Source organism: Phalacrocorax aristotelis, chromosome 2, assembly GCF_949628215.1.
Source record: "Phalacrocorax aristotelis chromosome 2, bGulAri2.1, whole genome shotgun sequence".
Taxonomy (NCBI): domain Eukaryota; kingdom Metazoa; phylum Chordata; class Aves; order Suliformes; family Phalacrocoracidae; genus Phalacrocorax; species Phalacrocorax aristotelis.
Window position 1 is genome coordinate 4684890 of NC_134277.1, and position 72089 is coordinate 4756978.

A 72089-nucleotide genomic window follows, 5' to 3' on the forward strand; every position below is an offset into this window, starting at 1 on the left:
TTCTCATTAACACTAGTGGAAATTTCAGAGAAAGCAATACAAATAAAATAAAGAAAGGCAGGTCTTTCTGCAGGTTGCTCTCTGTACCAGGTTGCAGATGATACACATCTTCAAACTGCCAAGTGAATGCATCTGTTATTATTTCCTGCTAACACCCATTTTCAGGAAAAATTCACCTTTTACATCTACAAAGATCTTGGTCAAAAGACAACCACTTCCACCCTCATTTTAAAGCACAGAGACCATTTTTTGCCCTACTAAAGTTCAAATCTCTTTTGGTGAATCTGTACTATTCAGATTTCTTGAATCAGAAAGCTTATTTTTCACTTCAGTATAATGTGAGATAGTGTTATTCTGGGAATATAAAGCAGGAAATGAATTATATTTTACTTCAGAAGAAAGTATTTTTGATAGAAAAAAGAACTCACTTGCCTAGAGGTGTTGTTATGTCTGCTGAAATCAAAGTGCTATTCAGTTACCCTTAAAGCAGCATAATATGCACACAGCAAAAATTAGAAAGCAGAAACTCTGTCACTTATTCTCTAGTGTAATTCACTCACAGTATCCACCTCCTCCAAAGTCATTATACACTTGATAATAGAATGCTCAAAAGCAAACACATGATATTTTTTTTCCTACAGCCTATTATGGCTGACATCAAGAAAGTCAGGAAAGCAGAAATCACACACAATTTGAGTAAATTAATTTGAATGCACTGCATCTGTTTAATGATCAAAACAATGTATGGGATGGATGACGCTTTTTTACTTTTCTTTTGTTTTTTAGTTTTCCTTTTCACAATTTCAAGGATGATTTATGTTATGATTTCCATACTAATGGCCACAGCTTGTACTTTTTGAGTGAACTCAAGAGATCAAGTGATAAACAGGAGAGAAATAACGTCTACATGAAAGTGCAGAGGTCATATAACTTAATGCCAAACAATATATAAACTGATACTCCACCAAACAAAATGGCAACACCCTCTGGCAAACTCCTATAGATGCAAAGGTGTCATGTCATGGAGAAAAGATCAGAGCTGCTAATTTGTTGAATCCAGAAGACAGACCTCCTCACCATTTGTTCCAGTTTTCAGATTGCCGGGTGCCAATGGATTAAAGGCGTTACTCAAAAACTCAGGTTTAATGACTTCCTGCTGTACAATCTAGATGCTTGGGTTGTTGTTATAGTAAACAGAATAAGGTACGTGCCTATAGACATCACTTTGGCCTACCCTGAAGCTGATATACAAGACAGTTATGACGAACCAGTACCTGTTGCCACCCTGTGCTATACTATAAGATTATAATGTACTACATGCTATACTATAGGACTATAAGACCATAAGACTCTGCCATTGATAAGGCCCCAAATACTTAAGGAGTTATGAAAATGAGGTAAAATCAAGCCTTTGTTCAGCAAGTGGGGAAAATAGTATGCTTATTTTTAAGCAAGGTTTCGTTTGGGTTTTTGCAGGGGTATTTGGGTGTTTTTAACACCAAGCATACCCTTTAAAAAAAGGTAAAAGACCACTGGTTTGCATGTGCAAACCACAATGACATTGTGTGGCTTAATGAATGTTCTGAGAAGGGTTATGCTCCCCTTAACTCATAACACAAGAGAGAAAAATGGTTCAGGGTATGATGCATGTGTCCCAAGTCAATCCTTTTAAGAGGTGTGTGTCTAATTTTAAGACAGTTGTTGCCTTTGACATCCATAGAAGACAACAAACACTTCCAGGGACCATACAAAAAGTCGTCAGATCAGCAAGCTCTGGAGGAAACTTCCAGTGACAGAGGAGAGCAAATAGTGACCAGCTATCTCAGAGGCAGACATCTAGTCCTTGGGACTCTATGTCTTTGACAGAGAAAACACAGGGGAAGGAGTTTAATGTCTGTTTCATACCTCTTCCAAAAGAAAGAGTTGCTTTCACCAGGATTTCATATGCTTTCTTAAATTATTAGCAAAATGTCAGATAATTTTATACATGAAGGCACAAAGCTAAGTAAAGTTCATGATAAACGTTCCTTTAGATGAATCTTTGGAAAAAAGTGGACATATATTTTCCTGTTTAATTACATTAAATATGAACTGATTAGGTGCAGAAGCAAATTTGCAAATGTGAACCACTCAGAAGAGCTGCTCCTTTAATTTTAATTAGTTTCACACGGGTAACTGTAAATTGCTTCGTAAACTGAATAATCCTGTTGGAGAAACAAAAATAAAGAGAGAGAGAGAACACCCATACTATATCCTTCAGCTGAGAGGAAAGGAAAAGGACTTTTAGTGTATGCAGTACAGTGAGTTAAAAATAAGCTGTATGCTAGTTATTACCCCTTGATAGTTGCTTTGGATACCAAGGATCATTACTCTGTCTGTTTGTGTAATGTAAGAAATGGAATTAAGATTTCATGAACATAGTTTAATACTCAAGGGAGGCTAATAAATATGCATAAGTTAGGAGCAGTAGTTTTAATAAGGAAATTAATTAGATTACCTAGAAGCATTTTATCATGTCTTTTAAAATCCAAGTGGTATTCAGTTACCCGTAAAGTAGTGTTGGCTGATAAAACCAAAATTATTTAACTATATACTACTTTGTTGTTTAATGCAATGAGAATATACATCAGAATGCTTCTTCAGTGTTTTACAATTAATAAATCTGCTTTTGCTTGGCCTTCTTTTCAAGGAGATCTTTAAAATGCTTATATATTTATATTGAATTAATTTTATGGGAGGAACAGACCCTCAGGTGGATATCACTACCTTTTTTCTACTGAGGATGTAGAGCTAGCTACGCTAACTTACATTAGGTGAAAATTCTGAATGTTCTAAAACAATTAAGTTTCTGATACTCAATCCTGTGAGAAATTGAATATAGGATCTTATAAAATGTTAATGAATCTCCAGTCTAGAAAATCTTTTCTTAATCTCAAAAAAATCTAGGTACCCAAATTCTTTATACATAAATTTTTCAACTTTGCTTCTTTGCACGGTAAATGTAAACCATCTGAGATATGGGATTATGGAAATGTACTGTGAGGATCATGTTATCTACTCATAGCATGCGTGCAGTCTAAACTGTCTCAGTAACAGTAACTGCAAAAGGAAGGGGATCTCCAGAAGATGGCTCATCCCATCCACTTTGGGGATTCATAGAAGCATAGAATGACTTAGCTTGGAAAAGACCTTTAAGAACATCACGTCCATCTGTTAAGCTACCACTGCCAAGTCCACCACTAAACCATGTCCCTAAGCACCACATCTACATGTCTATCAAATACTTCCAGGGATGGTAACTCAACCACTTCCATGGGCAGCCTGTTCCAGTGCTTGACCACTCTTTTGGTGAAGAAGTTTTTTCTAATATCCAATCTAAACCTCCCCTTGGGAGCCTAAACTTGAGGCAATTTCCTCTCATCCTATCACTTGTTAGTTGTTAGTTAGACCAACCCCCCCCCCTCACTCCAGCCCCTCTCAGGCAGCTGCAGAGAGTGAGAAGGGCTCCCCTCAGCCTCCTCTTCTCCAGGCTAAACCCCCCCAGCTCCCTCAGCCGCCCCCCAGCACACTTGTGCTCCAGACCCTGCCCCAGCCCCGCTGCCCGTCTCTGGACATGTTCCAGCACCTCAATGTCTTTCTTGTACTGAGGGGCCCAAAACTGAACACATTATTCGAGGTGGGACCTCCCCAGTGCCGAGCACAGGGGTACCATCACTTCCCTAATCATCTCAGTTGCTCACACAGAAGCGTCCGGTTTCATCTGAGATGCCTTAAAGGGTCTTGCTTTGGCCTTCCAGAAGACAGCACGTTGCATATGGGTTCTCTGTTATATCTGCCAACTCCATGTAGATGTTTTGGATACCCTGTGACAGCTTATATCGCAATAGGTGTCTATATATAGATACCTGGAGAGGAGCTCAGGCAGCTAACTCATGTATGGAGGTCGAGACTGCAACACCTAAATTTGGGTGTCTGAGTCTGGAGCCTTAAGTTAGAGGAAATGAATTACATACCTAAAAATAGACACTGTAGCTCCTGCAATTAGTGATCTGTCCCTCTTTTTCCAGGAAGACATTTCCTTTCAGTCTCAGTTAAAGGTCTTAAAATTTCAGAGTCTGGACAATTCAGTCATAGCTTTTAAAGATTAAAGGAAGAAAGATAAAATTATGGATTGAGGATTTCCTTTAAAACTTTGTTACATTCAATATTATCTGAGTGATAATAATTTATATAAACAGTTGTTGCAAACAAATGGTCAAACCTACACTGCATATTGTGTTCATTTAATAAAATGTCGTGGCTTTCTTAGCCATGCAACATCTTCCGCTACAGCTTTTGTCTGTGAAGATTGCTTGAAACCAGACAGCAGAACACTTTATTATTCAGTCAGAATCATAAGGGTAAAGTCCCTCTTTTAAAAAAATTCGGCAAATGGATGTGGAGGACCATGCTGGTGACAGACTGTGTGAAAAGGAGCAGGAATATATCAAGTTCTTTAATTGAGCTCCATCACTCTTAAAATGAATAATGTGTAATAGTTCTTTGGCAGTAGTAGCTGGACTATTTTAAAGAGCTGTCTGACAGTAACCACAAGGCCATATTAATTTTCCTGACACCTGAAAGCATTGGACCATCACATGATGACTTAATACTCATGAGCGTCTCTTCTAAACCACCTTTGATATGCTACAGGACTGTATAACAAAGAGGAAATGGACTTAGCTAAACTAACGTTCCTAAGTTCTAGGACAGAAGTCTAAATTCTGTTCCCCTGATCCTTTTTGAAGCTTTTTTCCCTGACTGCAACATGAAGATGAGTAAGTGTCCAATATTACCCTTTAGCCAAAAAGTGGTGGTTGACCATACATAAGCTGCTTATCAGTCGTGGTGTGAAGTGAAACAGATGAGTTAATAAAGTTTCAGAGTCCCTCGCAGTTTTACCCTAAGAAGCAGCAGCTCCCTGCCAATCAGTAGTAACTTTTCATAATATCCACACTTATTAGTGGCAACCACCTGCTGATTGTATCACATACGGACAATTTTGAACCACGATGTTATGCAGCTTTTGTGCTGAGATGTGAATGACAACACCACATGCCAAACTATGGAGCGACACTTGTTGGGAACTGGTGGCCAGAACTCATGTGAAAATTGTGGTTTCTTTTTTAAAAGATCTATTTGGCTTCCTTAATAGTTAATGGAGAGAGACAGTTTTTTAGGACATCTTTTATTTAATTGATTTTAGATGTTTATTTAGCAAGGAGTGGGTTGGTCATACAATCCACTGACTATATTGCTTAAATCTCCACTGTCTCTAGAGGGATTAAAAGATACTGGGTCATATACAGATATCTATGTTATAAACATCTACACTTTGCCATATAAAACCCACACTTCACATTCAAAATCAGCCAGTCACCTGTTTCCCAAACAGTCAGGCTTTACAGCATGAAGAAAGCAGTGGGCAACGATCAACAGCAGCCTTCACATTAACAGAAATGGTTCCTTAAGTGATTGCGTTTCCACCAGTCATCTTCCATAAGCAGATAAATGTTCCCTTTGGGGCATGCCCAGAACCATGTACACTTGGATGGCACCGAGCAGCTAAGCCTGTAATTCATATTTACGCACCGTCAGGTTATAAGAACAAATCATTTTTCCAAATCCAGTTAAGAAGCATACAGAAAGCTTTTGCACCAATTGCAGGCTCAGCAAATGGAAGCATTTTGTTTTTTTCCTTTTTATCCAGTAATTCATGGTCAGAGATTTTAAGTCCTGTCTGCCAAGGAGAGCTAAACCCACATAAACCTGCCCTAACCATTAGGCTGCAGTCTGGTGGAGTTCTATAATACTTCTGTCAATTTTTTTCTGTTATGCATCCTAATTATCTGTTACCTGAGCTTGAGAAAGGAATAGGATTTGTGGTTAGCTGATGCACCCGGGAGACAGGGAGCTACATATACACCATGCTCTCGTGAATGCATACTTTACTTATATTAATTGGAAGTGGGACTGAAGCCTAGCTCCCTTCCCTCCAGTAAGCGACTAGCCTCTGGGGTTCAAAATCACATTTACTAATCTCTCTCTCTCAGTGGTCCAATTCATACTGAATTATTTTATGCAAAGTGGAGCAGCTTAAGGAGGGAGTGAAAATATCTCCTTCCCCTATACTAGACAAGCCCACAGCAGCTGACAGCCTTTTGGCCGGTGTACCCTGCACAGACATGTAGGTTTAATCTCTGGAAGTAGACCAGGGTTTCTCACCATCAAGGGGGAGGTTCTGCTGAGCATCCTCCCAGGTAAAGGGTAGCAGCACTTCCTCCGTATAAGAAAAGATTCCTGTGTATTTTGAGGCTTCTTTGCTTGTTTGGATATTTAAAATGTAAACAAGAGACTAAATTATTTAATTCCAGGAGCGTGCATAAAGCTGTGAATTCCCTACGAAGAAAAGGCAGCTCCCTGCAATTCAGAGTAAAATACTGAAATCTTCCAGAGTTGCAGACTCGAGACACAGCCCCCTCTTTTGCATTATTGCCCAGACTGCACAGTTTCCTATGAACAGAACTGACTGTTTCAGCTCGGCTCCTTCTGCAACTCCAGCTTGGATGCCTGTGAATTCTGCCTAGCAGCCTGGCACCTAAAGGCACTGTAACAAGCAGCACTGTGACACGTTATCTGCCTTCACAGATCTGACCCAAAGCGATTTATTAAGTCTCACACAGGAAGTGTGCAGTGGACGGCAGGGCTGAACTTGTTTCCTGAACCTTAATGTAATACCTTTCTACTAGATTAGCCTTTCTCTGAAGGTTTAACTTCTGAAAATCTTGACAACCAGATGCTCTTCAGTTACATTTTAATGTGTCAGGATTCAGTCATGCATATATTTCCCAGGTCAAACTCTGATTTGTGGGATCAAAGACAATTATTTTTCATTTTATGCTTCATGGGTAGGCATTTTGCAATGTGAAATGTAGCTTAACTCTCTTGTTTGATGTATTGACGGTTTCTTTCCTATTATGACTTGAATAGTTTATTATTTTCCTAAAACATTTTTCATATGCCATAAAATGGAATTATTTCTTTCCTTTTTTTTCACTTATTTTTTCCTGTTATGTAAGCATAACACGACGGGAAGTGTCGTTCTGTTTACTGAGGCTTGAAAGAGAAGAGCAATACCTCCCACAAGGCTCAGGAGAAAGTAAGTTTGAATAGCAGTAGTGCTTACTGGCCCTCAATGGAAATAAAGGTAGCTGAGCAGGACTATATGGAATGCCTAAAAGATAGCTTATTTGTGTTTTATTTTGTGTTGTATTTTATTACATGTGAGAGAGTTTAGTCCTCAAAATTTAGGGACACTTTACACTTAACAAAATAATGTTATTGTCATTATAAGTCTGCACAAACCAACTAAACCAGCATGGGTCTAGCCAAACTAACTGAATTACAGAGCTTGTAACCTTAAGGTACCAAACCCCTAAATCTCAAGGAAGATGATGTTCTAAAGTGCATAGCCTGTTGTATTTCTGCTGAGCAGCAAAGATGATAACGAGACAGATGGCAGCAATCAGTAGCTACTGAGAAAGCTTGCAGAGCTTTGTAGCAGCTGGCTAGCTGTGGTGGGTTAGCAGGCAGCCCTACCTACAGGGTGGGATGCAGCTCATTAAGGTCCTGCTCATCTGAGACCAGTGAAAGACCTCCAGAATTTGGCACAACAACCTACGAGAGGTATTACAAAGAAGGTGGAAGTTAATCAGTTCCTCTTCTAGTCACCTCATCAGAAAATGAAAGACAGTTTTAAATTATTGCTGCTGTATTCTGGGAAAAGGGTATTTCCTTCCTCTGTGTTCTTTTTTTATCCCTTCTCCTTTTGTCCCATCTCCCTCAAAAAAAGTGTTGTTTTGTCAAGACAGTTGATTCATAATTTGGGAGCAGAGATCTTTAGGTACACAGGGAGTTGGATTTAGCTTCCAGATTTCTGGGCAGAGACTCAAGCTGGTATTTACAGAAAGCCAATGGAAAATCAACTCAGTCGTGCTGCTGCCAATGAAAAATGAAAGACTTACAGAAGCAGAGTCTGTTTACACCTAAATCCAAAAACATGATTTCCAAAGGCTTAAGGATAGGAAAGATCATATGTTGGTCTCGTTTGCCTACTTCCACTTAGCCCCATAGTTTAATTTAATCACTTTTCCAAGGGGGCGAAGGGCTTTTTGTGTCTTGGAATGGGCTCTGCTTTGAAAAGTCTCTTTTCAAAACCTGGAAAAAACACTGCCATGTTCCAGAAAGCAGGGGTGAGGGAAGAGAATAGTTAACTCACAGATAATTTGCCTTCACTATTAAACCTTAACTTTATCTGGATTTATCTTTGTCTTCCTACTGTTGGCCAAGGCTAGGCTTTCCTGCACTAATACCTCTTTAGGACCACACATAGTCACTTTCATAAATCCTAATAGGTGCAATATCCATCTCAACCAATCTAAACACCAATGCAAACCTGACTCAACAGAAATATCTGCAAGAAAGTAAAAGCATTTATTTTAGAATTAAAAAAAAACAGCCTCGGAATAAATTTGAAGGAGTTAATTGACCTGCCCTCTCTTCCTTACTCAATATGCAAAAGGCAGTAGTTGAATTCCTAATGTGTCCTAATTCTTCAGAAAATGAAATCAGTCTTTGCCGTTTTTAAAGCAAGCTAAATCCTGCCTTTGTCTCCATTATTGCCTCTCTATCTATCAGATCGTCAGCAGATGTTTGTGCTATTCTCTGTTTAAGCTGGGATCTTCTGCTTTTATGTACTGCTCAAGAACTGCCAACACGAAGAGAATATTACAGCCCTGTAGCTATTGCACAAACAAAAGGGATGCCAATGACAGTGATTAGGCATCTATTTTAAGAAGAACAGCAGGCAGGCTCTCAGTTTCCTTTATGCAGCCTCACGCTAATAATAATTATAGTCTATGGGTCTTTACCTATAGAAAGGCAGAAAGAAATTTGCCAAAGTGAATATAAAAAAAATTTTAAAAAGAAGAGTCAACTTTTTAGGGTTTGATATGGTAGAAATACATGTTGCAGTGATGCCTTTGGGTATAATGATCCCATCCAAAGAGCCATCCCACAAATGAGAGCTCCTTGTTATCCTCGCTCCTCCAGGACTACGGTATCATCATGATAGTCAAAAATCTGAAACTCTTGCTGAGGTTCTAGTTTGATGCATATGGACAGTCATTCATCAACTTATATATGAAATGATACAGTAAGTGATGTCATTACCAATCATTTTAAGTAACTTCCTGATCATATTTCCCTGCATGTGGTGTGTATGCAGAAATTAAAACATGTTAATAGAAATCAGAGTGAGCCTTGACTAATTTAAAATAAAAGCTGCCTGTGAGCCAAGTCTAAGTTACTTATAGTTACCTCTATTTACCTTAAGAACTCCAGCTCCCAAAGAATCATTAACTAGTGGGAGGAAACTTGCCAGAAATCTCTCTATCCACAGGGTTAAATCCCCAAATAATTTCAAGAGATACCTGCTCTTTTACAGAATAAAATAATAAATCCTGGCATAGAAACAGACAAAAAGCATATTGATCCATTGCCAGAAGGAGCAGGAAAGAAATTTTAAGAAGTAAAATTTATGTGTGCCTTTCCTTATATCCCTTCTACTGAAGTGAAGAACTGTTGGTGGAAAATCAGCGTGGATTATCTCAGCAACCTCTTCGATATTTGATAAAATGCTTCACAGAGGAATGATCTGAGTCTGAGCGGCAGTTAAATAATCTGGTCAGTGATTGACTGCAATCCAACTGCCAAGAGAGGATGTGAATGGTACATACAGTAAGCTTTGGTTTAAAAGACTTTCCTTGGGCAAGTAGAGATCTGTCTCTTTCTTTCAAGCAGTTGGGAAGGTTCTTGCTACAAACATGTATGTTTGTTCATCCTCTGCATGCTAGGCACCCTACGCACTTTCTTTTTACTTATGAGTGGAGTTATTCCTCCTTAGAGATGGACCTTATCTTGTAGATTAAAACACACCAATTTAATTGTCTAAATATAGATATTTACATGTGTGCAAAGTATCTAAGTGTTCATTATGGTCAATGAAGGTCTGATCAATACTGTGGACCCTAGAGAGCTGTTCCAATCACCAGATGGAGGCAGCATATTAGCATGTACCTTGTAGCACCTACCACAGCAGGTTGGGTTTGGTTTTCTGTTGGTCCCTTGGGGCTATCAGTGAGTCACAGCATGATGACTCAGACATCCTAGGGCATCTCCAGCATCATGTGACATCCATGTTATCACAACTGACTCAAGCTCTCCACTGACTGTAATGGGCGCCTGGACACAGCGTACACAAGTAGACAAGATGCTGTTTATATAGAGAGAGTCCAGAAATACAGCCTGTCTGCTTTCAGCTGGAAAAATATTTGCAGACCATTAACCTCTCTGGAGTTGAAATGAACAATTTCCTTCTCCAGCAGAACACAAAGAAAAGGTCACTCTGATTTTGAGATAATGGCTACTGTTATCTACAAGAATAGGATGTGAGCATTGAAGGTCTTGCTTTGTGTATTCCAGACCATAACTTTCAGATGGTACATTATTCTGAGAATCTCTTACAATGAGGGCTACAAGATTTCTCTTTTCTAATGAGCAGTGAAGGAAGAAAGGCGATGTAATAGATGAAAAAATATTTGAGGCAAATAAGATCCTTGGAGAACATTTGTCCTACTCTCCCAGGCACTTTCTGTTTTCACTTTCTGGTTTTGGTGGGTTTTTTTTTGGCAGCTGCTCCTAAAATCTTATACTTAGCACTAGCACCTAATTCTCATCTCACTTCATCCTGCCTCACTTTCTTACTTTGAAGAAACAACTAATCATACTGCCAAGAGTTTACAATTCATTATGTCTCTCTATTACAACAGGATGACTCTCTGGAGAACTGGGTTTGATTTTTGCCTCTGGCAGTGAACTGTGGCATATTTTTGGGTAAATCCCCTTTTGATTCCATCTTTGTTGGTTGAAAAGACTCATTAAATTTAATTTGTCTCCATATTTATCTTTCTACTCTTAGGTGAGATTTATTTATGTAAGATAGGCAGGTTACCTGTCAAAACCTGGACTAGTCATCTTTATATTCACTGGAGAGAAATAAAAACTGCAATAAGACAATTTATCTAATTCTAAGATAAAAATTACCTCCTCAGGTGCCTATTTCTCTCCAGTGACGATAAAAAAAGGGAGACCAGCATAAACTGAGAGATTTAACTTTTAAATATTTATAATTAGGTGAGCTGAATTGCATGTTTTATAAGTAGGACCTCAGGCAAAAATACTTTATGTTGTTTATTTAAGTGGCCTGAATGGAGCGCTCTTATGATAAAATTAATTGTGATCAATTAACATATCAACCTAAATCATTCTGCAAGGCCTGAGGAAGCATAATAAATTGTGGTTTGTATTTAGCAGCAAAACTGAGAAGAAACAGAAAAAATACAAATGAGAAACTCTTGGGTTTTGTCAACTTTATTTTCCATCATTTTTGCAGTCAATTAAAAAAGAACAGCATAACCCAGAAGTACTTCTATTTGGCACTTTTTGTGTTGTGTGTGTGTGTGTCCTGGTTTCAGCTGGGATAGAGCTAAATTTCTTCATAGTAGCTAGTATGGGACTATGTTTTGGATTTGTGCTGAAAACAATGTCCATAATACAGAGATGTTTTAGTTGTTGCTAAGTAGCGCTTACACTGGTCAAGGACTTTTTCAGCTCCCCGTGCTCTGCTGGGGGCACAAGAAGCTGGGAGGGGGCACAGCCAGGTCAGCTGACCCCAACTGACCAATGCAATATCCCATACCATATGATGTCATGCTCAGTATATAAAGCTGGGGAAGAAAAAGGAAGGGGGGGGACATTGGGAGTGATGGCGTTTGTCTTCCCAAGCAACCGCTACGCGTGATGGAGCCCTGCTTTCCTGGGGATGGCTGAACCCCTGCCTGCCCATGGGAAGGAGCAATTGAATTCCTTGTTTTGCTTTGCTTCTGTGCGCAGCTTTTGCTTTCCCTATTAAACTGACTTATCTCAAACCATGAGTTACCTCACTTTTACTCTTCCGACTCTCTCCCCCGTCCCACCAGGGGGGAGTGAGCGAGCGGCTGCGTGGCGCTTGGTTGCTGGCTGGGGCTAAACCACGACAGTGTGTCTTAGCTGTGTTTCTCTCTTGGGCATTTTGTACCTTAATCTGTAGGATTTTCCAAATCTATCTGTTACATTCTGAATAGGAAGCCTGTAATAAAATGAAGGAAAGAATACTTCCTTGCAATTACAATCCCCACATACCAGACTTTTAAATATATAAAATGTGTCTGTCAAAAGGAGAGCTGTACATCCATGTTTGCATCTACTGTGGCTAAAACAAGCAAAGAAAAAAAAAAAACCCTTAAATCTCAGCAAGATAATTACAAATGGCATTAGTTATAAAGCATTCTAGCAAGAAGTATCTCCAGACAGACTGCAATATTCTCATTTCTGGATTTCATTAGAGGCAGACTGTATAAATATCTAAAATAATTCTTTATGTAAGCAGGGTCTCCCTTGGAGAAATAATATAGGCTATGCAACCTCTTGAGGCCTTTCCAGCTGTATTTTCAATGATCTTTTGGTTTTGTGCTCAGCTGCAATGAAAAACTAGAGAGCGTGTCTATCAGGACATGGTTTTCATTGAGAGAAAATTGAAGAAAATCAGGACACAGGCTGCACAGAGAGCTTCAAAACAGAGCCAGCTGAATTACTTGTTATTGACACATGACTCCAAATGCACAATAATAATTTTGGAGGATCATTACAGCTTGAAATTTCATGTTTATATGAACTACCAAACTCATGTTATTATTCCTCCGTTAGTCTCTTCAATTACTTAACAGCACTGAACAAATAAATTGGCTCTTTTTAGACTACTTGGAAGATGCTTGAGAGAGAAATGCTTGATTTACAGAAGGAATACGTGCTATAGATAAAAATGCATGTAGATGGCTCCTTTCTCTCATGAATTAATAGCACAGGGAAAAGCTTTTCTGACATTCCAGAGTGTGAACAATCATTGACTTTTTTCTTTCCGCTCTTTGTCAGTCCCTGACACTGAGGACTGTCCTATTCCACAAAAGGCGTTCTTGAAGACGATAGGTCTAACAAGAGTGGCAGAAGAAAGGTGGTAGAAAGGGTCCCTTCTGAGCAGAACTCCATCCAATTGATTAGTGGGTAGAGAGATGATTTATGCAATAAATTAACAGAAACAGCTGCTAGCAATAATATTTATTAGTGACTGCATCTGTAATTAAGTCCTGATCACAATGAAAGATGCAGTGATTAATTTTAATATGTAAAATCTTCTGGAGGTAGAAGAGAAAGAAAAAGGACAGTACCTCTCCTATGCTGGGTTTATGTTGTGTTTCTTTGATTCAGCTGTCCCTGATTCAGCTCATCTGAATGCTAATTGCTTTCATTTTCATCCAACTTTCACTCTACAGAGAGGAAATAATACTGGGCTGACTCATCAGGGAAAGGAAACTGCTGATGCTCAACTGGTTTGAACAGTTCTATATTGCTACCAGCTGAGAATGTGGCTTACAAAGTAGTGACTATTAGACAGTAGATAGACAGATAGATAGACAGATAGACAGATAGATAGATAGATATTGCTATCTAAAAGATATGAATAGGTAGAAACATAGACAGGCAGGCAGATGGAGAGATCTGCTGCTCCTTGATTGTTTCAGATGCCAAGATTTCAAGTCTATCAGACTGACTGATTGATTATCTTCCTTCTAGATATTTAATGGTTATAATAATAGCTGGGGTCAATCTGCCAGCGGTTGCTCATGAAAAGTAATTAATCTGTTTCATACCTTTACCCAGGGGAAAATAAATTATGTATACATCTTCCTTTGGTTGTCCTATGCAGGCAGAATTTCCCGGCTTCTAAAGCACTCTCAATCTAGATACAGAGTAGGGGTATCTGTATTAAGAGAAATAGAAATTTAAGGTCTGTGAAAGCTCAGAAGTAAAATGTCAATCAACTGAAGGTGAATGCAGTTCATAAACTTGAAATTGTCTGTTCATGTCTAAATTCATACTGTCTGCTATATGGAAGGAATCAGATTCTCTGTGTGTTCCACTCTCATGCACTACAAACTGCACATATGGACAAACAATAATTTCTGGAAAAAACACCTTCTTGTTTGGGGCAGACAGATGAAGCTGGATTCATCCTATCTAAAAACAAAGTGGTCAGACAGTTGGACTAGATGATCATTGTAGGCCCCTTCCAACAGAAAATATTCTATTCTATTCTATTCTATTCTATTCTATTCTATTCTATTCTATTCTATTCTATTCTATTCTATTCTATCCTGTTTTTCAAGCTAAGGAACTTGGATAAGGATAAGGAACTAAGGATAAGGAACTGGCTGGATTGTCACATCCAGAGGGTAGTGGTCAATGGCTTGATGTCCAGATGGAGACCGATGATGAGTGGTGTCCCTCAGGGGTCCGTACGATGACCAGTGCTGTTTAATATCTTCATCAATGACATAGACAGTGGGATCAAGCACACCCTCAGCAAGTTTGCAGGTGACACCAAGCTGAGTGGTGCGGCTGACACAGCAGAAGGATGGGATGCCATCCAAAGATACCTAGACAAGCTGGAAGGTGGGCCTGTGAGAACCTCATGAGGTTCAAGAAGGCCAAGTGCAGGGTCCTGCACCTGGGTTGGGGCAACCCCCAGTATCAATACAGGCTGGGGGATGAAAGAATTGAGAGCATCCCTGTGGAGAAGGACTTGGGAGGACTGGTGGATGAAAAGCTGGACATGAGCCAACAATGTGCACTTGCAGCCCAGAAGGCCAACCATACCCTGGGCTGCATCCCCAGCAGTGTGGGCAGCAGGGCAAGGGAGGAGATTCTGCCGCTTTGCTCCACTTTGGTGAGACCCCGTTGCAGTGCTGCATCCAGCTCTGGAGCCGTCAGCACAGGGAGGACATGGACCTGTTGGAGCGGGTCCAGAGGAGGCCAAAAAAATGCTTTGAGGGCTGGAGCACCTCTGCTACGAGGACAGGCTGAGAGAGCTGGGGTTGTTCAGCCTGGAGAAGAGAAGGCTCTGCGGACACCTTGTTGTGGCCTTCCAGTGCTTAAAGGGGGACTATAGCAAAGGTGGGGGCAACCTCTTTAGCAAGGCCTGTTGTGACAGGACAAGGGAGAACTAAAGGAGGGTAGATTTAGACTGGATAAAAAGAAAATTTTTTTTACAGTGAGGGTGGTGAAACACTGGCCCAGGTTGCCCAGAGAGGTGGTCAATGCCCCATCCCTGGGAACATTCAAGGTCAGGCTGGACAGGGCTCTGAGCAACCTGATCTGGTTGCAGATGTCCCTGCTCACCGCAGGGGGTTGGGACTGGATGGCCTCAAAAGGTCCCTTCCAACTCACACCATTCTATGACTCTATGATTCCAAATTTGTGGGCTGTCAACAGAGACACACAGACACTTCCAAATGTCAATTCAGTCTCCCTTATGATGTGACTAACAGAGGTTAGATGAATTAGAAGCGGGAAATTCTGGATTTCATTTCATAGGATTTAATTTTATTGACTACAGAGATGGGCTACATAACCAGCTTAATTTGATTTCTAACTTCTGTATAGCTAATGGAAGGTAAAAGAACTTCACCTGCTTACTTGTTTTGTTTGGACTAATTTATTTTTGTCACTCACTAAGTCTTCTTATGTCTAAGAAGGCTTCCTGCATGTGCTCCTCCTGCCCCCATTTCCCACAGCCTCCCTGAGGCAATGGCTAGAATTTAGAGTGCAATCTAAATTGAGCATTTTGAGCTTGCCCACAGCAATTAGCCATGTAGGTTTAATTGCCAAGTAGTCATATTTATGCATCAAAATCTGTTAAGCACCTTTGAAAAATCTCTCCCTCCACCTATTCAGTAATATACACAAAAACTATCTTCTTCTTTCAGGGCTTCTATGATCTAAGAAGACTAAACACTACAGTGATGCTATATGGAGCCATGAATTTTTGATTCTTCTGTAATCTGCATACCTAATTAAACAACTTGCCTTCATTGTCTGAGAACTGCCATTAATGTCTGGGATTATTTTCAGTTCCTTTTACAAAGCTACATTTTATTTGCATAATTTTTAAAATAAATACTTCATAAAAGAAGCTGCTTCTTCAACATCTGGTGTTCTCATTCTTTCAGTCTTTGTTTTTCCTGAGACTCTGAAATGCTTGAAGTCTTCACAGTTTCATTTCCATTCTCTTGAGAAGACACTACAGTGAGAGACTAGAATGAAGCCTCGTCTGTGGCTTCTAACCTCTACTTTTAAAACTTTATTTTTTTTTTTTCCCAACTGCAACACCAAGAACCTGTTGTCATGGTAGCAACAATGTCACTGGATAAGTGCTATGATCAGTCTTCACAGACCCCGTTCAACTTGGTTGGGAGAGCCTTGCCTTATCATATAGCATGGTAGGAAGTCAAAAACATCTACTTTGTCATACAGCAAGGGTCAGTAGTCCCAGGCAGTAATCCCAGTCTCTTTTAGGGAACAGTTTTCAAAAATAACCAGGACGCCAAGTAAAACCTAACACCTAAATTAGTGAACAATAATGATAATTATACCTAAGCTTCAAGCTGAAGTCAGTATGATCCACAGAATAAGTTAGCAGACAAGTTGGCCGGTCAAGAAACTTTTGCATTAGTCCTTCATCTTCCACCAAATTCTTACTCCACTAGGCCTCTAGCAGATGGTTCAGAAGGCTTCTCACCATGACATATCCATGGAGCCTTACTTGACTCGTGGAGATTTAGAACTCTTGTGTTAAGCTAAGCCTTACCCAAAGTATTTGAATTGCATATGGAAATTACTTGACTCTGGGTCAATACAGTTTGTACTTCAAATATATAGGAAAACTAGTATGAAAAGAGCTTGCCCTAAGGCAAGTCCTGCGTAGAGTACAGCTGCAAATCTGACACTTTCTCATGTCTTATTTTGAAACTGAACTCCTGAAGAAATAATAAAGCAAATGATAAAGTTTTGTTTGTTTGTGGGTTTGCTTGTTTTTTATGTAAAACTTCATTTCATGAGCACTGACCAAGCAGAGTTGTATAGAAAAGTAGATAGGAGAACTCAGTTCTAAGGACCATATTACAGATCTGTTTGATATTTTTAGTTTGGTCTGTGGTAAAAATTAGAACATGCAGCAGCTGGGTTCTTCTCTAAAAAGCCCTAACATCTGAGAAATGAGACAAATAAATTAAACATTTTACCTGTTGAAAGTGTCCAGGGGTGTCTCCTGAGTCTCCTGCAGATGACTGTGAAGTAAGCAGCAAAGCAAAAAAGAGAGGCAATTGAACAGGCTTTTACACTTTTCAGCAAGTTCACTTTGTTTCACCTGCTACAGAGCAATTGCCCCAATTTTCTGTATAATATGTAGGATCTTTCCTTTCTGGTTTCTTTTGTGGGCAGCTCCACTTACTACCTCTTTTCACCTTCTGTATCTGGAATGTCTCACAGAGAACTTCCGCTCTTCATTCTGTTTCTCCTTTAACTTTCCCTCTCACTCTTGGTATCCTACATGCCTCGTTTCTTTAGAAATCAGTGTGATATTGAAAATGGTTCAGCCAACTTTCCGCTGAAATTATTAAAAATACATGCATACAAATACATGCAGTAGAGACAGAATTCAACTTTGATTCTTAAATTGCTATTCATATGCTGTAATTTAGACCCTTAAAGGTAGATACCTAAAAATTCAACTTCTAAATTAGACATAGAACACTTTTAAAGCCACTGGTGAGTGATATCACATCTGTAGTGCAGTTCAGTTCACTGTCTTACATGTTTTGCTTAGGAAAAAATTACCACCCTTTGGAAGTGCCTGTATGGCCTGTTGAATGCATAGGAAGCCTGTGACACACACCTTGGTTTGGATCCGATGAAACCCAGCCATATGGAACAGTATTTCTGATCCAAGACAATTTTTTAAAACAATTATTACTAAAGTTATCAAAGTTTGCCATTTTAGTACAGTTTTGGCAAAATATTGTCAAGAAAATCAGAAAAAGGAACACATGAATCAGGAGGCCTCAGGTGATAGCTTTTAAACTTTACAACCCTACACAAAGAACAATACAATGTATTTTTCAGCTACCTTATCAAGCTGACCTTTACCAGGAAGAGGTCAAGTGGCACTCTTCTTAGAATCATAGAATCATAGAATTGTTTAGGTTGGAAAAGATCTCAAAGAATCTCAAGTCCAATCATAAATCTAACACTGCCAAGTCCACCACTAAACCATGTCTCTAAGCACCACATTTACACATCTTTTAAATACCTCCAGGGATGGTGACTCCCCCACCTCTCTGGGCAGCCTGTGCCAATGCTTGACAAGCCTTTCAGTAACGAAACTTTTCCTAATATCCAATCTAAACCTCCCTGGCACACCCTGAAGACACTTCTTCTTGTCCCATTGCTTGTTACTTCAGAAGAGAGACCAATCCCCCCCTCACTACAGCCTCCTTTCAGGCAGTTGCAGAGAGCGAGAAGGGCTCCCCTCAGCCTCCCCTTCTCCAGGCTAAACCCCCCCAGCTCCCTCAGCCGCCCTCCAGCACACTTGTGCTCCAGACCCTGCCCCAGCCCTGCTGCCCTTCTCTGGACACGCTCCAGCCCCTCAAGGCCCTTCTTGTCCCGAGGGGCCCAAACCTGAGCCCAGCATTCGAGGTGGGGCCTCCCCAGGGCCGAGCACAGGGGCCCCATCCCTGCCCGGCTCCTGCTGGCCACACCAGTGCTGACACAAGCCCGGGGGCTGGTGGCCTCCTTGGCCACCTGGGCACTGCTGCCTCATGCCCAGCCGGCTGTCAGCCAGCACCCCCAGGGCCTTCTCCGCCGGGCACTTCCCAGCCCCTCTGCCCCAGGCCTGGAGCGTTGCCTGGGGTTGGTGTGACCCAAGGGCAGGACCCGGCACTTGGCCTTGTTGAACCTCACACAACTGGCCTCGGCCCATCGATCCAGCCTGTCCAGGTCCCTCTGCAGAGCCTTCCTAGCCTTGAGCAGATCAACATTCCTGCCCAACTTGGTGTCATTTGCAAACTTACTGAGGGTGCACTCAATCCACTTGTCCAGACTGTTGATAGAGATTTTAAACAGAACTGGCCCAACAGTGAGCTCTGGGGAACCCCACTTGTGACCAGCTGCCAACTGGGTTGAACTCCATTCACCCCAACTCTTTGGGTGCAGCCACACAGCTAGTTATTTACCCAGTGAAGAGTACAACCATCTGAGCCATGAGCAGCCAGTTTCTCCAGGAAAATGGTGTGGGAGACAGTGTCAAAGACTTTACTAGAGTCTAGGTAGATAACATCCACAGCCTTTCCCTCATTCGCTAAGTGGATCACCTTGTCATAGCAGGAGATTGGGTTAGTTAAGCAGGAGCTGTCTTTCCCAAACCCATGCTGACTGGGCCTGATCACTTGGTTACCCTGTACGTGCTATGTGGTGGCACTCAATATGATATGCTCTATAACCTTTGCCAGCTCCAAGGTCAGACTGACAGGCCGGTCCTTCCCTGGATCCTCCTTCTACCCCTTCTTGTAGGTGGGTGTCACATTTGCTAATCTCCAGTCAGCTGGGAACCCCCTGCGTGCATCCTATCCAGCACCATAGATCTGTGTGGGTCTGAGTGGTGTAGCAGGTCACTAATCATTTCTCCTTGGATTATGGGGGCTTTGTTCTGTTTCTTAGGCTTGATCTCATTTATATTTCATACATGGGCTCAAAGCTCAAACCTGAACCTTAGCACTTAACTCATGTGATTTCTGATGCATCTGTACTGAAAATGTGAAGGCAGTTTTCTTCAGACTTGGATTTTTTTCCCAGAGGTTTTGGTGACTTAGATCTCAGACAGAATTAACTTGATATAAGCACCCCTTGCAGAAGGGAGCTCCTCACAAGCACTAATGATTTCCTTCTGGCTGAGTCTAGGCCGCGTGCCTTCCCTGCCAAAATCCCTCTTGCTCCACTGCTGCAAGAGCCCGATACCTGCTCTCCAGCTGAGTATTTACAGCAAAGCAGTTCATGACTTCTCACCATGTTTGGTTATTTGGGCTCCAGCTGAGTATTTACAGCAAAGCAGTTCATGACTTCTCACCATGTTTGGTTATTTGGGCTGCCCTATTGCACACAGCCCCAGCAATAAGCTGTCACATTTTGTTTTCGCCCGGCACATGTCAATTCCTGCAACTCCATCACTTACAGGGTAAATACAGACCACCACAAAGACCATGTACTCACCTGCTGCCTTTTCCTCCACACATGTTTACCCAATGTGAAATCAGCTACTTGGTGTTTGTCCAATTTTGCTGCTAAAAGCCTTGTTTTTCTCATCAAAAAAGCTTCTCAGCACTCCAAATCCCAAAAGCCTGTTAGAGGGGACACATCTTTTATGAGAATCTTTTATCAGACTATACTCCAGTGTTGCCTGTATCCCCTCTTTCTGATGCCACACAATGGCACAGACTTGAGTTACAATCTCTTTACTGACATGTATCAGTGGTTTCACTTCCTGGAGCTATTTTGTAAGTGCTCAGGTAAAGAGACATGCAAGGGAACAGTAATTTGGAAGAGGTGGGGTTGTATGAATATACAGGAAAAAAACCCACCTCTACATAGGGAAAAACAGCATAGGTACTGAACAAGGCAATTCTGGAAAAAGTGTGTCTGTGTACGTGTGTATTCTGGAATATTTTTACATACTGCTAAAAAAAACAGAAAAGCCCAATTTTTTCCTTTGAGGAAAAGGAAATTAACATTTCTCCCAAAGTCTTCTCCCTAATATTATGCTGTAGATCAATGTTTTCAAATAGCTTCTATAGTTTAAGAATAGCCTGTCTTTGTGAATTTTCATTATGTCACAAGCAAGAGCAATACCAAGCAAATGCCTGTTCCAAATGCAAGCGCCGAAAGGAAAGTGGGGGAAAAAGACAAAGGGGGGGGAAAAAAACCAAAGAAACAAAAAGAACCCACCATTTTAAATGCGAGCTGTGAATTAATCAAATTAAATTATATTTTACACTGTGTCTCTGGGAGGAAAGAATATTTCTGGTGTTCCAAGAGTTGCTGCTTTATTAAAAGCCACTCTATTTTTTCCAAAGCTTTTAAAGCAGAGACAGAACATGATTAAAATCTAACCAGCTGTTAAAAGCTACTTTCCTTTTGTTACTGAGCTTCTGAAATGGCACTCAGGAAAAAAGATGCATTAAAAGCTGAGGGATGAGGATAGACAGCACTTGCACCTGGTTGCTTCAGTGTATTTTGTCCTATGCCCATGCAAATGCCAGAAACAGCAAAGCAAATGCCACATGCCAGCAAATTAGGTAAATATCTGCTTAACTTAAGTACTGAAGAAAATTTCAGGATTTTCTGGGTAGTTCGGTGAGACAAAAGAGGATATTAAAAGGCACTGGGTATATTTACTCTGCTAATAAGCCTACAATTACACTGGGGACCAAGGCTGAGCTCTAACACCAGGAGTAGACCACAGAGAGAGCTGGGCTATCACTTTGCTGAGCTGTGACAAAATTGGCTGCCACAAGCAATGATGCTTGAGCAGCAATGGATCCAGCACATGCAGGCATATCTGTTGGAAAAGCCAGAGGAACTGCACCAGGGCAGGTAAATTATTGTGTGTCCAGGGATCTGCATATGCTGCAGGTCTCTGGGAGTCTCTTAGATGTGAGCCCTCAAGCATCCTGCGAGGTCCTGACCCATCCTAGTGCAGGACAACAAAAGGGCTTGTGAATGCATGAGGTACCCTGTGGATGCCAAACAAAACAGCTGACTGGTAAGAAAATAGTAGAACGGGTCATGCTTGATGAGAACCAGCTTTGAGGATTCTCCAGGGAGGTCTTGAACACTGTAATTTTGTACAGTGTCGGCACAGTGAGTGCAGGCAATGCTCACAACTTTCTGCCATATGTCTGCAGGTAGAAGAGCATGCTGGGAGGGATCATCTGGCTAAACGTCAGTACATCGACAGCTGATCAAGGTGGGCTTCCTTTATAAACTATGCAGAGCTAGTGAGGGGCGCCTGCAGTGCAATTCATCTCATCTCAAAAGAGTATTTAAAACAGATCGGGTAAATCACATCTGAAAATTATCTATTCCTCCCTTTTGACCACACAGAGAGCCTGGGTTGCCTGGCCTGAATTTAGGCACCTACCTTTTAGACAACAAAATAATGTCAGATGAATCCCACCTTTTCATGCCTGACTAGACGATCCCACTGGGACTGCGTCTCTACACAGTAAAAGCTTTCTTTCTTTATAATGGTGTCCCCTTATGAAGACCCTAAGACAAGCAGCTTCTATGGCAGAAAAAACTTCAGCAGGAAAAAAAAAAAAGGTCAACAAAAGAAAACGCCATGGTACATTTCTTAGGTTGATAAGTAGGGTATTTTGATTTCTAATGGCGGTAGTTGTCTGCATTTCCTGCCCAGAGATACCACAACAAATTTTACATTAACACAGATACAAAAAAAACCAAAAACATTCTTTGGGTTAACATAGCCCCTGTTCCAGGAAAAGACTTAAGTATGTGTGCAGCATTAACCATGTGAGTAGGTTGACTTGGTTTCCACAGCTGGTGTGGATTATTTTCCAAGGATGCAACAACTCTTCAGAAATGTTTCAGAGTCTCTAAAATCGTAGAAAAAAATTTATTTTTCAATAAAACATTGATGTTTCTAAAATATTCCATCTAGCCCTGGTTATGAAATGGATAGTTAATGTTGCCAATTCCTTCATTGCTGCAGCCTTTTCTTTATCAGAAGGAAAGTGAAAAAGCTATTTTCAGTCAGAACTGGAATGGTATTTTTTTAATCCTCTGCATGAAATGTGACAGCTCTGTAATCTGTGATGGTGGTATGTGGAAAATGATTCTATTAACATTCATCTAGCCATAAAATGTTCTTTTTATTAATTCTCTTTTACCTATCCACAAACACTCAAAATTATTTTTCTTTTTTTTTTTTTATAAAATGAAATTTACAGCTATACAACCAACTACCAGAATCAGAATCAATCTGCATTTCAGGTCTAGATCTTCTATCAAAACTGATCCTCACAGAGGTAACTACAAGCCTACAAAGTTTTCTGTCTAAAATCCATTAAAAAGTATTAAAAAATCATAAATGCACTTTAAAAAAAAAGCTAACCCAAAAAACCCCAACAACAACAACAAGAAAAATCCCCACCAGAGACAGGGAACTACTGAGGTTTTGTCACAATACTAGAAAAACTGGCTTTTTCTATCACTATGTGATTTTTAGCTCCGATGTCACAAATGCATCCACTATTGTCGTGACCAAGTGACCAAGCCACCATGGGGACACCCTTGAATGGGTTTCGTACAACTGTGAACAGCCAAGCGGCTGTGGCACCAAGACCAGCTCAGCTGTTAACTAATTTTTTTTTCTTGGCATCTCAGGTGGATTTTAAAGCTTGAATTGAGCTTTGTAGAACCACAGCAAAACTGCTGTCGTACCTGAAGTGCAGGCTTTTGCACCCAATCCGTGTTTGCTGCTTGATGGGGCATTGTCTAAGAGAGCCCTGCTTCTGGCAGAGTTGTTTTCACTCAGACACCAGCTCTAAGGCACTGAGTAATACATCCAAATGATTCAGCCTTTGCTTTGTCAACTTTGCCATCTGTCTGCTTCTCTGTCATCTGTCCAATTGGGAGGGGATAGCCCCACCGAAATCCCTCTCTCCCCAGACGCTCCCACCAGCAGTCCAGGGAGTCTTGGCAGTCCCCAGTGGGACTGCAATGCGTTCCCTTCATGCTTGGAGATGACTACTGGCTGCCACAGAAAGTCATCATAGCCCTGAGTGGTCTCCAGTGTGTCTGTAAAAGTGAAGTGATACATATTCCACTTAGCTGTCAGTCAACAGTGGCCTTGCAAGCAGCTTGCACGCTGCTCTCCAATCATTTTTGGTGGACCAGGAGCCTGTGGACATACTCAGGGATGAGTATGAGCTTCAGCCATACCTGAATCCAAACTCGCAGTCTCACAACCTGTACAAGGCTTGACAGGCTGGCCTCAAGGGTGTCTTGGGCTTGGTCTACTAAGGCACATCCAGTGTAAACACATGGCACTATGCTGCAGAGGGTCCTCAAGGTGCCTTTATGATTATTTCGGCAATCCCAGGCACGCAGAAAGGGAAGGAAATATGTAATGTTCTGGCTGTAGGATGAATAGTGGAGTCCACTGGTGCTGTACTGAATGCTGAGAGTCTCACTGGAAAGACAGTGAAATAATTCATCCATTGAATGGAACATCTTAATTGGTCTGTGTCAAGGGAAGCTGTTAAAAGTATAATCTGATTTCAGTGGGACGAGATTGTGAAGGTCCCGGCTGCCATCTAGTGGAATCGTGATGTGTCTTTAGACTAAAATAAATACATAAGTAGTATATATTCGAATAACAGAGAACTAAATTGTAATTTGTAGATTAAATAGCCTCATTGCTTGAGGAGAAGTAATAAAAAAATAAAGTAGGTTAGACACCAATGAAACTGAGGACAGAACCACATTGTAATCAGAGGATACAAGGGATAAAGAACCCTGAGGTTGTCTTGCCTGCTGTTTCTGAAACAGGTTGTGTCCTCCCTCTCACCTCTATGGAAAAAAAACAAAAGGGTTTTCATTCCCAGCTAAAGAAAAGTTGGGATGTCTTCAGAGGAATCATATGGTGTTTTAATTCCCCCCATTCCAGGTCATTTTCTAGCATGTGCACTTTGCAAAACAACTGTACTTTTTTCTTTGCTAGGAAAGGTGGCAGATATTTTCATTGGAAGTTCACTTCAGAACATTCTGACCAGCACTGGTCATCCTTCTATCAGATCATAGAATCATAGAATCATTAAGGTTGGAAAAGACCTCTAGGATCATCAAGTCCAACCATCAGCCCAGCACTACCATGTCTTCTGAACCATGCCCTGAAGTGCCACGTCTACACGTCTTTTAAATATCCCCAGGGATGGTGACTGCCCACCTCTCTGGGCAGCCTGTGCCAGGGCCTGACCACTCTTGCAGTGAAGACATTTTTCTTAATATCCAATTTAAATCTAGATCAGAACATACATCAGGTCTAGCTTGTACCTTGTCACTGATGGTGGCCAAAACACCTAGGGAAGAGTGCAAGTGTAGGCAGGCATATGCACTGCTTCCCTGAGAAACCTCCCACTTGTGTCTCCGGCATTTTCCAAATTTTCCACTTATTTATCCAATCTTGTCTTAAACCCACGCAAACTTTGCACGTCTGGCAAGGGTTTGCAAAACAGTGTTGTGCAGGGGGGTGAGGGAACTTTTAAAGGCAAAAAACCTCTCACCTCCATGCTGACACTGCTCATTTTCCTTTAACATGCTTTCTTGTTCTCTTATGAAATTTTACTTTGTTTCTGTAGACCCTACTGGATAGAAAAGCACAGTTAATCCAATATAAACAAAATACTATGCTTTTTTTCCTGTCAAGCTGATTTTTACCCAATGTTCTGTTTTACACATTGTTATAACCTGTTCAATAAAAAGACGGAGAAAACCCTTAACCTGTTAATGTACTCAGTGTGGATTTGATGTGGATATTTCTCTAGCTTCTAAAATCACTTCAAAACACCAGAAATTAATGCTATTACAAAAAAAAAACAAAAGATGTTTCTACAATTTTCTGCGTGCTGGTATCAGCACTCATGCAGACACAGTCAATTGGTTCAAGGAACTGACCTGGTTGGAAATCAGTCTGAGTTATTAAAATAAAGCTTGTGCTTGGGCAGAGCAGGGGAAGCACTACCTGACCCTCTCATCATTTCCTAACCTTGGCTTAGCTACAACAGCTAGGGGTGAGTCCCATTCCTAATTTGATGGTGTGGCTGTAGTTGTTTGTCCTGATCATGGGGAATCCAGCTTAGTCATATCTGCTTCATCCATTGTTACTGGAGAAAGGGAAAAGGTCGACTTCAGGTTGCTTCTTCCCGCATCCCTAACAAAGCTTTACCAAATTTCAAGTGAAATTCGGCTCAGTGAATATTTTCCATCTGTGGCATAACAGGAAGCTCCTATGAGAAAGGAATAATCTTGCTAATATATTAAACATGTAATAAATGGTGAGAGATCATCCTGATCCAAGTTGAATTTTGGAAAAAGAAATTGATACATAAAGCCCTCCAATTTGGAAGTGGATTGACCAAAAGAAAGGACTATATAAGCTAAGCTTGGAGCAAGAAACGTCATCATCATCGAGACAGCTTTGCACTTGACTGATGATGATACAGACAAAATGGCAAATTAAGTGAACGTAACAGGGGAAATAAAGAAACACAGATTTATTACAGACATTTGTGTGTACACTGCAATATTAAGGATTTACTGTATGTGTGCCTGGCTCTTTAAGAAAGGTATTTATTGTCCACTTTGAGACAGCAGTTTTGTTCAGTCATATACAGAATAACAGGAAAATCCTTTTGCTACATGAAATGACAAATAACTTTTTCACTTTCTTTTCTCGCATTGTAAAATATTAATATATATTAAAAATTAATAGCATTTGAACCAAAATATAGTAGAAATAAACATTTCCAGTCATTTAATATTATGATGTGAAATGTAAACATGATGTATTTTTATTTGTGACTAAACAATGTTTACGTTCTCCAAGCACCAAAATAATGAAATATTCATACAAACTGCAATTCCCTTTTTAAGTTCTTTGATTATAAGATTTTCATAGTATGTTATAAAATCATTCTTACAAACCAGTAAGTCACCATTGTTCTCTTTGGACATATTTTGCAGTAGCCAAGATCTGATTAAAAGCTTTCTTTTCTATGGATAATTGCAAGACATTCACCTTGGGGACACTATGTTAATATCTTAATTTGATGATATGAGAGCACAGTTCAAGCTAGACAGTGATTGTGTAGATGTAACTCTCTCCTGCATTCAAAGCTGATGTGGATTACGTGTGTCTGATCTTGGTTTCAGTTTCCAGATCTCTCCCAAATCATCAGGGAACCATAACATTATAATTAAAAGATGTTTCTTGCTTGTTCCCAGACTATTATAGGTAGACAGGGACATCTTCCTTTTCCTGCGGATACACACAGACAACACAGAAGATCTTGGATCTTAATGCATGGAAGGGTTTCAGGTACAAATTGGTTTAGATAACAAATTTTGCTACTAGAGTTTTTATTGGAATAATCAATCTAAAGCTCACTGAACACTTTGGGCCACTTCTAATATTTTTATGTTTTCTCTCCTCTACAGCATCCTACAATAAGGCCGATGTCCTTATCCCTGTAGGACACCCCTTGGTAGAGGTGCCAAGAGTTTACTGTATTACAGGTTGACTCATAATTCAGCTAAAGCAAACCACTGAAAAGCAGCCCTTTCTTCACTCAAATCTGAAATTAGGCCATGATGTGAAAACAATAATAGTAACCTTGCCTTGATGTTAAAGACAGAAGAATCACAAGTGGCCACTGTTAGCCATTATATGATGCACCATTTAATTTTGTTATTCTAAAATATAAAATACATACTGTTAGTAGGAGACACTTTGCCTTTGCTATTGATTGCCATTGAAGTTATTGACAGTTACACTGTGTGGGGAAGCAATGTAAGGCATTAATCTAGAAAGAAAAAAAAAAACCAATGTAAAAGGGTGATTGCCTGACTCAGAAAAGATACAAAATTTAGGACAAAACCAATAGAAAAGAGCCTAACAGAAAATGCTACCTGAATGTATAATGTAGAAGAAACTAATCAAATACTCTACAGTGAGATATTTCCATTCAAAAAAATAAATGGAAGATGGAACCTTTAGTGATGCCATGCTGGCAAAAATATTACTTATTTTTAGGACTCTGGCAGGTCTCTTTGAGGGTAGAAGGAGAAATGTTAATCAGTGCCATACAACTGATTGTGATGTAATATAAATCCAAGTCCAAATGACACTCGAGTTGTACCTCAGCTGGCAGAAACCTGGCAGATGCACCTAAAACGGCTGACCTCTTTCTGCTGCGGCCTGCAGTGGGATCAGCACAGCCATCGTGCCTGGAAGCTCTTTTTTACTTCGGTCTTTACTCATTGCAGTGTAAACCCTGTAGCAACTTGCACAACCTGGAATGATTCTCTATCTTCGGGTCAGTTTTCCATTGCTCTGGCCCTACTCCAAGTGAAAGTAAATCATACTTAGCATAATTTATTCTTTAAAGGTTAAGGAGTTTCTGTTACTCACACTTCTCATACCTGTTTTATCGACGTTTGCATGTGACAGACAGGAACATAATCTTATGCAATAAGAGTGCCCATGCTCCTAAGCTAGTGTTAAACTCAGTAAAAATTATCTAAATTCAATGCAATTCCCTTCCTGAAAAACTGAAAATTTCTTAAATTTTTAAATTCTGCTTAGTATTTTATAATCAAGACTGAATTTGCTAGATTGTAATGTAACCTTGATATTGATGCCTTACTTAGTCATAACTGATATTAATATTTTAATTAAACAGTTGGAGTCATGTCTTCTGATTTTAGCCACTGTTTCCAGTTTCAGCTATCCCACAGAAAAGTATTCTTCTTATAGTGCCTATTTATTTCAGGAAGGAATAAAATGCTCTCTGAAGATTCCTGCCTCTCTTCATGTTAGAAAAAGCTGAGATGACTAGAAAAGGACAAAGACCTAGTTTTTGATAGCCTTATTTAGGTGTGAATGGATGACACAGATACTTGAATGCAGCCAAATAATTGTCCATATTATATATGACACAAAGCTGAAGGAAATTATTTGGACAGGCTGCCGGTATTCTTGATTCAGGAGGATTTGGGGCCAAACCCTTAATGCAAGCTTCTATAAAAGCAGAGAACAAGAGCCCTGAGAAGTCCACATGTTCATGTGCCTTCATATCTGTTACTAATGTGTCATGGTAACATCATTTCAGTATTGCAGGACTTAATTACAAGCCAGAAATTCCAATTGATATAGTCAGGACCTACAAGTCTTAATATGACACGTTATATCACTGGTTGAGACATGGAGGTAAGAAAATGCCATCACACGTTCAGAAATTGGTTGAGAATTTTATTTGTTTTTTATCACCTCTTCTTTTATCCTCCGGTTACGGGGCATGACGGTCTTCAGAGTAAGTTTACCACTTCACAGTTAATTAAACAACAACAGAAATGCAGCAGCTGTAGGAAATTTTCTACCTAAGGATGTATGGGTTGAGACGGGTAAAATTTGACTTCTTAGTTGATCTATTAGTCTGCGCTCCTTTCTAGCTAACAGAGACCATGATCTTTCTGAGGCTGAAAACCATCCAGGAAACCATCTCCAGGAAAGAATACTCATTCAACTACTTCAACATTCATGCTTACAGGTTATGCCACTTTTTCACATTAGCCGGATGCTATAAAACACTGAAAACCATGCAAACTCATCTCTCTGTTAGCCTCTTACTTTCAGCAGATCACCAACCAATTGGGACACGCTTCCATCCAGCTCACCTTGAATCCTCCTGAATAAGGGAAGGAAACCAATATAAACAATATCATGGGACCCCACAGTCTAATATATGTTCCAAAGGGTCACTGCAGAAGTAGAAATAAACACCTTCCTCCTAGTGCTCCCTCAGACTCTTCTCCCACCCTCAGATCTGAATTCAGCTGGTGCTGTACTTTTCACAGGTGGAAGTGAAAACAAGGATAAAACCAAATTTTTAATGGAAAGAGGAAGACACCTCCTTGGGAGTCAGCTTTCACACAAAAACAAGATGGCATAACATTCTGCTTTTTCAAGTTAGATGTAATTACCTGGGTACAACAAAGGAAGAAGGAAGGCAAGTCTGCTTTTCTCTATTATCTTTTCTGTTGTTTAATCAGTCTTGGCAGCTCACTGGAATGTCCAGAAGAGTGGGGTGACAATGTGCCAGTCTCATAGTCCTCACCGCTTAGTACAGGTTACCTTTCTTCACTCCTTTCCAAGCCCAAATGTTCAAAAAACAAACAACAAAAAACCAAGCACGCCACACCCCGCAAACCCAAACAAACAAACAAACAAACAAAACCCTTTAAGTACAAACATGGGGAATGCAAGTTTATTTTCAAGTTTCTGAATATTTTACAACACTGGAGAGTAAAAACAGTCAACATAATACTTAGCAGTATTCCTAGCAGTCTCCTAGTCCATCTCCTGTGGGACTCACTCTCTTTCTGTGCAAAAGTTTGCTTTTCTTTCGAACTTACTTGCAAAGAGCAATTCCTTAATGATTATCTTATAATGCCTCATCCTTCCCAACACATCCACTTCCTGCTACTTGGGTATCAGAAACTTTCTAACATGTAGCTACTGGAATAACGCCAGAACATTAGTGTACTGGTTTTTATTTTGAGCTTTGAAATTTTTTTGCTTCTAAAGAGAAAATACTAAAAAATGGACTTTTTAGTCACTATGTTGCAGTTTAGAAAGACATTTGGCTTCTTATTTGCATGTCTGCTGAACCAAGACAAGGAGCAAAGCTTGAACAAGCTGGATAGACTCCATTTCCCATTATGTAGGGATGGAATACCAGTTTCCAGAGCTGGTCATCTATGGTGTCACTGAACGGTACTACTGGTGTCCACTCCCTAGACATACTATGCTATATGGTTCATCAGTGAAAGTGCACCGGAAATTAACCAATCAGTGATTTTTGTGTTTGCTGTGGTGCAAAGTATATCAATGAGAAGGCTGTTCTGACCAGCCAGTCGGTGTTTAATATGTCACTGCAATGCTTGTCCTGCAAAAGAATTCTGACAGGCAGAACTGCTGCAGAAGTGGATCCTCCTCCAACTTGCTCAGTATAAACAGCCTTATGTTTGGTGGGTCTTTTGGTTTGTTTAGTTGTGTTTTTTTTCCTGACTGAGCTTTTATATATGATTACTCCAGATCCTAAGGGCATCTTTAGCACACAGATGTGGTCATTTTTACTCCAGAACTAGACGGCACAGTCCATCTTGTCCTCCTCCACACTGGCATAAGTCCATATCTCTTACCGTGCCACCTCCGGACAATTTCCGTTTGTACCTCAAAAGGAAAGGAGAATGCTGTTTTGCGGTCACATACTGCCTGGGAGTAGACCGGTGGGAAAGAGGAAAGACAGAAATAGCGGCTAGAGAAGGGGAAAATTTAGGTATCTCACAGAATCATAGAAGAGTTTAGGTTGGAAGGGACCTTTAGAGGCCATCCAGTCCAACCCCTCTGCAGTGAGCAGGGACATCTTCAACCACATCAGGTTGCTCAGAGCTCTGTCCAACCTGGCCTTGAATGTTTCTAGGGATGGGTCTCAGTCCAAGTCAGTTCCTCCGGGCTCCCTTTCTAGCTGACAGAGAAAAATAGGGTCCTCCAGAGATCGTTCCATCTAGCCTGTCTCAGCATGCTTATCCCTCTGCACTGATGAAAATGTCTAGTGTGGTTATCTCAGAGTTGGCCTCCAAGGTTGAAAAGAGCAAATGGACCCCACTCTTCCTTTCAAGAAGTAAAGACACTTCATGTGAGTCTGCCCAGTCCTGTGTCCCTATTTAAGGACTGTGGGCCCAACAATCAAAGTTTAATATTAGAGCTGTCACACAGTTAAATAAATGAAAAAAGTCCCACTTCCATTTTTAACTTTTCTGGTTTCCAATTCCACCTGGTGATCCTCCGTCCACCGTCCTTTGCTGAACTGAAAAGTCTGTCAACACTAAGTAACTTTCCCCCTTCAAAGTATTTATACTTTGATATCTTTATGGGTAGTCAAGTTACCTCAGTCTTCTGAGATAAAAAAGAGCTTGAGGTCTCTCAGTCTAGCACTGTAAAACATTTTCTCCACCACTAAAGTATTTCTCAGCTTTTTTTTTAATATCTTCTCCCTTTTTCATTTTAAATATCCCTTTGAAAATTTATTCCAGTAATGGTCTCACCAATGTTGCCTACACAATTAAACACATTCTCTCCACATTTCTTGCTTTTCCTTAGTTGTTAAGGCATGTTGTCTTGTTTCCATCTCTTTCTAGAAAAGTATAATCTGTAGCAAGTTCTTAACTGACATCCACCAATTTGTGGCTGAGGAGTAATACTACTTTGCTACTTATATTACTGTGAGGTGAAGGCCATCAACCATCAGGAGACATTTGCTTTCTGTTGTTGACAACTATGTATATCATGCATTGGCAGCTTCACAGAAAGATACAGTGGGTCCAGACCAGCCACTAAAGCCTGATTTCCCATCTGATTCTCATTAGAAATGTACTTTCCCAGATGTTTAATGGGAAGGAAATTTCTAAATTGAAGTGTTGTATGTTGTAGGTCTGGGATGTCAAGCTGGACGGAAAGTTATGGTCTACTATCAAAAGAGATTAGGACTGTTAATAGACAAGTGAAGGGGAGTGTTAGCTAAGCACAGGCATCGTTAGAGCAGTCAACAATTCACAGCAGTAAACTCAACAGAAAGGCTAAGAAATTTTAACACATTTGAAGATGCTCGATTTAATATTTCAGAAATTTCTAACAAAATTATGAAGAAAGTGTGGACCATGGCACATGTAGACATTTACATACTCTTTGCAAACTTAATAAGCCCCAGATTTTAAACTTGGGAAATGGCGATTTAGTCAATACATCCCAGGGTGTCTATAGCGGGTCAGCTGCCTCTCACACAGACTACTGGACTTTTTCATTTCAATACCTCTCTAAGTTTCACTGACTGTGATGATTAGGGGCAGGATTCACCCTCTAAAGACACCTTTGACTCCCTAGGGGATGCCCTGTGGGGTGGCATACACGAGTAAGGAGGCTCTCCCTTTTCAGGAGCTGCAGGTAGAAACCAGTAGATTCAGTGTAGTTTGAAAACGAATCCATAATAATAATTCATAATAATTCATTTAAGATGCATCCTTAATACAATGTCTAGGCTATAAAAAGGGGCATGGCTACTAAGCTAAGTGGAATGATTCCTGTCCCACCGACAGTAAATCTCTGATTTACATATTCTAAATGGAAGAAGAGAATAATATTTTGGTATGGGACAATCAGCATAAATTTAAATTCTGTCCAGTTTAATCACAGACTTTTAGTAACTGAAGATCTCTATGCATCACTGCAGTAGCTTGTGCTTTCAGCTCTGAACCTAGCATGGGTTTCCCAAGCCCTGCTATAGTACAAAATAAGCAGAAAGGATAAAAAAAAAGCTTGATGGAATAGCAAAGTAGCAAAAGTTCGTTTCTCCACTAGATGGCTTCATTCCCATGAAGATAATTGAAATGAAATTCAACTTCATTGATTCCCATGTTAACTGGCAACCATAAGGAACTAAAATATTTTACTATCTGCTTGTATGAAACTGTTTATTAACTTTATATATCTGCTAGTGAAAGTAATACTGTAGAGGACATAGGTAGGTCCCTTACCTCTTGGTTCAGGAAACAGTAGAGAACTGCTACAATAAAACCCTGGGAAAAAAAAAGTAAAAACAAAGTTGAGTGTCATCAGTTTGAAAAAGCCACTTGCACTATCTGATTTCATGACGGCACTGTGTAAGTGAATTAATGAGTATCATTATAAGTTGGAGTGTTGCTATAAATTGGAAAATTCCTTATGTATCGCCAATAAAACTGATCAGCCAGATAATGAACTAGCTCACCAAAGTAAGTTCAGTAAGGTGATATGAATTCACAGGAACAGATGCTATAGCAACTGAAGTTCTCCCACATTATGCTTTCAAAAGTATGGTCCATTCTACAGGCTGACACACTGTGAGCTAATTCTTTACAGAGTGCAAATCAGCAAGGAAACATAAACTTCATAAGGAGATCTATGTTTGGAGCTCATACAGCTTTCCAGTCAACTTCTGTGTCTTTGCAGTATATCAGATGAGATAAAATTCCGGCCTATTGAATACCTTTGTTAAAATTCTGAACTGAGATAAACCCAGGTAAATCCCAGGAGGTCAGTGGACCCATGTGATTAGATACCAGCTAAACACCTCATCCTTTTATTCAGTTTACTTATTCCTTACATTGTTAATTAACTCAATGAAGGCCAGCTCCACGCACAAGGGTCAGGATTAAGGTGTACAGGATATATTAGACAGGATCAACACAATGGATTAACCCCTCAAGAGGACTAAACCAGCCCAACTGCTGGATTTTCAGCGATGTTCACTGACAAATGATGCCATGCACCCATTCAGAGGGAGACATGCTCCCTTGTAAAGACTGGTAGGATTGCCCACAGCTGCTCTTGTAAATTCTGAGATGTAGCACAGGGAAACAGAGGAAAGCAAAGGGCAGCTGAGTGCTGCCTTGCTCATAACCCAGGTAGCAAAGCCACCTGGAGGGTATGTCAGAGCAGCCCCAGTAGCTGTTCTGGTTGGCACCAAGCTCCTCAAGCTGTCCATACCCTGTGTGTCAACTGAGAGCGGTTGGGGGCACCCAAAGTACACCAAACATTTTGCCTACCCAGGAGGGAAAAGCATGTAGAATTCCTCAGGGCAGTAGTCTGTACTGGACTGATAAGTGCATCAGTCACTAGTCTCTGTTTATATGCTTGCCTATCAATCTATTCTTTGCCAAAGAATTTGGAAGGGGGCTGGACCTGCAGCTTTGGTTGACCCTGGATAATTTATCAACAGCCCAAATCAGCTTGATCTTGTCAGTGATGTCAGGGAAGGTATGTGGATTACTACTGGTAGCAAAGAAGGTTTCCATGCTTGACTTTGTCCCACCATCCAATTTACACATGCGTCTGAAAAACTTGGCCTCGTATTTGTAAAAGCTGCAAAAATACAGTCTAGCCTACAGCCAGACAGGATGTAGGTCATGTCTTCAGATACCGTAACTCAGCAAAGAACCATGAACCCTGTGAGGAGACACTAGCACCAGGATCCAATGATTTTTTGTGCAATACTAGTTGTTATGTATACACTAGATTAAACTAGAAAATCTACCAGGAAGGAACTGAAGCCTCTGCAGTCACTTTACCTGAAAAGATCCAATGCAGAGCTCTAAGTAAAGCCGAACCCCCAGGCTGGTATATTCCGGAAGAAAGTTGAAGACAATATAATGGGTTCCAAATAAGGGAATTAGAAGCAGAGTTGACCTTGAAAGACGTCTAGCACAGGACATGAGAAAATATTATTTTCCTGAGTAAAGATTAATGCTTGCAGCATGCAATGGTAATGAGCAGAAATTAAAAAGAGGATCTAAATACCTGCTTGTGAAATTCATATCTTGTGGGACTACAGTGCTGAACAGCAAGCACAATGAGAAACTAGCTGAAAATAGGTTTCCTATGCTTATTGCCCTATTGGCAATACCATGTTCATGGAAATATCACGTTCATGGCTTTTCTTAAGGTATTTTGACATTGCGTCTTTCTGAATGAGTTCCAGTTCAGGAAAACATGAGGGAGTAGAATATCTTTTGCCCCATCGGAGCCATGAAAAATTTGACATTTATTTGTAAATAAATACAGAGGATGTAATATGCAGGTTCCCTTTATAGTTCTGGTACGGAAAAGATATCTGTAGAGAGTGATTTATCCTACCCTAAATCAGATACATAATGTGTATTCAATTAACGGTTTCCAAGTCTCTCTATTGGTTGTCATTGGAAGGTAGACATCTGAACCGATATGAATACATCATGTTTAGATGGTCACTATTAGGTGAGATGAGTCTCATCCTTGCAGTAGTTTCCTTGGGAATGGCATAAAGTTGGGAGTTTCTAATACTTAATGCCAGCCAAACTGAGCCCGTCTGTGACACAGGACACATGCTTCTCATTTCAGAAAAGATGATACAAGTTTTTTTGATTAAAATAACTGATAATTTTTTAAATTCCGTACACTACCTGTACTGAGAAGAATTGTTGAAGTTGATTTGTCTGGGGTCTAGCTTTTTCAACAGGATTCTGATGATGTTGATAAATAGGACAAAATTGACCTGTTCACAATATTTGGGGTGGGGGGGAAAGTAAAGGTTACTTTTACATGTAAAACTTTGCAATGAAAATCTGTTTTTTTACTTCAGTTGTTATGTGATTTGTTCAGTTTCAATGAGACCAATGTAAGATTATTAATGTCATTCCTGTTGGCAGCATTTAAACATCTCAATAGGTTGCATTCCTTCTTAAAGAAATAGCTGAAGATAAAAACTGGAGACTTTGACTTTGTTAAGTAAACTATTTTTATCAATAGCTTGAATGATTCTTTTTATTTTTTGTAGCTCATATAATTTTGATTCTCTTTTGAGACTGCTATTGCATTAAATTCTGGCTAATATCTTTAGATATTATTAGTAGAACTCATCTGACTAAATAGAGTATCTACAATGACATGTCTGTATCTGAGGTGATCACCCTGTTCTCCCTTTGTAGTCAGTGGAGAGCCAGACCGTACAGCCAATAGAGCCTTAGGTGGAGTTGGGTACAGATCATATCCTCCAAATGTAGTCATCAATTATAAGTCAGATGAATCACATACCAAAATTGCGTATTTCTCTTTGTTGACTCTGATGGGAACTGAGAAGCATTAGCCCAGCTCCAAAGCTAGATAGGGTCAATCCTAACTTGCAAACCAAATTTTCTACAATTGCAGTTTGGCACAAGTTTACCAAAGTCTGTGAAGCTGTGCAGTTTTCCACCCTCAGTGAGTTTCTTCCTATGCATTTTTGGGTGTCTGTATACACCAGCTCTTTTTAAGGTGAGGCTGAATGCTTAATTTTGCCTAAAAATGTTGACATTTTACCAAAAAGTCCAATCTCATTCTATTCATCAGTGATGTCTTAAGTACATTGCAGCAGAAAAATCATCACTGTATTTCCCCAACTCTCTTTGCTTCAAATGTGGATGTCAGATGAGCGCTAGTAGGGGAAATAATAATGGAGGTAGAAGAAAATGTAATGTTTTATTGAAACATGGCAAACTATGACCAGAATTCGACTTGAGATTCTTCATTCACATTGTTTGCCTGTATATGGCTTTTTTGTATGTATCTGTCCTCCAGTTAAATTAAGCTTTTAATAGAGGGCCTTAAGGTCATCGATTAGCTGCTTCCTCAAACATTGCTTGGGTTTAATGACATGTGGGAGTAATCATACACGATAATCATTTAAAGCCCATCAGTTTATTCAATAAATGTCAGGCTCAAGAGCTATTATCATTGTTATCACCTGTGAAGAGAAGCTTATTGCCCTTAAAAGTTTGTATTAAAATTTATGGATGATTCTGGGCTCTTAGGCTTAAACTTGGGTTTTCAAATATTGTAAGGATGGCTTAACATCTCACCTGCCATTAATTTCAACCAAACTGACAATTCTATGAAATCTTTGCCTTCTATGAAGGATGTTTGCTTGGGGAGAGAGGGACAGTTCTCTGCTTCTTTGGACATAGGCAAGTTTACTGTGGAATTTCTACCATTCCTTTTCCTTATTTCAAACAACATTTCAGCAAACAGTAACGAGATTTTAACTGAAAAATCTTTTTTCTTCGAATTAATGTTGGCAAACTTAGAATTACCTACCCCAACAGAAAGTATAATAGGTCCTTTGATTAGCCACCAGTATGGAGAGCCTTGATTAATATCCCAGCATCTGAGAAATAACAGTAAGTTTAGAAAAGACATGTGTGTAATCACTGCAAGTAAGACACTACATAGCAGTGTCAGTGAAAATCTGAACAGAAATATATTTCTGTGGAAGTACGGGTATAGCACAAGTATCCAAATATTTAAACTCTGCTTTGAACAGGACATACTTTTTACAGGTTATCCTACTCTTTTTAAACAGAAATAGTGATCCTGATGTATTAAGTGACAGCCATGGATGCAACAACTCAGACAAAAAACTTAAACAGATGATGCCATGACTAATACAAAGATATAGCTTTTTCCTTCAAAGACACTTATTTAAGACATGAAAGATTTTCTCTGTGTAAAATAGTGAGCGCTCCAGGCTTCAGAAATATCAAAATGTGTTATGTGTGAGAAACTTCTAAAATTTTGCTTCCTTACTTTGGTTATCTGATTAGAATCTCTCTTTTTTACTTGCAGCACAAATATATATTTGGGGTTCCTGGGAAGCATCCCCTGCACAATTACAATATCATTGCCTTAATATACTCTAATGGAGACAGTAATCCTCATTCTCTATGTCCATAGTGGAATGGAAATGCAGAAATCCACGGCAGGCACTAATCTACTTGGTGGTATAGGGAAGGGTGGGTAATATACTGGTGTTATTTTCCCATGTAACTGAAATTACATAAGCCTTCATCACTGTCATTACATTGAAAATATAACCCAGGAATCTAGAATAATATAGGAAACAATGACTTACGCTGTGTCTTCAAAGTAGAATTTTGCTAATATCCATATAAGGGTGAAAAGCGTTGGAAAACCTGTTAGACAGTTAAACAAAAACTTAGTTGTCTAATTTCATCAGTTAATCCAAATCTCGTGCACTGAAACTCTGCTTTGATGATACAGATCATTCATTTTCTGAACTGGAATTACCCTTTGTGGCCTGTTCACGTTACAGGAATTGCTTTAGACTCATGGTATAAACCTACAAAGAAGTCTCCTAACACCCATGATGTAACGAAACAAGTTAAGGCACTAACTGGTGGCCATGGATCACTGTGAAGATATAAAGGGTGACACTTTGCACATGATACAGTTCTGCCACAGAGGACAGAACTCGCACCCTCTTACTAACATGAAGACAGTTCATATGTGTGATCTCACCTGAAGTTAACACCTGCATGCAAATAGCACATTAAAACCCAGTTTTATTTAAGTGTGCTTTTTGCATGACAAAATATTAAGTAATAGAGTTTACCAAATCTTAAAACAATAGTAATACTGACACTTTACAAACACAGAATGTGATGCAGCCTCCCTTACACGTTCCTAAGAAGGCACTTGAAGTCTCCCTAAAACACAAAAATTTGTTCGCTCTGCTTAGTTGCCAGGCCTACCTTAATCTTTGGTGGCAACATGCATGGATTGCCTTCCTGAATGACCAAAAATTCCCCTTGAGAGAGAGGAAAGCAGGAGTTTTCTGCTTGACAAAGCAGGAGTTTTCTGCTTTTTCCTTTACACAGCAGCTTTATGTGGGAAACCACTTAGTTTCTGATTTTTAAGTCACCACAAAGGTCTGAACAATTAGATTTATTGCAGACTAAAAGAAAAAGGAGTGGAGATGTTGCTGTCTCATGCCTGCACTCTTATTTAGTGGCCAGAGTTCCTTTATTTACACAGTTGCCCAATGCAAAAGACGGGCTGTAGAAATATCAGGACTACAAAAACGCCTGCTATGCCTGCAGATGGACCCATTCTCAGGAGAAGACTATGGAACTATATTCTTGCATGAACTGAAGCAAGGTACACTTAATTTAGGTGATTGGCTAGCTCCTTAGAGGAATCTGTGTTTTTAGTTGGGAGAAGAAGGTTGAGTGGACTGGATCTCTGTGGGTTTGCAAATGTACTTAATTTTCCACTTCTTTCATAGGGACTTGAATGCCGTATTTAAAAAAACTATTTGTTCCCCACTAATATGCAAGTAAAAATAAAATCAAAGCAATTCCCAGGTTAGGCACTTCAATTAGGCAGATAGATTCCAGATCCAGTATTTTAATGGGATGGATAAGGCCTGTTGTAACATCTTGCCTTTTATTAGTTTCATGTAAAAGCCTTTCTTACCCCAGCCAAAGAGAACAAGCCACCAAAAATATCTTCTTCCATGAGAAAGAGATGAGAGTAGTAGACAGTTTAGGTAAAGAGCCTCTACTAGCAGCCACATGAAGTTCGTCATCATGAAGTAGTGACAGAAAACAACGGAGATCTTGCATTCAGTCTAGGGAACAGGAAAGTCACAGTTTTGGCAATACTTCAGCACACATGTGTTTGATTTGCAGAGGTTACAGGCATGTGACATTCTGGCTGAGTTCTACAATGATCTTACAATTACATGCATGTTTAAGGGAAAGCTTCAAATGTAATATGGCAATGCAGGAAAGTCATCCCATAGACGTCTGTTTGAAAACCATTGCCATGTTGCCAATGCATGTGGCTAGACCAAAGCTAAGTTGATTGTCTAGTACCTTGTGTGTTTTGTGGTTTACAACTCAGAGCTTCTAGTCAGAACATGAAGCCCAACATTTCCAGAAGAAACATCTTTTAAAAGTTGCGTTATGAAGTACTCAGAAATCTTTAATTTTAGATTCAGATTGTATTTAATTCAGATTATAGAAGTGCAACAGTGTAATGATACTACTTTTTTCTATGGCAAAGAGTATATCTGATTTAGAGTACTACTGGATCACACGTTGATGCATTCAGAATGCAGAAGTTCTGAGGTGCATACTTATGGCGGTAAAACATACTGAATAAAAGAATTATATAATTTTCACTACAAGGTTAGAAGAAAAAAAACCCTAGTAAAAAAGAAAAAGCAATGAAAAGTGAAACCATTTATAGATGGCATGCAAAAACATCAAGTACCACAGTATCCTGCTTTTCATGTGCTTACTGTAGAGAAGCTGCAATGATCGATGTCTTCCTCTTGGAAAAGGACAGCATCCTTAATGAAAATGGCAATAGCTTTTAAGATAAAAGTAAAAAAGAGCTGTACATGGATATAATTCCTGGGACAGCGAAGCCTCCTGGAAGAAAAGCAGAAATGTCCTTTTGAGGTAATTAACTGACTTGTACTGGCAGTAATTCAAACATGCAGTAAGTCCTTGTTTCAACTCAGGTACTTCCAGGCATGCATAGAAAGAACACTTTCATCCACTCAGCTCTCTCTGCAGGCAGTCAGAGACAGAACCCTTCCTCATCTAAAGCAGTTCACCCACAGTCTACATCTTAATCTCCTTCCTTGTTAGGTGGTACCCTGGTGGTGTTTCTAGTCTGCCAAATTCCAGGAATCTCACTTTGTGTTCAGTATACCTGAGCCAGCCTTTTGGTCGGCATTATTTTTGGGCCAAGAGAAGCCTGCATTTGAGAAATGATCTTTACTGGTGCAACTGTGTCATAGTGATATCGACTGTGCCTAAACCACTCCCAAGAACGAGCATGCAGACATATCCTGAATTAACTAGACAGTTTTCTCAATGAACAGGGTAATGATTACTAAGAAACGTTTTCTATATAGCAAAATGCTGTGAGGGAGTGAAATTGTGTTAAACCCCTGTGCAGACAGCCTTATCCAGAATTAAAGAATAGTTCCTTAATTTACCAAAGTTACTCTTATGACTTAACTGAATGCAGAGAATTGCTTTAAAACAATTTGGCACATCTACTTTAAATGCTGATGTTCAGTTAATTCAGATTAATTTTTTTTGACTGTTATTAAATGCAGGCTTTTGGAGCAGTTATACAGCTTCAGCTTTATGTTTTCATTTGAGGCTGAAGACTTTACCTAATTAGCAAAGAGCCCCATTAAAAGCTGAATTCCATCCAGACCCAGTAATCTCAGGGTCACCTAATCTCAAAACTCACTTAGAGCGTGCAGAATTTTATTACTGAACTCAAACGCCAAGTCCATTGTTAACTATAACTTTTTCCTCCCTATTGCTAAGTCTCTTTATGTCCATTGTTTCTTTCTTTTCCCGTATTTGGGCTGGTTTGTTTTCCTGAGGTCAGAGTGGATGTCAATAAACATATCTGTTGACTTCCAGACATGAGCTAGGAACCAGCAGAGGTCAAGAAACTTTCCCCTGAGAAACCTGATTCTCACAGCATAATAATAAATCTCTTCCTTGTCCTGCACAAATACCAGACATAAACAAAGATTAATAAAATAAATCCTACATGGCAGAAAACATCAAATCTACATTAAATGAGAAAATAAACAGTCACTTTTATTCTAGATACTCTAAATTATACCTGAAAATGCCTAATATCTGGGTAGTTCTGTAGGAAAGGAATCTTACCGATGGTAGCCAAATTCAGAGCCTAACTTTCAAAACATGCCTTTAGTTGTAAATGCTTCAATAGTAATATATGCAGTGCCACAGAAACCTTGATTCAGAACTGAGTTCTTTGTATATATTCTTCTTATTAATATAAAATTTGCTGAGGCCATAAAAGGCAAATGCACACAGTTAATAAAAAATTGTCTTCATTCCGGTGAAAGCAGGCAAATTTATTTATTAGTTATTTAGGATCAAAGTGAGTTGCTAACTTTCTCTGATAGGAAGTTGGCATTTAATTCCCAGTTTTGATTCTTCTTATGTCTGGCTCGCTCTGATCACTTTTCATTTCTAGCCTCAATTTAATATTTTTAAAACAACATGGCCAGAAATTTTTATTTTTATTCTTCTGGATTTCTGTCTACATTACTTTGTTATCTCTAATGTTGTCTCATACAAACTAAGATACTAAGAACTATTAAAAGAATTGAGGTGAGAGGATAACTTTGCATACCTGAATGCAATAAGAACTGTCACGGCAATAATGAGTGAGGTGATAGACACACTGTATCCTACGGTGTAGATGATCTTTATAGTAGAAAAGTAGGATTGCTATAAAAGAAAAGAATTATTTGTCACATAACTTGCTGCCAAATGACAGCTGTTTTACTGATTCTGGCAGTTTTGCTTTGTTTGGTGCTTCCAATCTGTTCACATCCTTGACTGCCTTTTTTTCCCCTTTTAATGCCACCGCAAAGTGCAACTGAAATCACTCATTATGTGAAGACCCATTCCGTAGCTATGCGGATACAGCCCAGTCTGATAAAGAAACAGGGATTGATCAGGGTGGTTTCCAGCTCATTCATAAACCCATAAAATACTAAGCCAGTCTTCAACAAAGGCATTGTAAAAACTCTCATGCATGCTTATATCGTGTTTTCTCCACTGCAAGAGTAGGACAATCCTGGTGGCAGCTGGCTGCATGATGAACACTGACCTCTGTCAGCCTTTCCTTATGGTTCTCCACTTTCCTTCACTCTGCTTCCTTGCTTACAATTCTGCTGTCTATTCTTCTTTTCCACTTTTATTGTGCTGGTGGGTTTTTTCCTGGGGTTATTTTTTTCCTCTTTCTTCTTGCCTCCAAACTCAATTGTTACTCAGTCAGAATGTCAATCAAAATCCATTTCAATTTAAATAGCACTTCTATCAGACATGATCTCTGAGTGAGGATAAGCTGACTTCAGCTATCACATATGGAAGCAGAAAATAGAATGAATAAGCTCTAGGCTGTAAATCTTTCCCTTCAGTCTAACATGGTCTCTCTTGGGTCCCAATTTGATGTTTTTATATCTTAAAATCTATGCAGCTATGCAATGCATTGCTACAGTTCACTTTGGGGAAGGACAGATACTTGTTTTGAGCCTTAAGTATCACTTAAGGCATTATAGGGCTGACATTGGGTAGGATTTATTTCATTTAATGTAGGTGCTTAAAAATTGGTTGCCTAAGTATGAGCAGCTGAGTCTATAGTAAAATGAGCAGTGTGAGAGCATGGCCACAGGACCAAACTGTTTACATGTTGACACAATCCTGCTTCTTATTCTGTTTCTTTTCTAGTTAATGAAGGGAAACAAGCACCCCCAGAAGTCAATGCAACTCATTTTAAGATGAGACGTTATCACTTTCTGTCAGCAGGAAAAAGGATCTACCACTACAGCTGCCTTGACAAGCGCAGGGTGCTGAGGATGTTACATCTGTGCTGACATTGGGTGCATTTCTGACTAGCCATAGTTTAATTCTATGGGCTGAATTTTGTTATTGGTCAGAGGACACTACATGCACCCTGCATTTGTCTTCCAGGTTAGTTTCATCCATAGGAAGCCAGATCATCCCTTCTGAGAGCACCCCTCAGTGTAAATGCAGTAAGTGGGGATAACAAATATATTTCCTTGAAAAGCTCACACTGTAGAAAAAAAAAGCTAATCACTGTGTAGTGATTAGCTTAGACTAGCTTAGACTTACACAGTAATTTTTTTTCAAGATTGATGAAGTTAAATGATGTGGAAACTATGGCCTTTTCTGTCTGGTGGGTGAACTGTGATTACCCAGGTACCCGACTATGCACAGTTCCAGCCAGAGCTCGGAGAAGTCCCTTAGAGTTACAAAGCTAGCCAGTAAGTCTGGAAGGCACCAGTCCACAAGAAACATATCAATGCTGTGTTAGGCTAGCCTTAGTTGTCAACCTCCACTTACAAATCAGAGATGAAAACCACATAAAATAATCAAATCTTTAAGTGGATAAACCTGCAACTGAGGAGTTTACCTTGAGGTAAAATGTAGGTTAATACTAAAAAAATAATCTAGAGACTCACTGAAGGGAGAGCAGTCGACGTTGTCTATCCTGACTTCAGTAAGGCATTCGATGCTGTCTCCCATAGCCTCCTCACAGACAAGCTAAGGAAGTGTGGGCTGGATGAGAGGACAGTGAGGTGCATTGAGAACTGGCTCAACAACAGAGCTCAGAGGGTCGTGATCAACGGGGCAGAGTCTGGATGGAGGCCGGTCACCAGTGGTGTTCCCCAGGGGCCTGTGCTGGGTCCAGCCCTGTTCAACATGTTCATCAATGACCTGGATGATGGTACAGAGCGTCCCCTCAGCCAGTTCGCTGGTGATACCAAGGTGGGAGGAGCGGCTGATGCACCAGCAGGCCGTGCTGCCATCCAGCGAGCGCTGGGCAGGCTGGAGAGCTGGGCCCAGGGGAGCCTCATGGAGTTCAACCAGAGCCAGTGCAGGGTCCTGCCCCTGGGGAGGAACAAACCCCCGCACCAGCACAGCCTGGGGGGGACCTGCTGGAGAGCGGCTCTGCTGAGAAGGCCCTGGGGGTGCTGGGGGGCAGCGAGGTGACCCTGAGCCAGCACCGGGCCCTTGGGGCCAAGGGGGCCAGCGGTGCCCTGGGGTGCATGGAAAGGAGTGTGGGCAGCAGGGCGAGGGAGGTTCTCCTCCCCCTCTGCTCTGCCCCAGTGAGGCCACACCTGCAGGGCTGCGGCCAGTTCTGGGCCCCCCAGTTCAAGAAGGGCAGGGACCTGCTGGAGCAAGGCCAGCGCAGAGCTGCCAAGGGGATCAGGGGCTGGGGCATCTCCCTTGGGGGGAAAGGCTGAGAGACCTGGGCTTGTTCAGCCTGGGGAAGAGAAGGCTGAGGGGGGTCTCATCAGTGCCTATAAATATCTGAAGGGTGGGTGTCAGGGGGATGGGGCCGGACTCTTTTCAGCGGTGCCCAACAACAGGCCAAGGGGCAACGGGCACAAGCTGGAACACGGGAAGTTCCCCCTGACCATGAGGACAAACCCCTTCCCTGTGCGGGTGCCAGAGCAGGGGCACAGGCTGCCCAGGGAGGCTGTGGGGTCCCTTCCCTGGAGACATTCACCCCCCGCCTGGACGCGGCCCTGTGCCCCTGCTCTGGGGGTGCCTGCTCAAGCAGGGGGTGGGACGGGGTGAGCTCCAGAGGGCCCTTCCAGCCCCCGCCAGTCTGTGAGTCTGTGATTCTGTGATTCTGTGATTTAAGATTGTTTTTACACCAGAAAGGTAAGTAAGCAATAAAAGAAGGAAAGAAAGAGAAGAGTTGCATTTCAGTGTGTTTATTTACAGAGAGCAGCAGGTACTGTAGCTTAGAGACTGGAAAGTTTGAGTTAAACAGCACAGTAGTAGTCAGTACAAAAAACAGTGGGAAGGGAAGACAAATCTCCCCATGATGATATAAACTAAATTTTCTCCAGCAAGTTGAATGGAATTCATCAGGTACAGTATAAATATTCATTTAATTCTCTCTATAGTGGACCAAAAAGGATAGTATTCACCTAACTTAAAAATAAAGAAAAAAGTGTGGTGTTTAGCCTGTACAGAGGAAGGGTAGAGATCTAAAGTTAGACTAGACAACTAATTTTTAATCATTTAAAGTGATTTCAACATCCTTTCTATTGGTTTCAACTTAGTGGAGATTTCTTCAGATTCTTTCCACCGAGTTACTCCTCATTTTCTCCACAGTAGCTAATAAGGCAACAAAACCTGATCGCAAAAGAGGCTTTTTGTAACCATAATAATTTTCAGGATTTTAATATTTTTCATTGAAATACGGCATAGTATTTTGGCTTGCTTCTTTTCTCTGAAAGAGGATTTACATCTCTACAGTATGTTTGTATCTTTATTAGTTAGAGATCAAGCACTTTAATTTAAATGGCTCTTCTATCAGACATGATCTCTGAGTGAGGATAAGCTGACTTCAACTATCACATATGGAAGCAGTGTTTTTCCCTGTACAGATAAACTCTAAATATAACCAATTTTTCAAATCTAACTGAAGCAGTATGTCAAATTCTGATCTGCATTACAAAGACGTAGATTTTGAAACCTTTTTTTACTTCCTTGTTGAATTAGACATTTTATGCCAGGCAGGATGAGAAACCAGAAAATTCTCCTGTGCTTAAATATGGTTGACTTTGGAAAAGTGGTGTTATGACAGCACATTTGCTGTACTCATGCTGTGATGCCATAAAGTCATCTTGCTGACTGACATTATTGAATTGTCTTAATTCATACTTTATGAACATTTTGTGATGTATCTCTAGCTGTTATATTTGCGAGCAAGCATAGCAGCTGCATGATTGTATGGAATTTGCAGCTGGCTTTATTTTTATCACACTTTTTATACCTGAATAATAAAACACCCTTAGTAATTCTCCAAAATAAGTGACTAGAGTAAAATTTGAATTGCATTCCATACTTGGTAAAAATTCCAGCTTCATCTGAGCTTCCCTCCCCAGCAGTCTTCAGGAATAGAAAGGAATCCTATAACGTCAGCACACCACTCACAAATATTTATTTAATTAAACTTACTTCTTCAAGCGGCATCTCATCTTCTACTGGACAAGCAATATGGTAGGGAGGGAATGTGTCAGACCAGCCTTTCTTTGTGCAGTTCCTTTTTACTATCCCAGCTGAAAGAGAAGCACTTACTTTTTCCAGTGAAGAGCCACATGACACAGAAAATAAAAACCAGGAGAAGATCTCTTGCTGGTACAAAGATTATACCAGGAAGAGAGGATCATCTCACAGAGTTGATAGGACACTTCACATGTGTACGTTCAGGCAGTCAGATACAGAACTTTACACTTTATCTGGAGACAAACAATGGGAAGAAGTGAGAGAACCAAGGTGACAGAGGTAAAGGCAGGAAGGACTAAGGAAGAAATCATATCAGGGTCAAGGAAGTCAACTGAAGAAGTCTGGGAAGGACTACTCAATCAGACTTCTACCTCTGTCAGCACTCACCCCTCTAATGCATTCTTTCTCACTCCAACCTTCCTTGGGGCTTATTCTTTCTTTGCAGATCAGAGGTTGGAATAAGCAGTTCGTTCTATGAGCATAGCAGGTTTCCATAAAAAGATTTATGAGTCATATGAAGGATAAATAAGAGAATCCCAGGGCAGGAAATTAATCTGCACAGTGAAAGGGGTTTTCCTTATCCCTTATTTACAACTAGCATGTGTTGAGTGAGGCAGAGGTTGGGCCTTGCAGTTTCTTTTTCTTGTGGAACTGCCAAATCTAGGTCTTTCCTGGAAAATCGTTTCCTGCTTATGGGCTTGCATTTTGTTCCTAGCCATATTCACCCAGAGAGTGAGCAGCCACAAAGGCACTAATTTGCACAGTCTTGCATTTGACCCAATACTTATGCTACTTCAATGACAAAATTCTGCTTTGTATCTCCAACCTTGGTCTTAAATAACAGCCACACTATTCATTCCTCTGCCTTTCATTTCATCCCACACTAATCAGATCATAAATCTCATGGAGCCTCATGCTCAAATTCTGACCTAGACAACCCCCATATGAGCTCTAGAAAACTCATGCTAAAAGCTGATTGCAAAGCCTATGGAAACAAATGAAAATCACTGTATTGATTTCAGTGTTCTTCGGCTCAGGGCCTCATCACAGACTATGGGATAATACCCAGTTATGGATAATGCTTAAAATATAAGAACAACTGCGAAACTCCCTCAGATCCTACAGAAATCTTTGCAATAATGCTCTGATCCAACTAGAGAGCAGGAACTTGCAGTGTTCTGTCTTCACCCCCCATTTTTAGAAACGCTCTTGCCAGGCACACAACACAACAACAGGAGCACATCACAGCACATCACCTGTCTCCTTCATGAACTGAAAGAGGATGTTTGGGCATGGTAAGGCAAGCATCTCTCCAGCATCTGCCTCTGGCCAGCACAGTAATTTGTCCCAAGTTCTCCTGCAACCTTAGACAGAAAATGAAATATATATTTAAGTATAATTATGTTTGAGCAACTAAAAAAATAATAAAACAAAACCTTTTTAAACTTTGATCTTCCCCTCTTTAAATATCTTATAAAAGTAGTTCAGACAAAATTTTTATTCTACAGTAAGAAACAAACACCTCCAGAGGACTATTGAATCTGCTTTAGTTAGACCTCCTGTGTTAGACAGGGGTGGGTTTTCAGACATAACACAATAAATGAAAATGTATTGTGGAAATGGGAGAGAGTGATACAGAAAGACCAGGTTACAGTAGTTATTAAGGGGTTACCCTGTTTTTAAAAATCAACACACCCTCACACAGCAAGCATGATGCCATGATCACATCCAGTTGGGGAAGGAATAGGACAAGGACACAAGGATTCGCTCAGATAGATGGACTATCCATATTTGAATGTGAAAAAAAAAATGTTGAAAAAAAGAATTGAAAGGAATGGGAGTAGATGGAAGAAGAGCTGACCAGAGAACAGGGATGTGGGACAATAAGTAAAACACTCAAACATGCACATTGGCATCACGTGTCCTGACTCTGGTAGGGCATTGCTCCTCTGCCACTCTTTCCAGCCCTCACACAAGGATACCTGGTGGTGTTGCATTCCCACGCTCCTCTGAGTCCTCCAGACATTCAGCCTCCTTTTTCTTCAGCTCTGTCATAAAATCACATTCTGGGTGGACATTCCCAAGAACCTATAGGGAAAGGAGTTTCAGCTGGTTAGTAAGAAGGGGTTAGGTAGGATCTCATGAGCCATTAAGTCCAGACCCACTTTTTCAACTAACAAGGCTGTGTAAAGGACACAGAGCACTAGCTTAGGATTTAGCAGTCAAAAGGTGCCAATGTCTCTGCACAAACTGCAATGTTTTTGGCAGATGAGCTCTGCAAAGTCAGATGATCTGTGCTAAGGATCAGAGCAAATCCTTAGGGTGTATAGCTGTTGGAGGATGATAGCCCCAGCTCTGTACTGGGAAGTTTATAAGATTCCTCTGGCTATGTTCATAATGAAAGACCTCTCTGCTACGGCCCAGGTTTGAGTGCAGGACTCATTTGCACCCTGAATTTAGCCCCTGCTAAATCTGGGCCCAGAGGGAAAGAGTGCACTTGATTGTGTTCATTTTCTTAGCAGCGAAGGGCCCAGCACTGCAGGGCATGCTGCAGAGCCCACCTGCTCCTCAGCATAGTCATGCCCCTGCCAACACCCAAAGAAACAACATCCTGAAACCACATACAATTACTGCAAAATTGCCTTCTGAATGAGCTCTTCACTGCAATAGGAATGAGTCTGTTCTCTCCCTTCTGCCGCCTGCCTCTCTTTGCACAGGGTGGGAGGCAAAAATCCGTTCTTTGGAAAAAAACTGCACCAAAGCATTTGTCATTTTGGTATGCTGGTGTAAAGAAAAAATTGGCACCCAGTGTTTTAACAGCAGGAACCTTTTACTTGCTTTAGCCCTTATTTAGACTTGTGCTTAAATGGGCACCGCAAGAGAATTAGAAGAGGTCCAGAGTTCCTTGGCCACCAAAGGACACAGTCTGCAGTAGGCTGTTACATACCACGCTTGCTGTGAGCGTACCCACTGTGCAGAAGTAAACACATCTATTTTTCACGAAGAAAGCAATATGTGCCTTGTCCAACCATACCCATTTTCCCCAGTCCCAGAAGGCCAGTTGTCATCAGAGACACTCTTATCTTAGCTCTACATCTTGGCCACTGGTGCCAGCGTGCTCCATATGTGTGAATATAGATAGAGAGACACAGATACACACAGCAGAAAATAAACTCAGGATGAGACTGGCATGGTGAACAGGTGGCTGGCATATGGCTCAGTTTTGTTCCACCCAGGGAATATTAATATTCAGGGAATTTGGAAAATAAAGAGCTGGCTTTCAGTTCATTGAGAGGGCAGATCGTATCCTTTCTATTAAGCTGGTATTTCCCCTCTGTGTAAATGTCCATATCTCATGTTGGTCTACAGAGCATTTGAACTTCATGTTGGGTAATAACTTGAGGCTCTCAGGCTGCTGGAGAATACTGGACTAATTGCACAGCCTTTGCTCTTCTGGGGTCTGGTCTCTGGCGGTTGAAAATGATATGTATCCACATGTATGTCCTTAAAGGAGATAATCTGCTTCCCATTTACTGCACTTTTAGGAGGATGTGGTTTTCCTGCCTAACTAGAAGACAGCAGTGCCATGCATCAGTTTAAGGCAGCAATGAAAAGGAGGGCCCCATACTCAAGGCTGAATGAGAGGAAGGTAACTATGAATGAATGGAGCAGAGGCCAGCTATTGCCTTAGCGCCAGGAGCTGGAGATCTACGTGTAGGATGCCTCAGTGATCATAGAATCATTAAGGTTGGAAAAGACCTCTAGCATCATCAAGTCCAACCATCAGCGCAATACTACCATGTCTCCTAAATCATGTCCCAGAGTGCCATGCCTGTACGTCTTTTCAATACCTCCAGGGATGGCGACTCCACCCCCTCTCTGGGCAGCCTGTGTCAATGTCAGCCCTGGTCAATAAAAAGAGGTAGTCTAGGGAGCCCCACAACTCTACTTCACTAAGATATGCAATTGTAGGCAGGATGACAGAAAATTGACATCTGCCTTGAACATCTTTGCTCACTTGATATCTCTTCTCATGCCAACATATATTCTTCCCCCATTACACTCTCCCTGGACAATGAGACTCATCTATGCCAAAAAGCTCACTACCCATCATGTACAGCAGCTATTGCAAAAAGTAGCTTTATTAATCAGTAGAAAAACAGTCAACCCATTTCCTGAAAAACTATTTTACAACATTCTTTTGGTTTGGTGAACTGTGCCCAGAAAAATCTCAGTAGGCAGGAAATGTACCCATTTGCACAGTCCTAAATTATTTCTCCTGGCAAAAAAATGTCTAGACTTTGCCTGCGAAAACTCTCTTTGCTCGTTTAAATGTTCATGGCAAGAACAAGGCTTGTTTGGCTTATTCACGGGTCCAGGAAACTTTTTTTTTTTCCTTTTTCTTTCTAAGTCTCCAAACTTATGAGAACATTTTACCACATACATCTCAAATAAAAAGGTGAGGTTGATCAAGTGCCAGGAATTTAAATTATTACCTCTTCCTTCAAGAAGACCTGACCTTAAGAGATGCTCTCATAATTTGTATTCAAGTCAATGCTAACCACTGCTTGAATAAAAACTGAGTGCAAGATCTGCTATTACAGAAACTGAGGTAAAATAAACTAAAATTATTTATTCCACTTCTAGGCTGTGTTCTAGATATATTCATTCCCCTAGAGCATTTGACACCACCTAACAGACCCTTATACTTTCTGAACAGCTCTGAATACTATTCCCAAACAAGATGTAGAATCAGGTTCCAAACTACTCTGAAAACATCTATAGACTTGTTTAATCTCATTTTCTACCTCCTTCCTTTCTACCCACTTCTAGAAGCATCAAATAATGGGATAGAGGTTTGAGCCATTCTTTAAGACAAGAATAAATGTTGCTACAAGATTCAGCTCCCTTTGGTGTCTACATCTACAGAGACATCATAATCTGACCTAGTCTTCTTAGGTTCCTTTCGGACAGAATGAGCTATGGTTTAGACTCAATTCACTAGGATTCCCCTGACTGTTAAATCCATGGTTATTTTCTAAATCTGGGCTTCAGCACTGAGTTAGATGAATACCACTTACTATAGCTGCTGATGTTAAGCAGGCTTGTGCACAGGTCATTACAGCAGAGCTCTTTTTCCTGGTAGCTCAGCTGATAATAAGACAAGTTTTTCTATTTTGTAAGATCCCTAAAGAAATGAAGCTCCATAAAATTTTTTAGTTTGCCACTTTGGTAATTCAGTTGTCTGTCTCCCTACGTAAACTCGCCCTGTAGCTCACAGATCACAGAATCACAGAATGGTTGAGTCTAGTATGTATCTCTGGGGATCACCTAAAGCAACCTCCCTGCTCAACACAAGGTCAAGTAGAGCAGGTTGCTCAGGACTGCATCCAGTCAGGTTTTGGATGTCAAAAAGGATGGGGACTCCACAACCTCTCTGGGCAGCTTCTTCCATTGCTGGGCTACCCTCACAGTAAAAAGTGGTTTCTTGTGTTTAAATGGAATTTCCTGTACTTCAGTTTGTACCCATTGCCTCTTGTCTGTTCATTGCGTACCCCTGCCAGACCACTCAGATTGCCTAGGAGTGGAGCTGTCCTCGGGAGAGATGCCTGTCTCAATGGACTAGAAGGAAAGTCCTGGATAACTGCAATCTTACTTTAGTGTCTTCAACAAAATGTTTATTATTATTGTGGATGAATGAGGGCTCTTCCACTACAGGCAGCCTTTTGTTTTGGATAGATGAGGCAGAATGGGAATCCAAACTCAGCTTGTTTCTTCTTCTAAATGCTGGTAATTAGTAGAGGAAATATGAAGCAGAGGTTCTAGCACTTTTCATGGTCTTTTGCATCCATGAAGATGGACAGATGTAAAATACCACTTTGCTGAGAGACACTTAACATATAGCAGGTGAGATCTGCAGGCATGCTTATGCCGTAGATTGTCCTGAGTAGCTATAAATTTTTCACAAAGCTGAGCAGAACATACCCATTTCCTTTTAAAATTGTGCTCTCACCAGTTGAATTGCTCACATTTTTAAGAGTCTGTTGGTTAAGATGCTCATGTAGAGTGCAGCAAACCTAGATTCAATTCCCTGCTAAACCTGAGAAGTTTCAAGTCTTTGCTTCCTATTTTTCAAGGGAACCAGCATCCCAATAAGGCTCTTTTAGGGAGAAAGCTCCTAATCACACAGTATGAAACCATTTTGCATCTGCCTATGCAACTTTCAAATAAAAAAATGGGATGTGCCTGATGAATTTTGGTAACTGTTAGCAGAACTTGAAAGAAGAGGAAATAGACACAGAAAAGAACAGACGGATGGGAATTTTGGAATGCATCTTCCTAAGTCCGTGCCAATCTGAAGATATCAGTTTTGGATCATCGTTTTAACTGATTCCGTGGTAAGTACTCTTTGGTGTTACCAACGGGCCAACACAGGGCCTTTTAGTGGGCCCTGATTTTCCAACAGCTTTACATTCCCGGAACACCCATAACGATTCACTAAGGCAGAGAAAATTGGACAGCAAACTCACTGGCTACTAGATACCTTTAAAGCTACACCTTCATGATGCTTCCACTACCATGACACAAAATAAATGAATAATGAATTTCTGAGTTTGCAACTCCAAACTGAGTCGCTGTAAGGGTCTTGAAGGGCTTTAGTGGCTCTCCTCAGCCTCCCCCTACTCTGCCCATGGGTCCAGGACACCATTTTTGCTCAATCTCTGCCCCAACAACGCTGTAGGATGGTGGTTGCAGGCTCCATCACAGCCCTGCAGAGCCATGGGCACCACCAATGACTCAACCTGGCCTCAGCCCGTCCTTGTCCCCACGGCCCTGTCCGGTCAACCTGGGCTATGTCTGACCCTGAGTCCCCTCGCCAGGCCTGATCCTGACCCTGATCCTGACAGACTAATATGCCCCAGAGTCTGCCCTGTACCTTCGCTGGAGTGGCTTTGACTGGCAAGGTCCTACCCTGCCAATCAGTTTAACACTTATAGAATACATATAGCTTAGAAAAAGTATAAGTGCCTTTCTTGAGGTCATATTTGCACCCCATTTGGAGTTAATATAAGGAAACAGGTATTTCCCCAATATTCTTTTTAGAAGGGCAAAAATGATAGGAATTGTGCAACAGGAGCGAAAACAGAAAATCTTTTTGAGAGCACCATAACTAATATTTCAGGTTGTCCTCCTGAATAAAGTTATACAAAAATCTTGCTGATGAGGAAAACTAAACTAGAAATGAAATAAACACTGGTATGTTCCAAATAGAACATGAATTTACAGTTGCTATATCTATCAGTTTTTGTATTAAATGTAGTTGTGGTTGTGTATTAACACAACCACCAAAAATCAAATAAATCTTCACACTTGTCAGAGGGGCCCCACTGGAACTCTTGTTAATATGATAAAAATAAAACACCCAGCAAAAAAAGAAAACCATCTTCCAGATCAGGCTCTAAAGAGGGACATGAAATGACACGTAAGAAAGTAAACTTCTCTTTTTAAACTTATTCTTGGTGGTTTCACAGCATCAGGCAAAATTTGCTGCTTGATTGATGCTTTTCCTGTGTTTTCTCTTATATACATCAGAATGGATCAATATTTGCATTCTTTTCCCATTACAGTAGGCACCATACATGCAATGACAGAAAAAAATCTCAGTTTATAGAAGCTGAGACTCAGCCTCCTAAACATTTAAAACCTCTCCAAAAGTTAAATTCAGCTCTTTCAGGGAAAGCATACTATCAAGTTATACCAGCAATGAAACCCGATGGCTGTTTTTCCACCATATTGTACTATAAGAGTTTTTTTACTACATTTGTTACAATAAAATATGCAACATACACTAGGAAATTTTTATTATATACTTACAGATAAGCTCGGTTTTGATCAGTGCATAACTGTATTATAACCAGTCTAACTTTATAGAGGAAAGTGCTATTTCTCTTGGGGAAATGGGACAGGTTCTTACAAAGACCTTCAATGATATTTTTAACTGTTAGCACTGGATCCTGATATTCTACTTATGAGCAATCATACTTATCTGCTCCCACTACAGGGAAGCAGAGTTTGCCACACAGATGATACAAAGGAAACCTTAGCTTCACACCAGTAAAAAAGTGTCTTCAGTCATTTCACGTCATTTTACTCCTCTTGACCTACAGAGACGAAGCTGCTGTGCCACCCTTCATGAAATGCTCCTTCACAGAAGAGATTCCCAGGGAAGAGGAAAGGATATAGCAGAAGGATCACAAAAGGAAGATGCTGAAAATGCAGTTTCTCTCAAAAGCAAAGAAAATATCCTTCCCCCGCTTTTCACAGACCTTGCCTGACATCTGTGTTATCTGGTTAACTAATCATTGTCCAAAGCAAAACATCAGCAAGACCTCTAGGTTTTTTAATGCATTTGGATATTTCTAATTTTGTCACAAGCATCCCTGTCGGTTCGACTTATTTGTTACCTGTAGCATCTCAGCTGTTCACATATTAAATAACATTAATGCTACCAACAAGGCAGATGAAATTGTACCTAATAAGACTGCACAAAATAAAATTTAAGAAAACTCTATCAAAACTCAGCTGCTCTGATGTAACACCTCTCCTCCAGTTTCTTCTTGCCACTGCCTTTTAAAGCCTACACACAAAAAATGGGGGGTTCTGCCAATTATGTTGTTCCTCCTTAGCGAGTGTGTGGCAAGAAAGCAGTGAAATGTATTGATATAGACATAGATCCTACAACGAGTGTCCCTTCTGCCACTATTCACACTTTTCATAGCATCTTGCCTTGTTTAACTGGAATCCAAAGCAAATAAAGAGAGAAGAGTATCATGCAAAAATTAAAGCTGTATCTGACCATCTGCTCCGAGAAGAAAATGAACAATTATTGAGAAACAATGAAGTAAAAACTTTTTTTCATGCAATTACTTACAAATGCTGCAAAACAGTGAAGTAAAACCTTTTTTCCATGCAATTACTTACAAGCACTGCCAGACACAGGGTGTACAGAGCACAGTGGTATAAAGTACTAGAATTCATGCTCCAAAGCAGGAGTCAGACTTCACGTCTTTAGCCTTTCTTAGCATCTTTCACCTGCTTTTTGACTTCCCTTTCTCCTGTCAGTTGCTGATTTGAAGCATTTATCTTTTTTGCACAGAAGTGACGTAACAGTACAGTGAAGAGGGAAATAAATATTAACAACTCCCCATGCTGTATTTAACCTGTTTTCCACCTTTTTTACTTTACTGCATGCTCAAAAACTGGACTGAATGAATTGAGTGACTGATCCCAAGATTACAGGAATCCTGCACCTCCTGGCAAAACCCTTGTTGTTTCTTTCTCTGTAACATAAAATTATTTTAGGGGGCGGGGACAGCTCTAAATGTTGCTAATCTTGTATCAAAACAACATGGATGGAATAAGAGAAACCCTCTCCTAACAGCTAATATTAATGTCAATTTATTCTAACAAAACACATTTCACAGTGTGGCTTCAGTGTATCTGTGTGTGCTTTGTTGGTATGGAGTATAACGATCATGGTACTGTATTTAAAATACTGGATCAAAAACTACTCACAGGCATGTGAACACAAATTCTGCTGGGTACCTTTTGGGCATTGATTTGAAGGCAAAATTCACAAGAGGTTCTTCTCACTTTGCTTCACACTTCTGAAAGTTCAGTGTCTAAATCTGAACCGGTCAACTTCACTAGTCAAATCTAGAAATATGTACACTCATTCATCTTGTCCTAAGCTTTAAGAAAGGCCAGATGAATACTACTCCAGAAATAGTCAGTCTAGCTCAGAGCTAAATGCCTAATGCCTAGACTTTTTAAGGTCAGCTGTACTCCAGCCATGCTGTGTATGTATGAAAGCTTGTCTGTCCATTTATACTATCCTGAAGGTCTTCAAATTCCATATCAACATTAAGCAAATGTTAACACTGCAAAATCAGAGACACAAGGTATGAAATAGCTTTAAAATATTGTTCTCCACTCTTCTATTCCCACATCATGCCATTCCGCAAAACGCGACGTTAATCCCAGTTCCCACCTTCCCAAATAGTCCACCCTATTACCCTATTTTCACCTCTGACAGTGCTTTTTTTTGTCCACCTTCCCAACTCATCTTTCTGCACTTATATCAAATGACCTCTTACTGCTTATGTACACAGGTTGGGTAGGGAAATGCCGAGACCTTGGAAAGGGGCTTCCCAGCCCCTGTGTGGAACTAATCCCTTGGAGTCCCCAGGAACTCCTTGGAAAGGAAGCTCCATGGTTCCTATGAGGAACTGAAGTTGTACTTATGCAGGGCTCGACTACATTTGGAAACATCTGTGGGGATGAAACTTGCAGGGCTTGATTGTAGATTGGATCTGCGAGGGAACTGAGTATGTGCAATGCAAGAAGGTGTCATTGGAGAGCTGAAGCTGGCAAGCTTTCCTTTCAGTGTGTGCATAAGGATTTATTTCTTTTTTTCCCCCAGAGCCTTATACCTTGCCTAAATCAAGAAAGCTTTCGCAGGGCTGTCTAAAACAAAATTAGAGCTGTGTTCCTGCCAGTTGTCATCATCTAGTTCCAGCGGATGAAGCTCTAGACCTTGTAAATGATACACTTAGTGTATTTATTATAGGAAACATACCATATTTTTCCTAACCTTATTTCAGGAACTACAGAATCTCAAGAAAGATTCTCCTGCAGAGGTATAGCATGTAAAAAATTCAACCCATTGTTAAATTTACTTTTTCAGCTAGTAAATTTATGGAAAAAGCAAGTAGGATAACTTAAACCTACAGAGTCTTAATTCACCATGACACATGCCTTCAAAATAATGCCTGGCAACAGTATTCAATTCTTACCAGTGTTTTGCTGATTACCTCATATTACCATTTGAGGAGGTAGACAACCTGAATATTTACACTACTCAAAGTGCTTTCAGTAGTAAGACTACTACAGGGAGTTTGAACTCTCTTACAAATATTTAATATTGTTATATTCCTTGAAAATCTTATAAAGTCATAGTGACTGGTGGTGTCATCACAAGCTCATGCCGGCAGAGGTTGTGTTACAGCACTCAGACATATTCCCTCTTCTTTCCTTCCCAAAGAGATTCCAGTTTAAAAAAAATCTTTGGCTGAGCATCCATCAGATGCTGTAATGTATCAGTGCTATTGAGGTTAATAGTCTTTAGGCTATCCCGCAAATGGTCTACAAATCATGCACCCTACAGCCATTTCAACTAATGTTTGGAAAAGAATCATAAACAGTCCTGTTTCAAATGAGTAACACCTCACATTTCATGGGGATGCACTTTTTTTGGTCCATATGTTAGAAAAATATGCTGCCTGTGAGTAAGCTTTTGGTGTACCTATTAGAATTTTCCATTTCAGCTACCACATCTGAACCATTATATGTGTTTATTCAGCGCCGTTGAAGTCATGCCTATAAAAACCACAGAAGGCATTGCTTACCACTTTTCAATGTACCAGAACACATAGAAAGCCCTATGTAAGATATTTGAAAAGGCTTTCATTTTTCAGGAGAGTGAGCATTGGTATAGAGGGGTCTCATGCTGAAATACCCCACATAGGAACTCTGATGACCATGGGTCATTTTTGGAAAAGCTGGCTTTTCTGTATTTTCAGCCTTATTCTGCCAATCTGCAGCACAGACATTCCATTAAAATGAGTTCCTTCCTACTGTCGCTGCTCTGTGCAAATTTCCAGCTGTTTGTGGTTAAGGAGAAGGACAAGTCTAAAAGAAAGTAATGCATTTATGGGTCTCTTTTTTTTCCCTTAAAAGAGACTATTTTTGTCATTTAAACAAAAAATTTTCCTCAGTAACTTACAGAATTTTGAGCTTCTTAGTTTCACTATAAAAGCACATCTGAAGGACCAGTATTCCGCAGGCACAAAGCTATCACTTCCTACCATTTCTATCCAAGATTTTCAGTCTCGAATACCACCACCCCTGCAAGTCCGCTTCCACACTTCTCCTGAGCAGAGGCAAGCATTTGATGGATCAGTAATTACTACATCTTCTCTCCACTCATCACCTCTATGATCAATGCATTCCCTGTTGAATGCAGCTCCTCTGCCAAGTGTTTCTAGTGGTGGCAGCTTGCCTTTAGGACTGCAGAGCTGCAGAGGAGACATTGAATATGAAGCAGAGGAAATGTGCTTCTCCCCATGGGCTCACCAAAGGTGAAAGTCTGACACTTTCACAGCTCTCTCAAGGATTCTCATGATGCTATTTGCAGACTAGTTTTAGCTTGTGATACCAACTCCCGTAGTTTGTAAGATACTGGCTGATTTTACAACAGCTTATGGTCTCCCAGCCCTGCCACCCATTTCTGCACTCTTGTCCCTACACACAGAACACCGTCCCGAAACTTATCTAAAACTCCTGGGTTTTTTCTTGCCACTTTTTCTCTCTTTGCAAGTTCTCCTCCATTGTAGCTACCAGGATGTTTACACAGAGATTAATCTTATAGAGTTGAAATTTGGCTATTTATTTTATTTAAACCATTTCTGAAAATGTTTACGAAAATCTGCACTGTTTGGACCCAGCTAATCTGACTGGGTGGCTGGAGTTTATGGTATAATGAGTAAGTACAAAAAGTAAACTGCCAAAGCTAGATGGCCTCATTGAACAGAGCAGTTGGATTTCCCCAAGCAACAAAAGCAAGGGTGTCATTATTTTAGACTACCCTTGTCCTCTCTTCATAGCCTTGAGAGCTCAGTGCTTATATACACCTGGTTTGCCTTAAGCAAGACTCAGTTTTGTATCTCCTTTCACCTTAACCACCATGCTACTGCAGTTACATGTGAACAGATGAGAGTAAGTTATCTCTTCCACCAACGCGCACAGCTGGACACTGACTCCTACAGCACAAGGTGAGGGGTGGTGGTGGCGGCCGGGCTAAATTTTACCCATGGTATGAAACATTAACCAGCACAATAGAGGCCAAAATTTATGAAGAACATTTCCACAGCAATTAATAATATCTGGTTGTCTTATGATGATGGAAAGCTGGAGGAAACCCTAATACTCTAAGCAAATATTTCACAATCTTAGCACTTACCTAAAAAAGACTGTAACAACTTAGTTTATTGACTTAAAAAACTGAGGAGCTTCCAAAGTCAAAAGTAAATAATTCGAGTTAAATAGGCAAAGCTTCTGAGATGACATTGCTACAGCTTCATATTTCCCAAGGATCATGCCCAGAAAAAGGTATTAGAATTTAGCACTGAGTAAAGGACTACAGTTAGCATTTTGTCTAGAACTTGTTAATCCAATCAGCAGGGTCAAAAGTGAAAATGGAATCAAGACTGCCTCTGTGGTCTGCCAAGGTCAGACCCACGGGCACACACTGTCATGATGAAGTTTGCAATACAGAAGGTAAATCCACTGTGGAATAAAGTCTTTACTGTTGGCTTCCAGAACCTCTTATTGCCATGACAATGCTTTAAAATTATTGATATTTTAGAGGAAAGGTGTGGGAGGAAAGGGGGGAGGAAGGCTGGGTCTAAGTCGTTTAACCACCACTCCAAGAATAGCCAATTTTCTTCTGCAGACATGACAGATAAATGTTTAGTTTCTGAGGATAAAGGGAATGTTTGAAACAGAGCAACTTTAGACAATCCAGAGATTCAAAAGGCTTTATAAATGGGGCCTTGAATTATCATTTAAATACTGAAAATAAAAAATATGCAGTCATAATTATGCAGTGGAATTAATTTTTGTTGCAACACAGTATGAAATTTGCTTGCACCATGTATGAAATAAGCAGATGAATTTTAATGAAATCTGTTTAAACATAGCACAAAATGTAGAGCATTAACTCTTGATCACAATAAATTAAGTTAAATCTGTTTAAGTGCCTGTATACAAGGGTTTGCAGCAGTGTGCTTGACTGATTTTGTTTCCACTGAGGTAAATTTTCTAGCTTGTCAGTAAGGCTATGGCACAGTTACTTGACCACAGTGCTAGCTTCAGCACTTCTTTCCTTTCTCCTTTCAACCTTCTTTGGGCTGCTTACTCCTTGCCAGAGCTATTTGTGGGCGTAGTGGGGAACTGGAGCAGGGAGCTGATCCAGGCCAGAAATAAATATATTTTTCCCCCAGGAGAATCAGTTCCCTAGTCAACCTCACCATGTCTCATAAATGCTGCCAGTGTAATGGAGAAGGAGCCCCTGGCAGAGCAGCCGGGGCCAGTTTTAGAAGAAGGCAGGCACTGCTGAAACAAACCTGAAACCATGCCTTGCAGCTACCTGAGGAGTATCAGATGATGTTCTGAGACACACATCTTGCTATTCGAGTGTGTGTTTGAAAATTTTCTTAAGGGGAAAAAAACTTTAAAGTTTCTGCATGCAGAAATAGGAAAACATAAACTCATCCACATGATTTGTATGAATGATTGAATTAAGCTGCTTAGCTTTTTTTTAATGGCAGCCTGTTACTGAAAAACTATAGATTGAACTGGATTCTCATGCACAGTTATTACCTTCCTCTTTGGCGTGGCCAAAGTTTTAATCAGTGATATTTTACTTGATTTCCTTATTTACAGGTAAAAATGTTTTCCTTCCATCTGCTTGTTAGAAAAGTTGAGGTTGAAATTCAATAGTAGGGCTGTTACTACACATAGAGTAATGTAACAAGAACTTTTTTATTCTGCCAGGTAGTCTACAAAAGTCCTTATCGGTACAAGCACACTTCATAAAATTTATATATCAGACATTTCTATAATCACCCAAACTTGGACAAAGTTTCTGGTATTTTTTAATAGGGACAACAGAAATTTTGGAGCATGGTGGTTTTCTATTTCAGAGAAAAAGCAAAATGGAAAGAAAGGAAAAAAGAACTTCAAACAAAAGCCACCAAAATACTCCAGACCAAACCACAAGAGAAACAAAACCAAGCTGAACATAAAATGAAAATACTCTTTAAAACATAAAATGTCCCTGAACATAAACATAAAACAAAACTTCAGGTTTTCTTGTAACGATAAGTGAGAACAAATAACACATTGTTCAGTTTTAATAGGCTTATTTTGGATTTTGAGGTAGGAACAGAATTCTGAAAGAGTTTTGAACGATCCTTTGATTTACTGGTCCACTGATTAACTATTGTCTTATGCTCACCATTGGTTGTCCATCATACCACAAAAATTACCAAAAAAGTTTCACTTAAATTTTAACAAAATTTAATTTTTAATAAAAAGGTCAATAAAAAAGTTCTTTGAAGTGTCTCCATGTATCTTATGACTTCTACAGAAGATAATTTTTGAGTTTCTAGTATAGTCTCTGAGATATCTTGAATTGTTTACTGGTTTCTCTTGATTTCTGTTATTTGGGCTTGACACCAATAGTTGAATGCAATAAACACTCATTTCCAAGGCTAGTTGTCATTTGGAATCAGTATAAAAGGCTCAGAAATTTTTCAGCTGAGGAAATTTTATTTCCTATTTAAGCTAAATGTTGTCTCAACCAAACAGAGCATTTGTTTCTAACACAAAATATATTGATTACTTTTCCCAGCCATACACACATGACTACTGCGTGGTCCAAAATGGCTGTCTCTTTTGGTTCTCATTTAATCAGTTGCTCCTTAAGGCCTTGCAAGATCTAAAAATGGTCCTTACACTCATCATTCATCGTTATCTGCTGGTCATATTCCACCAGTGCCTTACGTCAGAGGAGGGAAGTAATCTGCTTTCTACATTAATAATTTCAGGATATAGTATAACAGAAACAGCTTCAAAATCCACACTGGGCTGAAAAAAATCAGGCACGCAAATACAATCTATGAAGTTGCTGTTTACAGAGCAGGTCTCCAGGGAAGCATCTGAGGGTCAAGGTAGTTAACAGGGTGAGTAAATGATGTCACTGATGTTATAGTGCTGCAGAAAGGTGAAATTATTGGGGGCATAAATTTCATATTTCCTACATGAAGCAATATTTCATGATGGTTAGCAGTCTATGATGAGAACTCTTTTTGAAGTGTTTTTCAAGAAGGCTTTGGATCTGCTGGAAATACTCTAGAGGCAAGGAGAGGGTTTGAGGAGAGGCCAGGAAACTGCAGTGTAAAGGTAAAGGTCAGAAGGAAAGCAACGGTTTTGCCAGAGGAGAAGATGAAGGGGATACATGACATGACTTCTATTATAAAAAGACCTTTCGAAAAGAGACAGGAATAATTTTGCTATTGTCAGACAGGACAAAAAGACACTGGCTAAAGCTGCTAGAGGAAAATTGTGGATGGGATGTCAGGAAAAATCTTTCTGGCAGTAAAATTGGTAAAGTCTTTGATAAATCAAATGAAGAAAATGTGAAGGGTTTTTGAAAAAGATCAGACAAACATCCACGGGAGCGATGACTGAGACCGCCTTGGGGCTGGACAGCAGATTGGTTGATGTCTTGAAGTCACTTCAGGTCTTGTTCCTCTGTACTTTGAAGGACTTCCAGCAGTCATAGGAGATTGATCCTTGAAGTGCACTGCCAACAGGGTTGTCTTCAGGGGTGGGCAAAGTAAAAGGCTTTTGAAATAAATGAGAATTTGAGGGGAGAAACCAGACTGTTTATAAAAGTGTAATATTTCCAGTTCCATACCAGCAATTCATTTCCTGGTCAAACTGGCAAGAACAATGAATTGAATTCTTCTACTTTTTTCTTTTTTTTTCTTTTTTTTAAAAAATCAGAAGCTAATAGGAGAAAAGAACAAAATGCCTTCCATTTTCTTCCTAGAAAACAGATTAAAAGCTGCCACTACCTCCCATGCCTCTGAGATGAACTTCAGTATGAACTCCATTGTGCAAATGTTACAAACCCTGTAAAATCAGAAAATGCTTTCACTGAAGAGAGGAATAAGGATAAGGTATAAGCGTGATAATACTCTTCTAAATTAATGGAAGAGTTCCTGGCAAAAAAAGAAAGTGCTAGTCAGGGGTTACAAGAATGCCAGTTACGCTCTTAGTAAGGCGCAAACCCACATGTACTCGATACACAATAATCTGAAGAGCAGCATCCTGTTCTTAGCTGTTCCCTCTCCCAGAGTTGTTCTCCTCTCATACGGATTCATCCAATCTCTTTGGTGTAGTGAATGTGTATAAGGGGACCTTGGCTGGAAAGGTTCAATGGGATAATATTGCTGATGGACACAGAGGATAGTGCTGCTCTTGGGGGAATTCTGCTTGTTGGCCATGATAATGTGACCTTTCTGCATTCTAAGAGATCTCGTGGAAGCTCAGGTCCATATACTGACTGAGCTTGCTTCTAAACCCTTACAGAGTAGACTCAGGCAGCTATCACAAATATAGCCTCTGTTGTCCCTTTTAACGGTGAGAATAACAGTGAACATTAAAAGTGTAGAGGAGATATGATGTTAGATTATGATGAAGAAATTTCTGTGTTAATGTAAGTGGCTTATTGATTGCATACATTATTAATAGAAAATGTGGAAAATAATAAGACAATCTTCCATAGATTTAAGAGAGATTTAGGAAAAATGTAATTACATTAGGCTTTTGGACTAATGTTAATACCAAATAATGGCAGAAGAGCATGCAACAAAAGATGTCCTAGGCTTTAGCCTAATAAAGAATAGCACAATTACTAGTACAGTCATATACAGTACAGAGCATCAGGTATAGCGCTAGGATGTTAATAATAAAGTAAAAAGCCCCACAGACCCAGTTATCAGTTGCCTTTTTATTTTCATTGACTAGGCTACTAGTGAGGTGTTGTTTTCCTCACTATGCTCTAATAAACTGCTGCTGTCTTGACCAGGCGCTAAGCAAAAATCACTGATGAAAGAACATTTGCATTGAATTAAGCAGGTGGATAATTATTTCATTACCAGGCTCTAATCACTATTAAAGATTGTTATTACTCTTGTTCAGGAAGAGGTTTTGGGAATTAAAGCTACATTGAAAAGTGTAACCCAAAGTATAACCCATTCTTTTACAAAATTACATTTATTCCTTTTGAGCCATTGCACAGCCTATTTTTACCATGGGAAGGTCACTGGCTCTTCTTTTGATTGTATCGTTGGCCAAAGGTTAAGATAATAAGTAAATCCCTGATCATTCTAATCGTGGGAGAGGTTGAGTAAAAGTGCACCAATGACCAACACCTGGGAGGCTCTATTTTTTTGTCTTCTTTATTTTTCTCCCTGACAAATGGCAGAACCTGAGTACTATGCACACAAAAGGGATTTATTTAACCATAGCTGATGAGAAAGGCAGGACACTGTGGTTCTGCTTTACTCTCTATGCTGCCCGTTAAGAAATATTCTTTTTATTGTGAGCATACAGAGCACTGCTGTCTCATGATTTGGAGCGAGCAGCAGTGTGATTGGACTCCTGCCTATTAGGGATGGCTGAATATCTTTCTTTTGGCAGTGACTGGTTTTTTTTCCTTCCTAATGGAAGATTGCCTCCTGACACATTGAAAAGGTCTCCATGGACTTTGATGTGAGTTCAGACGCAGATTCATAGAATCACAGAATAGTTTGGGTTGGAAGGGGCCTTTAGAGGCCATCTATTCCAACCCCCCTGCAGTGAGCAGGGACATCTTCAGCTAGATCAGGTTTCTCAGAGTCCTGTCCAGACTGGCCTTGAATGTTTCCAGGGATGGGGCATCGACCACCTCTCTGGGGAACCTGAGCCAGTGCTTCACCACCCTCGTAAAACATTTTTTACTTACATCTAATCTAAATCTACTCTTTTTTAGTTTAAAACCATTACCCCTTGTCCTATTGCTACAAGAACCACTAAAAAGTTTGTCCCCATCTTTATCATAAGCCCCCTGTACATACTGAAAGGCTGCAATAAGGTATCCCTGAAGGCTTCTCTTCTCCAGGCTGAACAACCCCAACTCTCTCAGCCTATCCTCATAGCAGAGGGGCTCCAGCTCTATGGTCATTTATGTGGCCTCCTCTGGACCTGCTCCAACAAGTCCATGTCTTTCCTGTGCTGAGGAGCCCAGAGCTGGTTGCAGTACTCCAGGTGGGGTCTGAGCAGAGCATAGAGGCAGAATCACCTCCCTTGACCTGCTTGTCACGCTGCTTTTGATGGAGCTGCGAGTTCACATTGTTGCCTCTTGTTCAGCTTTTCGTCCACCAGTACCTCCATGTCCTCTTCAGGGCTGCTTTTGATCCCTTCATCACCCACCCTGTATCTGGGACAGGATTCAGTTACCTGAACATACGTGGTTATTAATATCTGAGATGTCACCCTATTTAACTTCCAGCTGGTCAGGAGTAGTACAGATGTTCCCTAGATCCATCAATGTCTTCAGTACCCTGGGGTTTCTCAAATATCAATAGATATCATGTTAGGACAAGTAAATTAAGCACCTAGGCCAGAAGTTTCTTCCCCTGCTGATATATATTTAGGTGCTGAAAATCAGGTGTCCAAATCTCAGTCTACATCTTGTCCCTAACAGTATTGAGTCTGGCTGAGATGGAGTTAATTTTCCTCATAGCAGCCCTCATAGCGCTGTGCTTTGTATTGGTAGCTAGGAAGGTGTTGATAACACACCAATGTTTTAGTTACTGCTGAGCAATGCTGGCACAGCATCAAGGCTCTCTCTCCAACATTCCCCCCTCACCAGTAAGCTGGGGGTCGGCAAGATCTTGGGAGATGACATAGCCAGGACAGCTGACCCAAACTGATCAGAGGGTTATTCTATACCATATGACGTCTGCTCAGCAATAAAAGCTAAGAGAACGGGGGAGGGGGGTGTGTGTGTGTGTCATTTTTTATTACGATATTTGTCTTCCAGAGCAATGCTACACATACTGAAGCTCTACTTACCAGGAAGTGACGGGACATCACCTGCTGGTGGGAAGTAGAGAATAAATTTTGTTTTCCATTGCTTCTGCATGCAGGCTTTGCTTTTGTTTTATTACAGAATCACAAAATCACAGAATGTCAGGGGTTGGAAGGGACCTCTGGAGCTCACCCCGTCCCACCCCTGCTGGAGCAGGCACCCCCAGAGCAGGGGCACAGGGCCGCGTCCAGGTGGGGGGTGAATGTCTCCAGGGAAGGGACCCCACAGCCTCTCTGGGCAGCCTGTGCCCCTGCTCCGGCACCCGCACAGGGAAGGGGTTTGTCCTCATGTTCAGGGGGAACTTCCCGTGTTCCAGCTTGTGCCTGTGGCCCCTTGGCCTGTCATTGGGCACCACTGAAAAGAGCCCAGTCCCATCCTCCTGACACCTGCCCTTCAACTATTTATAGGCATTGATGAGATCCCCCCTCAGTCTTCTCCGGGCTGAACAAACCCAAGTTTCTCAGCTTTTCCTCATGAGGGAGATGCTTCAGGACCCTGATTATCTTCTTAGCTCTCTGCTGGACTTGGTCAAGCAGTTCCACATCCTAATTGAATGGGAGGGCCCAAAACTGGACACAGCACTACAGATGTGGTCTCACTAGGGCAGAGTAGAGGGGGACTTATTAAACTGGCTTTATCTTGACCCATGATCTTTTTCCATCTTTTCTCCCCTTCCTGTCCTGCTGAGAGGGAGAATGACAGACCAGCTTGGTGGATACCTGGCATCCATCCAAACTACCACAGTCCTTTTCGGTGCCCAACGTGGGGCATGAGGAATTCAGGATAAGGACAGTAACTGGGAGAGTTAATGGGCAAAATATTGGCTGAACACAGCTAGAGAGTGAAAAGTAGAATGATCGTGAATTTCTATTGTAATTGTGGTGAAGGGATGCGGGGTGGATTGTGTGTAAATTGCCCACTTCATTAGGTGTTGTGATTATGTTATTTTGTTGTTGGTGCAGGGAATTCCTTTTTGCTGATGTGAATGAAGTTTGTGAAGATTGTGGGATGAGTGTGGATTTTAATTATAATTCTTAAAAATGTGATTCACAGAAGTGAGGGGTGGAATGTGTCAGGTTTGCATGGCAAGGTGTTGGTAGTGGGGAGCTACAGGGGTGGCTTCTGTGAGAAGATGCTCCAAGTGACAAAGCAGAGATTCCCTTGCAGCCCATGGTGAAGACCATGGTGAGGCAGGCTGTCCCCCTGCAGCCCATGGACAGAGAAGCCCACACTGGAGCAGGTTTGCTGGCAGGACTTGTGACCCCGTGGGGGATCCACAGTGGAGCAGTCTGTTCCTGAAGGACTGCACCGCATGGAAGGGACCCACGCTGGAGCAGTTCATGAAGAACTGTAACCTGTGGGAAGGACTCCTGTTGGAGAAATTAATGGAGGACTCTCTTCCATGCTAGGGACCCCACGCTGGAGCAGGGGAAGAGAGTGAGGAGTCCTCCCCCTGAGGAGGAAGGAGTGGCAGAGACAACCTGTGATGAACTGACCACAACCCCCATTCCCCATCCCTCTTCACCACTGCGGGGAGGAGATGATAGAGAAAATCAGGAGTAAAGTTAAGCCTGAGAAGAAAGGAGAGGTGGAGGGAAGGTGTTTTTAAGATTTGGTTTTATTTCTCATTATCGTATTCTGATTTGATTGGTGCTAATAAATTAAACTAATTTCCCCAAGTTGAGTCTGCTTTGCCTGTGATGGCAATTGGCAAGTGATCTCCCTGTCCTTATGTTGACCCATGAACCTTTTGTTATATTTTCTTTCCCCTGTCTAACTGCAGAGGGGGAGCGATAGAGTGGCTGGGCGGGCACCTGGCATCCAGCCAGGGTCAGTCCACCGCACTGACTTAAAAGTCTACTTATGATATGCTACTTCTAGAATAAATAAAAAGCTATTCATCTGCAGAAGAAGAAGGATCAAACCTTGGGTGAGTTCAATGACCTATTCTCTTTGCTCCGAAATCTTAACCTCTAGAGACTTAGAAACTATTAGTCATATTTATACAATGCTTAGCAGAATGGGAGCTTGAACTGGAAGAAAAGCTAGGCCTGAGCATGGTCAAATAGTTAAGTCAGTGACACGCAAGTAGTGGTCATGGTGTTGACTATGCAGTGTTAGCAGCAGCACAATGTGAGTTAAGTGTTCACTCTTGGTGGCCCATGGACCACAGATAAGCCTATGCCTGTGGTTACTCTGCAGGTGGTTTAAGATGGTGAAATGCTGGGCCAAAAAGTTGGGGTTCTGGTAGCATTGGTTACAGCAGTAATGAGAAAAGTAAGAAACTTATTATTATTTTGATTACACAGCAGTAACTGAGTAATTACACAACATGGTAATTCAGGAATGACTAAAGAGAAAAGGGAACCATAATTAACTACTCTATCTTGCAATGTAGACCCTTATTTGAGGAAATGACATAATAACATGGAAGTAATCTCTCCTTACAAACTTAAGTACTATAGAAATAGTACTCAGCTGAGACAATTTGTTCATCTTAGGGAAGTATTGGCATCATAACTTTTAAAGGAAAACAAGAGGAAATATATTCATATGAAAGTATGCATGAGTCTCTGAATGGGCTAAACTAAGATGATTATGATGCATTTTCAAGCTCTTTTGGAGAATAAATTCTAACTGACTCTTTTCCAACTAACCATCAGATTCAATGTCTTTTCATGTACAGTTTTGAACTGCCTTTCTAGAAAGGCCAGGGTTTTATTTTAATTTTGAACACTATGAATTTAGCATCCTGAAACCGCCTTCAGGGCTCAGTAGAAAGACCAAAGATGAGATTAACACAATAAACAAAACCTCGGTTTTAGACATTCCAACCTCTTCAGAAAATTGTTATACTGTGTCTGCCCTCTGACTAGCTCCATCATTTAACCAGGACTTCACACGGACTCGGGGTTTTCTTTGTGAGAAATTATTTTTTCCTACCTATTCTCTATTTACTTGCTCTTTAGCACTATCTTTAAAAATCAGAATTGTCAATATTGTTCTTTTTGCTTACTCCACAAAACTTCTGGTACTTTCCAGAAGTATGTATCTTCCTGGACTATAGCTCTGAGTAAGGAGAGATAGTAAGAAAGTACTTTCAAGAGAGAAAAAAGAAAGAGACATCAAATAGTCAGAATAGTGATACTTGTGAAACTAGATCAAGAAATTTACCCATGGACAAGTTTTGAGCCTTATGTCTTTCCCACAGAATTGAACTGTTACATCTAAGTGACTCCTTAAAAAGAAGCTGTCCCACACTTGATGGATCTCTCTGAATTATCTCTCGGCACATTGTTATATCAGCCTTACAGATATTCACTATTTTAGCATCTCACACATATATCTCCTCTCTTAAGATGGTGCCAAACTGTGACCGTTTGGACAGCATGGAATGGTAACCACTGACAAACAGAGAACGGACGTGTCACCATGACATTTCTTTCCACTGTCATTTAGACTAGCAAAGCATATCCGCACCTCTTTTCCTTACAAGGGAGTAATCAGCTTACTTAGCTTACTGGGGTACAAACAGGTTTTGGAGGTTTACTGAAATTACCACAAGATATATTCTCCTCCTATCCCATTATATTTGCCATATTTTGATGGCTTTCAGTGATGGATAAATAGGAGGGGAAAAAAAAAAACCAAACCCCAAACCACCAAACCAAAAACCAAAAAACAAACAAACCCCAAAATCCCAAACAAAACAAAACAAAATGTAGGTTTCTCTTGGATTATCTGTAACTACAAATACCAGTTATGCAAGACTCACTCTAGCTACAATAACTGAGGTAACTAAGTATTTTAACCTTAATCTAAGACTACAGCAATGAGAATTTAATGCTATGACAGATGGCTTAACTACAAAGATCTGCACTGACAGTGATTCACATCCTCCCTTGGCAACCAACTCCACAGCCTAGTTTTTATTGTAGTTATGAAGTTTTTCCTAATATTTGCTCTAATTCCTCCCTGCTGTCTTGTAAACCCATTTCGTCTGCCCATAATGATGAGAAGGAATAACTGATGCTTGCCTCTTATGTAATATCTTTTTCAGCCACCCTCAGTTAATCACCAACCTCCTTTTCTCTCTGGAAGCACACACCCAGTTCTTTAAGTTTTCTCTCTGAGACTTTACTCGCTCAGCTTCTTCATTGTAGCAGCTTTCTCTGAGCTCCCTCTGGTCCCTTTGTCTTATTTAATAGCAAACTTGCAGAGTTTATAAGCATATTGTGGGAAAAAAAAAAACAAACCCAGAATTTTAAAAATCCTTTGGAATGCCTTGTCAAAGTCAATGCCATGTCAAAGGCTTCTCTTTCATTAAGACCTAAATGTGACCAAAAGGGCCATGATACTTCATCCAAAGACGGGCTAGAGAGAGTAAGAAATAACTTGGAGAATTTACACATTATTTCAGAATGCAAACTGCAGCTGCAGCTCTGCCCAGCATACACAGAGCAGTGCATGCAAGGATTCAAAGTGCACTGCACATTAATGCCTTCGTTCATGCAAAGTCACTGAACTTGTATCTGCAGTAGCTGAGGTGTTTCAAAAACAAGTGCTCAAAAAAGAGAGGGAGTGAGAGACAGCCTCGGTTTTTTAATTTCTTTTAATGTCATGTTTTCTGCAGTAGCTATGCCAGCAGGGACTTGGGATGTAGTTTAACTCCTCCAGGCAAGGCTGGATTAAGAGACCCTGCCTGGGAAGAAACAACCAGCTTCTATCCACCTACAAGAATTTATCTCATTTCATTCCCTAACACATCTGGGGTTTGAAGGCAACAGATCTGCAGATCAGCTGGCCATACCTGTAACATAACAGCCATCAGCTGATTTGATCCTGCAATTTTTCTGCAGGTCCCCAGTCTCTCCTGCACACTCAGATGATCAGGTTTTGTAGAACTACGGGATTTCCACATTAATGAGTTGTCTAGAAAGATTTGACATTTTTGTTGTAAAGAAAGTGACTTTACAATTCTTTTCTCCTATCTGATCAAAAGCCTGCAGGAGTTAAACTGCGGGCATTATGTTGATTTTGTGGTTTTCCGAGCTTTGTTCCTCATAAAGACAAAAGGAGAGGTTAGAGAATGACTGAACCATAGTACTGGGAGTGGACAGTATGACCAGCTGACCTCCGAAATAGCAAAAGTCATCAAACTTCCCATTTGTTTTCTGACCAGAAAGGGGGAAGTGTAGTAATTTCCCTCTCTCATTCCCCTCCCGTTATGTCAGGATACCCACATGTTAGCAAAACACCAATTCCACACCAGGGTGGGGGCAGAGAC

The 72089-nt window shown here is 40.5% G+C and overlaps 1 protein-coding gene across 1 annotated transcript; it reads right to left on the reverse strand.

The window, feature by feature from the left end:
• Window positions 1-31077: 31077 nt before the first annotated feature.
• Window positions 31078-56016, reverse strand: GHRHR (growth hormone releasing hormone receptor). Its single transcript, XM_075086103.1, has 13 exons — window positions 55960-56016; window positions 48960-49065; window positions 48234-48341; window positions 46930-47030; window positions 42554-42651; window positions 40656-40788; window positions 39827-39980; window positions 38463-38523; window positions 37649-37718; window positions 35980-36071; window positions 35110-35239; window positions 33537-33579; window positions 31078-31229 (listed from the first exon to the last, which is right to left on the reverse strand). Exons 1-13 carry the CDS (start codon window positions 56014-56016, stop codon window positions 31078-31080), a joined length of 1305 nt encoding a protein of 434 aa, XP_074942204.1.
• Window positions 56017-72089: the final 16073 nt, after the last annotated feature.

Bases quoted from the DNA above. Each gene is read 5' to 3' on its own strand.
- GHRHR (XM_075086103.1), bottom strand. From the start codon at position 56,016: ATGAATTCTAGTACTTTATACCACTGTGCTCTGTACACCCTGTGTCTG. The intron at 42,652-46,929 runs GTAAGTTTAATT...TTTCTTTTATAG, and splicing joins ATGAGATGCCGCTTGAAGAA to CAATCCTACTTTTCTACTAT. The intron at 37,719-38,462 runs GTAAGTCATTGT...GTTATTTCTCAG, and splicing joins TTCTACTTTGAAGACACAGC to ATGCTGGGATATTAATCAAG.